The sequence below is a fragment of the Raphanus sativus genome, chromosome 6, assembly GCF_000801105.2.
Source record: "Raphanus sativus cultivar WK10039 chromosome 6, ASM80110v3, whole genome shotgun sequence".
Classification (NCBI taxonomy): domain Eukaryota; kingdom Viridiplantae; phylum Streptophyta; class Magnoliopsida; order Brassicales; family Brassicaceae; genus Raphanus; species Raphanus sativus.
The window spans coordinates 27,733,595-27,792,699 of NC_079516.1; the positions used below are offsets into that span (position 1 = coordinate 27,733,595).

Here is a 59,105-nt window from a genome sequence, read left to right on the forward strand (position 1 = left end):
AATGAGAGGTTCATCTCTCATAGTAACTCTCTGATGTATGTTAGTTCGTCTCTTGTGGCGGAGGGACTGGCAGTACGGATTGCGATGGAACACGCAGTCACTCTGCAGCTTAGACAGGTGATCTTTGAATCGGATTTGCTCCAATTGGTGTCAGCAATTGTCGAGCAAGCCGATATCTCTGATATCCATGGAATCTTGGCTGATATATATCTTTTCTTCTCAATTTGACTATATGTCTCTTAGATTTGTTAATCATTTCTCTCTCTGTTTTGAGGATAATTTGGCTAAGCAGGCCCTTAGAAACCTTGTAAGAATCCAACTTCAAGTTTAAATGGATTAAGTTGTGTTGTGACAAAAAACAATTTGTGCACCGAAATATAATGGATGTGTAATATAAACACAAATCTAGAATAATTAGAATGAAAAATAAATAACATTTAGCGACCTCAAATGTTTGATCTCAAAGGTTTAATCCTAAAGGTTTGATCATATATATGTAATTATTATACAAGTAAAATAAGATTTATATATATATATATATATATCAGTATATCATAATATATAAACATTAATCTAATAATAATAATAATGCACGCACATGCGGGCATGTGATCCACCTGGTATCTCAACAAAATCATTGCGGTCTATGTTAGAGCATCTCCAACCTTCATCTATATTTGCCTCTATAATAGTATTTAGAACCAAAACTACTCAAACTCTATTCTATTTCTTCCTCTAAAATAGAGATTACTATTTTTTCTGCTATAAAATAGCACTAGGTAATAACCCGTGCCTTACACGGAATGATATTATTGATTTTGTTATCTTTTTGATAGGCATGAGTATTCAGGTATCTGTCTGTTCTTTCGGATATCAGATTTCTCGGGTTTAAAAATTAAGTCTCATTCGGGTATTACAAAATTTCGAGTCGGGTTCGAGTCGAGTCCTCCCAGATTCGAATATATTCGGTTTTGATGTAAAAGAACCTTAAAATAACAGAATAACTAATATATCTGAAAATGGTTCATACTCAAAGTAACCATATTATCCTATTCGGTTCGGGTATTTTGTATCCAAACTACCCAAATGTACCAAAAATAACTAAAATTACTCATTAGACATGGTTTTTTGAGTATTTCCATACAAGCTATCATATTTTATCTGAAAATACACAAAAATAATTAATATATTTAATTTAAATTTTTAATTTTAATTTTTAAAATAACTATCATATAATTATAAATAATGTTTTTGAATATATATTTACATTTCGGAAATCTTTGGATACTCATTCGGTTTTTGGTTCGGATCAGATTGAGTACCGGTTCTTCGGATACATCAGTTTAGGAACCATTCGGTTATTTACTCCGTGTATGATCGAGTTTGAGACCCTGATTTTTGATTCTGTTTCGGATCAGTTCTTCAGTTCCGAATATTTTGCCCAACTCTACTTTTAAGATAAAAAGACATTATATCTGTTTAATATGAATATTCGTTCGATATTACATTATTTTTTTAGCCTCCTAAAATATAAATACCATTCTAAATCCATATTTATTTTGTTTTGTTCGGTTGAAGTGATCGAGGTTTTTCATTTTTCGGTGATAAACCTAAAACTATTATATTTGTTTGGCTTCATGTTATATGAATTTTCGATAGTTCTTATGTTGAACCAATGGTTTCATTTTTAAATTTCTAAATACTTGCAAAATCAAATAAAATCTAAATAATAGTTTAAGAAAAAGGACATCCAATATTATTTGTATTGTTTGTACAAACAATGTTGGTGACATTTTAAGATTTTGTATTTCATATAAGATAATCTAGTATTATTTTTGTTGTTTGAACTTAGACATAATATATAAAAAGTGTATATTTATACTCATAGAAATTGGCTTTTATTGAGTTTAATAATGTAAATTTTGATTAATGTTGATGTGAAAGCCACATAGAATATTTCTCATGTCTTCTCGATCTGATCTTGTATCAGGTCCTTCATGTGATCTTATGATCATCTAAAACGGTAAACAAAACACATTAAATTTAAATAATCACATACGAAAACATCATTAGAAGTTAACTACTTACCTTCAACTTTGATTGCTTTAGAAAATTCTCGGTGCAATCAACTCCCCAAAGAAATCCCTTATAGTTACTCTCGCTCAGACCATCAGCCATCTATGGACACAACCATAAAACATCGTTTACAGTTATATTCCCATCATCATCATCATCATCATCATCATCATCATCATCATCATCATCATCGTTCTCACCAACATGTCTCCTCCTCTCAATCTTGTCAAGTTCCTCTAAAGAATCCAACAGTACAGTGTTATCTTCATGGATCCGAGAAGAGTTTTGAAAGAGACCTCCATGAGTTGTGTAGACGTTATCTGATATCACAGTTGCCAAAGGTAACATTTTGAAATAATCTATACATTTGGAGTATAGCATTGGACCATACTCATCCCCGTATCCGTCATATGTCTCTTTTCAAGAAACCAAGTTAGATATGAAACTTTCAATTTTTAAAACATTTTCACTCCAACATTTTAGTTGATGCGAATCTTAATGATTTTTTAAATGATATTATTCAGTAGTTGTACAAAGATAATTTTAAATAATTTCAATTCATTATTACAAATGTTAAAAATGTATGAATCAAAAGAACTTATTGAAAAAAATAGAATGCGAACACATTAAATTGTTTCGAGTATAGTTAAAATACATAGTGTGTGAACGCATTAAATGTCAAATAAAGGTGAAAACGACACGTTAGTATATTCAAAAAATATAGTGTGAACGCATTAATTACAAATGCTTCTCTTTTAATATATAGAGGATATTTCTCTATATGTTGCTCTATATTTTGGAGATCTCTATTTTAAGAAAATACATTGGAGCAAATTACATTTTTATTATAGAATTTTTCTATTATAGAAGAAAAAATAGCAAAATATATCGGAGATGATCTTAAATCATCTTATCGTCACTCAAACGTAATTATGAAGACCAATTATAATGAATATGAGACTAACATAAAGATTATATGTGACAAGTGAATTTGTCAACGTTAATTAGTTCAAGTAGCAATTAAAGTAAAGAAGGGTCAACGTCCTTCCACTAAACAAGTGTCCAGTGCATGTTTCCTTATGGATCTTCACAATTTTTGACTCAATCGTCTCATTATTTGGTTTCTCACTACCACTCACTTTTTAATTATATTTTGTTATAGCTACAATTCAAACATTTACGGCCGCACCTTACTTTTTTACTCATCGTGAATGTGTAATATTGGCGTGCTAAAAAAAAGTGCCAGTCCATTATCATTTTTGTTTTCTCAATATCTTGGAACAGTATTTTGAAATAACTGTGAGTAAATTGATTGTATAAATTGAAGTCAGCTCCCTTTGATTTAAAACATCAGATTTTTTTTATAAAAAATTGTTCATTTCTCAGATCTCTAGAAACACAAAAGATTATAAATTTTTTTTTCCTATTACAGTTAGAAACTACTCAAAACTAAAGTTCTCAATGTTTTTTTAGATCATATGGAACACCTTTCTGTTAACCCAATATTAATATGAAAAACAATTATTTTTAACATCTGGGCCATGAAAACACAAACCTAGCATAAATAAAAAACTTCATTTTCTTATTATAGATTTTTTTTTGTGTTTATCCTAACATATTTGAACACTTATCATTATCTTAACTTTCCACAAATTTGGAATTATCCAACATTCACCCTTAATTTTAACTTGAATTAGGAAGATCAATTTCTTGAACTCCAATTAAGCTCCTTATTTGTTTGAACTTAATCATCAAGTAATCATCTTTCACTACAAGTTTGCAAATCCACCCATTGGAGTCACACACGAACGAGTAAATACACCTTCATAACCTTTACCATTGGTCACCCTGATCACTTCAATCGGGAGCTACTGTAGTCGCACCGATAGAGGAGGAGAGTTCACACCAGCCATTCTAACAATGTTCAAATTAAAAGATTCTAAGAATCTCTTAAACATGAATAACACCATATTTTGATACTTATATTCAAATCTTTCATTTAATAACAAGGGATTTTAAATTTCTTTCATGAAAATATTGTAAATCTAAAAGCCAATAACATTAGATTTCAACTTATTTCAATTGAGATATCCTTTATATATTAAAAAGAAACATTACAACATTTTTGTAGTCACGTGTCATAACCACAATCATTCTTAGAATCTTTAGAAAAATATGTTGGTCCATCTAAATATATAATAAACTTTTTATTAAACTGACCATAAATTAATTATTAATTTTCTTCATTGTTTCCTTATATAAAAATCACGGAATTGCCTAATGTGGCTTAAACATATATGACAATTAATGATTTTGAATAATAAATATTTGATAAAATTAGTATATTCTCTATTATTTGTTAAAATTATAATTTATTAAAATGACCTTAACAACCACATAAAATATATAATAAAAATTTAAATTTTTCCGTATATGTTATATTTTGAATTTTTAAAAACGACTATAAATAACTAAAGTTGTTAAAAAATCTCACATCAAAATTTTTGAGATCCATGACTTAAAATTTCTGTGATAACAGATCCGTGGCTTACAAATGATTACAAAATTATATAAGTAGGATCTTATTTAATAAATATTAATATATATATATATATCATATAAAATACATAAATATTTTAATTTCGAAATTTGCTTTGATTTTTTGAGAAAAATTATGATCAAATATTGACAACTTAATATTTATATTTTAAACCTTGGATTGATTTTTTTTTTAAATTATAAATTACTAAAACTATTAAATATCCCACAATTTTTTTTGTTATCAGTGATTTTAAAATTTTTGTTATAAAAAAAATACAAATGATCAAAAAAGAAAAAAATGTTTGTTTGAATTAATAAAATTTATTTGTGTGTTTGCACCCATTTAATTATATACGTAACAATTACTGAATTTTTAATTATTCAATATATATTTCTTATTTCATAATATGTAAAAACATATAATACGTAAAAGTAATTTATATATAATATTCATCCCGCATAAAACGCGGATCTTAACCTAACCAATAACACTAGATTTTATTATAGGTTTTACAATTATAAATCTATAGAATTAAATTTGAATCCACTATTGAATAACAACACCTAAAATTTCACATTTTTGGCAGTTTGACACCATCTCTCTCCTATAAATAGTCAATCTCTAAACCTCAAAAAAACCATCACAATCATTTATTAATTAAGTGAAAATTCAAAAGAAAAAGCGATGGCACACTCTCGTTTTCTAAACCTTGTTTTAGTCTTTGTTACCGTGGCCTCCATATTCTCCACATTTGCTGAGGCCAATAGGGGATTTGGATGGGGTTGGGGTGGAGGCTCAAACTATTCAAGCAGTTCAGGTTCAAGCCCGGGCTCAAGGTGGGGTTGGGGCTCTAGCCGGAATGGATCAGGATGGAGTGGGGGTGTGGGCACCAACTATTCAAGTGGTTCAAGTTCAAGCCCCGGGTCGGGATGGAGTTGGGGTTGGGGTATGGGCTCCAACCATTCAAGTGGTTCAGGTTCAAGCCCGTGGTCGGGATGGGGTTGGGGCTGGGGTCCTAACAACGGACAAAACTCAGGATCCGGTGGCTCCGGCTCTGGTTGGGGTCCTAAGAACACAAACAACTCAGGATCTGGCAGCTCCGGTTCAGGCTGGGGCTGGGGAGGTCACTCAAAAGGCTATAACGCAACCTACAATGCACCTAGAAAAATCATAGTCGGTGGAGACAAAGAGTGGACATATGGTTTTAATTACTCCGACTGGGCTTCTAAGACTGCCCCCTTCTTTCTCAATGACATACTTGGTTAGTGTTTTTTTTTAAAATTTTCTTTTCTACAGAATCCCACAAATTGTTCAACAGTATATAGTTTTATAGTAGAAGCACATAAAAGCTGATTAATACCCTTATGAATACTATATGTCCAGCATAACATATTTGATGAAAAAGACATTAGTCAATCTCTTTTATATTAATTGAAAATCACTAGTGTGAACTATGAAATGGGTCATTAGTAGAATAATTTTTTAAGTTTTTTATAGAAGTCAGTTGGTTTATCTAAATATATGTTATATTTTTCATTAAATTAACGGTAAAGCTTATTAGTAATCTACAAAAAAATATTCTCCATTCTTTTCTTAAATGAAAACTACAACATAGTGTGATTAAAATATGTATGTCAATTAATGATGTTGAATATAAAAAATTTATAACAATTTATGAATCTTCTATCTTTTTTGTTTAATTTTGTTTAATTTTATATTATTAGCAAAATTAAAAAATCACATTAACCATATAATAATTAAAAAAATTGTATATATTAATTACTAAACTGTTAAAAATTCCAAACCGTAAATTTTGTAATCAGTTATTTAAAATTTTTGTTATAACAAAATACAAATGATCATAAAACTATATAAAACTCTATGAGCATGAATTATCATTTCATAGATATACAGATTAAAATATACATTTACTTTAGTATCGTTAAATTAAACTATAAACCATATAGAATAAATAAATATTTTTGCTTCAAATTTTTAAGATATGTAACATACTTGAACTGATAAAACAAATATTTTTATAACTTTAGAATAAATTTTACATATCTTTTGTTATTATTTAAAAATACGTAATAATTTCAAAAACTTATTTATTTAACAGTTATGTTAAATTTCACTAAATACAACACGGTCTAGTTTGAATCATATTAGTCCACATTGTTTGTTGTCAAGTTCATAGCTATCATCATATTTTGACATTGTTAATAATATCAACAAGTTTGACGATTATATTATGATATATTTATCCGATTGCAGTGTTCAAATACAACCCACCAGCACCGTTCACGCACAGCGTCTACTTGTTTTCTAACCCATCGAGCTACGAAAAGTGCAATGTGAAGAAAGGAAAGATGATAGCATCACCAAAGCAAGGTGCTGGGAATGGCTTTGAGCTTGTTCTTACAAAAATGAGGCCTTACTACATCTCGTGCGGCGAGCACGACGGTGCTCACTGCAGCAATGGCACCATGAAGTTTACCATCATTCCTATCCTCCCCCGTTGGTAATTTGTTTGGTATTAAAAGCCAGCTCTGGTGTCAAAAGTATCAATGATTAGGTTTTCATTTTGCTGTTGTGTCGTCAATAAAACAGATTACCATTATTCACATTTTCTTGGGATTTATCTGTGGTTTCGCTTTTCTTTTTTATATAATTTATGAGATCACCCTGGTTTATGTATGCTACCATATTTTCATGGTAAAATTAATGGCAAGATTTAATACATTATTCAAAAATGAAAAGAGATTAAGCGAACCAGAAAGTGAGTTAGTAGAAATATATATGAGAGATTGTAATGTAAACTCAAAAGGTTTGATTAAGTTCAAACTTTCTGATAAGTATATCAGTTTCTTGATGTTGAGCTGGTAGAGAAGAATAAGGTAGAGGGATCAGTGAAAAAGGAATGGAAGAGAAGAATAAAAGTATAGATATATAGATTTCATTAGGGAAAATGACTTATGTCCCTATGAATTAGTTGTTTCCAATTTTTTTCATACACGAACTTTTAAGCTATGCCTAAAACCACATGAACAACCGAAAAATGGCTTATTCCTTTATGAACTAGTTGTTTCCGGTTTTTCTTAAACATGAACTTTTAAACCATGCCAAAAACCACATGAACAACTCTATTTTTTTTAAATTACATACAAAAACTATTGATTTTAAACTAAATTCCCCTAAAACCGTAAATAATGTTATTTAAATGTTAACTTGGTTTATGACAGTTGGAGAGCCGGTTTAATTTGGGTTGATAAAAAAAAGAATAATACATAATTTTGTGATCTTCTTTTTTGTCAACTGCTCTTCTTCTTCAAAAATAGTTTTACTATTCGTCATCAATTGAAGATAAAATTTATTATTCTGCAGAAGAATAAATGTTTTATATGATGTATAAAGAAAAAGAGCAGAAACTACTAGCTTACCGCTACGTTGCTGTTCTTCTTTATTTACGCATCATGTAAAATGTTTTATTCTTTTGCAGAATAATAAATTTTATCCCCAACTGATGATGAAGAGTAAAACAATTTCTGAAGAAGAAGAGCAGTTGACAGAAAAAGGAGAAGAAGAACAAAACGATGTAGTATTCTTTTTTTTTATTAACCCAAATTAAATCGGTTCTCCACCTGTCATAAACCAAGTTAACGTTTAAATAATACTGTTTATGGTTTTAGGGGAACTAGTTTAAAATCGATAGTATTGGTATGTAATTCGAAAAATAGAGTTGTTCATGTGGGTTTTGGCATGGCTTAAAAGTTCATGTGTGAAAAAGCTGAGAATAACTAGTTCATAGAGAAATAAATCATTTTCCCGATGTTCATGTGGTTTTTGGCATGGCTTAAAAATTCGTTATATTATTTTATTGTTGCTAATATTATAATTAGTAAGTTTTGGTCATACTTAGGATTATCAATTGAGACCATACGGAACAGGTTGTTAGAGAATATTCTCTGCAAATAGACGATTTTCAAGAGAGTGTTCTTCAGAATCGAGGATTTGAATTCATGAGAGAGAGAGAGAGAGACAAAGAGAGAGAGAGAGTTTTCGGGTATAGTTTTGGGGTTCAAGTAAAATTTTATATTTCAGAAATATAATTCGCGTATTTGGATAAAAATTTGGTATTTTTAGATCTTCGGGTAAAAATTTTGGTATTTTGGGTTTTTGGTTATTATCGAGTTTCGAGTATTTTTTGGTGTTTTGGGTCCAGTTCGAGTTTTCAGGCATTTTTGGGTTTTGAGGGTCCTGTTTGGGTCCTAAACAGCTTAAACAAACCTGAAAAATACCAAAACAATTACATGTATTTTACAGGCATTTGAGTTTTAGACTCGAACTGATCAAGAGGTGATAGGAACCTACCTGAACCCGAACCAAAAATTTCTAAGTATCTAGTTGGATCTAATATCTAGGACCCAAAAGATCCGGACTGATATCACTCAAATTACTCTAAGGAGTGATTTGTACTCTCTCAAATAAGAGGTTCAGTTGTAGTACTTAGGGATCGAATTCACGGGAAGCTTGGGCACACAATAGATTCTAATCAGCAGTGATTAGGCTAGGTAAGCAAGAAAATAAATAAACAGCAGGGTGAACAAGGTAGTTGTCAGTTGGTTGGATTGAGGTTTGTAAACAATAATGATAAAGCGCTAGATCTAGGGTTTCTATTCAGGTAATCATGATTATAATAATATATAAACTAAATTGTATGAATGATTTCTAGAAATCAAACTTAGCAATAATTTATTAACTTCCGTTTGTTTAGACTATATATTGTCTAGATCTCAGATCTCAGCTGTCGTTTGACGATCTTGAGAAAGTGTCGATCGATAATATTAATCGAGTGTCGATCGATACACCTTTCGAAACGTCGATCTATCAATCTATAGGATTGTCGATCGATGATCCTTCTAGCAAGCTTTAGCGATCGAGTTGAATGTGTTCACTAAGTTTTCTAGATTAACTGTCGTTTGTGTTGGGGAAAAATATCCAGACATGAGTTTTCTCCAGCTTCCGGCTAGGTCTCGACTTCCGGACCCTTGCTCAAGAAGAAACCAGGAACCGACCCCTGCCTTGGGTCCGACCCCAAGATCGGACCGACCCCTTGGAGTAAAATAGAAGTTTTCTACCTAAGGGGAAACTTCCATTTTTCTGATTATGGAAGAGTTCTATTATTTGAAGCCGACATCTACAACTATAAAAGGGGAGCCCAAACCCTAGAATAAGGGATCGACTTTCAGAGACTAGAAGATTAGAGTTTACGCGACTAGAACTAGGGTTTATACACCCAAACACTGTAGTCCCGATCAAAAACACTCAATAACATCTTCTAGTTTACGTTTTCTCTTGCTTTCATACAAATCCTCTAGTGTTCCGTAGCACTTAAACGATCCTACACAAAAATACCCAAACAGTTTGTTTCTAGCAATCCTAGTTCAATGAGAATAAATTCAGGTCAAAGACCAAGCCGTCGCTTGCGCCTAATTATCTAAGATTTCTAGTTAGCTACTCTAGAACACAAGCAATAAGAGAAATTCTATTGATTGATATCTTTAACAACTTAGAAATTTTATATTTGGAGTTAATCCTTCATAACCTATTTGAACCCTAAACCTAACAGGTGAATTACTCAGACCTAGCCAAGCAAATTGTAAACATAAAAATAAATTGCATAAATAGAAATAGATAGAAAAAAGGAGTTCCAACACAAACTCTGAAGGAGTCTTGGATCTTATCTCCAAATCTACAAAAACCCTAAATATGTTTTGCTGTGATAATTAGAAAATAAGAAAGCATGTGTTGACTAGAATAATGGCAGATCACTTAAATATTAGGTTAAAGTTGGCCAGGGGCATTCTTGTAATTTGTGGAAGACTTGGGTTTTAAGTCGGGTGAGAACCAAGTTGAGTTTTGCGCGCTCCACCGTCGATCAATGATACAGAGTGTGTATCGATCGATTATTTACACTAAATGTCAACCTCTAGACTGGTTCGATGGTCAGCTACGAGTTTTCAGTCTGTATCTCCAAAATCACCTCTTTACTACACACTAGTTTATACCATACAGCACACAACTCCACTGATAGCACCTGGCATGCCAATCTACTGACCTCATTTCTGCATAAAATAGATGTGTAGGCTACATTTTGGCTAGTATTCTCTGATCTCTTTCTTCCCTCTTTCTCTCTTCTCTGAATCCTATTATCTCAATTCCAATGAGTAGTGATGCTGATGCAGTCCATCTTGTTCATCTTATTGATTTTCAACAAAATTTCTCTCCTATTTGACAAAGTGTAGGCGAATAACGGGGTCACAGAAGACACTCCTACCCCTCACTTCAATGGTCAGCTACGAGTTTCTTCGGTCTTTATCTCCCAAATGCTCCAAAATCACAACTTTATTCCAAATCACACCTGAACCTGTAAATATGCTAAAAAGCCTCCAAAACATAATATCACGGACCCAACATGCACTGACCCAAACCCAACCAGAAGACCTGAATACCCATGCCTATCTCTATGGAACTCTGCAGATCTTTGCTTTAGTTTCTGATAGGAGAAAAGGGAGGGGTACCTTTCTATTTATAAGAATGGGAAGGGAAAATCCTAGGTTTAACATTAACGAGCTTTGAACGTATCAGACTTCCTTTTAAAACATAAGAATTTTTGGGTTAAAGATTCTGGACCGTTACAATTCTCTCCATGTTAATCGGGATACCACCATAATTCCAATCCTTAGACTTCGTATAATAATGTTCTGAACTAGAAACAACATAAAAGGTACATACAATCTTCGAGAGAGAAATCAAGAATGACATTGAAATTTTACTAAATACTTTCAAAAGCCAACAAATGAATCAAGTAAATCTTATAGAAAGAGTGGATCTGGTCAATGATACTGTGGAGAGGCTCGAGAGACAGAGAACCAAATGAGAAAAACCATAAGAAGCTTTGTAGGCACATGGTTCGAGACGTCTAAGGAAGATGTGGCGACTTGTTTTCCAACAAGTTTTTATATCCCTTCACAATAGTTTCATCAATCAAAACGTCAAGTTATAAACTATAACCAAGCTCTTAATGGGAGGCAACCCATTATTAGGTATTTTGAGTTTTTCATTTTGGCTTTTCTTGTTTTCGATTTATTAGGTTTTCAGATCCAAGGAACACGAGTTCTGTAACGAGCATCGCCCGACACCGTTTCAAGTATCAGTCGATACTACTCAAACGTGAGAATCGATCAACATCCTTCTGTCATCGATCAATACTGATTACAGAAAGCATGTTACCTGATTTTCCTTGTTATATTTTTACTTATGATTTATTTTATTCGCCGATCCTTGACTGAATAACAATGAGGACAGTGTTTTTTAAATATGGGGGAATTAGTTACTAATATTGTGTTTTACTTTGAGTTTTAGTGGAGCAGCCGAATTAAGAATGATAAAATACGGATGTTAAACAGTTTATGAAGAAAAAAGCATAACAAAAAAAGTTTTACTTTGAAATAAGCCTTTTACCCCATCGTTCTCACCCATCCACATCATTTGCTGCCGAAGGAGTCAGTGGTTTAACTAACCTGCATTTTATGAACCGTCGGTTTCTGATCTTTGTTGAATGCTTCATCCTCGGTTGATTTCATTATCGTGACCTTCTCTTGATCAGCCCTTACTCCTTCCCAGATATCACATTCACATGGCCTGAGAACCCAGTTCGCCTTTTCCAGAAATTGCACTTCCTTAACTTCATGAAACCTTTGTGCTCTGTAGCCATCTTACCGACATTGAATTTTTTTCCAACACCACTCCTTCCTCCATTTACCCCTCCATGATGGTCCTAAGTATACTTCACACCGTTCTCGTCCATATGCTCCATCTTAATGGAATCTAAATATGCTTGTTCTTATCCTGAAATGCCAACTTTCTTTCTTTTCGTCTCTTTGTAAGTAAACATTTCTCACAATCCAATGTTAGGTCGTCAATGAGCCAACCAGTCCATTACGAGAATAGAAGTGTATCATTCTCCAGTAACAGGATCAAGTCACCCAAAGTATATATTTTTTTTTTTGAAACACTGAATTTTCATTAAGGCCCTAAACAGGCTCAAAGGAGAGATCACAGAGGTTTAGAGAGAGTTTGGCCCAGGCGTCTGCAGGCCCATTACAGTTTCTTGGAATAAAGCTAAAGAAACAAAAGCAGAAGGAAGAAGAGAGATCGACGATGTCCGACAGAGTGCCATGAAGCTCCGCTGGTCCTCGTTTCCAATCGATTGCTCTGACGAGCACTTGACAGTCTGAGCGAACCCAGATATGAGTGATGTTGAGAGAAATAGCATGTATCAGAGCATCCCTGACTGTTAAGGCTTCAGCCAGAATAAGAGAAGCGACATGCGTTTCCCCAATTGAGTTCTACAGATGTCAGAGAAGCGAAGATCCAGCCAGTCCTGCAATAGAAGATCGTGAGTCCCAGGCCGCATCAGTATTTTATCGAGTAGAGATCAGCGCTTCCTGTGTATATGCGCCTGATGTATTGTGTTTTTGACACATTGTATATAAATTTCTGAAAGTGTTTTCAAATATTTATCGTCTCTTTTTAGTCCTTTTTGAGTCATTTCAAATTCATAATAGGTTGTGGAGCATTTGGAGGAAAACATGGAGAAAGAGTGCACTTTGGAGATTTCAGAATGAAACAGCCGAATTAAGATTGGAGCAGCCGAATTAAGAATGGAGCATCCGCTTTTGATACGTAATTTCGATTTTCCAGTCAAACCTATTTTTAGGTTCTTATTGGCCTATTATCATAACTTCCGTTGTAATCTGGTTTCTTGTCTATTATTGTAGTTAACTTCGGTAAGTAGTGTTGTTGGTTCAGAGTGCTTTTGAAGAATTCATCATGGTGAACTGAAGGCTGATAAGCAAATACCACTTCGTATATTGAATATATCAAGAGGAATTATAGACTTAAGAACCTTTCTTCTCAAATTACTCGAATCACAGAGAACAAGCTCTCCTGATTCTACTTTTCTTGTAACAAACTCTACGAAAATATCTAATAGCAAACTGCACTACAAAAAAAGTCCACATTGATAGCATATTATTATAGCACGTTTTACTGAACTGCTATCGTTGATGATAAATTTTTTTTATAAAATATAATAGCATTAGATAAGTGCTATGATATAATTTCGATAAGTGGGAACCTAAAATTAGATTTTACGCCGATACTTGAAGTAAAAATTTGAGAAGCCCCGAAAAATAACATTTTCCCACACTGATCTAATACATTTCTATTTAAAGTCTAAAAATTAGTGTTCACAAAAAAAAGGAAAAAAAAAAGATTTACTCAAACCCTCGTTCTCTTCTCCCATCCATCTGTACCGTCCTCTTCAATCACCACCGCCAGGTCCGCGACCATCACCAGATTCACCACCGTCATCTCCCATCCGTCAGCCATCTCCACCATGTCTCCATCCGATTCATCTCCTCCTCGTCACCACCTTTCCTCTCCACCTCGTATTCCCCTGTTGCAATCTCTCTCTCTCTCTGCAAATCTCAAGTTTCTGTTCAAGTGCTTCTTTGATTTCTAACCCTAATTTCACACAGAGAGAATAAACAGATGATGGAGAAAGGAGGAAAAGTGTTCAAATCTTCTCTCAAGTCCTCTATGGTATCGTGTCTCTAAACCACTTTCATCAGATTTTCTTACCTTCTTTATCGACATTGACTTTGATTCGGTTTTGAGGGTTATAGGATCCGGCAAGGATGATAACTCCTATAACTCAACCAAGTCCTAAGAGTACAAGGAAAGTCCAGTTTGATCCTAAAGGCTTGCGCTTTTTGATTTCTTCTTGCTTTGTTCCTCCTGAAGTTCCCAACTTTATTGTGTTATCTTCTGTGTTTGTGCTAGTCCCACGGGATTCCAAGTACACGTTTGCTTAAACTCTTGCCTTATTGGATATAGGTGGGAAGGGAACCAATGCTAGTAAAAGTTCTCTGTCTAAAGAGTCTCAGCCACTTGAGCTTAAGACTGATAAGGGTTAGTACATCTGCTACTTTCTCTACCAATGCCCTTTGCTCAGCATGTTAATATGTGTTTTATTTTCTGTGATGGTGTTTACAGAGCTTCCGGAGAATGCAAATTACTTGATGGATTGTGAAGCTTTTGAGATTCTACAAGGCATCAAGGAACAAATGGTTGTGCTATCCGAAGATCCTAGTTTAAAGCTTCCTGTGTAAGTAAAAATTCACGACATGTGTTCTGTTTCCATGCGGGAAAGGTCTTTGGATTCACTAACTTGTAGTTTTTTTTCAGGTCTTTCGACAGAGGACTAGAGTATGCGAAGGATGGTCGTTACTACATAAATCATCAGTGTGTTAGACAGATCCTTCAGTATCCTTTTGTAGCTGTCTTCATTGATCTTTGATGCAGATTAATGCCATTCTCATATCTGATTCTGTCCTGTGTTTATAACTTAACGAGTATGATATAAGGCTTCTGAAAAAGCATGGTGTCTCTGAAAGCGAGGTACTTAACTTATCCAAAGAGCTTCAGTTCAGACAACAGACCCTAAGGGACTTTCAGTTTTTTTACCTTTATAAGTTGAACTGAGTACTGGTCATATATGCAGGTCTTAGAAAATATCTGAGCCTTGGAAGCATGTGCACAAGTGAACCAGTTGCCTTGCTGTTGAGAAGGAAGAGTGGAAATTTGATACACTCTGTGATATTTATGACACGCACTCAAGCTGTTATCTTCTGCAACACGAAATGAAAGGTGATCTTTATATACTCTATTTGAATTTTTGTAGGTGTTATCAGGTGTCTCATATTTTCAGCATTGTTATCTTAAGTTGATTTGGACGCTTGTAAGGTCCTTGAAATTTGCACTCGTTTGTGATAATCTGAGGTTGCCCACTGCTCAATATTTCTTACAATCTCTATCTGCCTGCAGATTTTTAGTAAATTTCTTTGGGTTCTTAATTTATTATGTGATGCTCTGTAATAAGATTATGGTAGAGCTTGAATTGACATGAGCAACTCTCTTTATCAGGTTTCTATTGTCATCTATCTAACTTTATTCCTTGTGTGTATAGGTTTGCTTGGTTTCTGCAACTCTTCCTCACGAGATTTTGATGACATCAAAGTTTATGACGGAGCCAATGAAGATACTTGTGAAGCGTGATGAGTAGACTCTTGACGGCAAGAGGATTAAGTTTAGATTTTTGGTTTAGTTAAGTTTATTGTTTAGTTTAGGTTCTTTTCTGGTTTTAGTTTGGTAAACTGGAATTTGGTTGTAAACTGATTTTAATTTATAAATAAAATTTATTTTTATTTTAATTATAAATCAAATTTTGATTTATTTCAATTATTTTATTTTGAATTATAATTATTGTAGAAACGCCTATCATAGCATGAAATATGAAATAGTAATCAATTTGTAGCAAGAGAAGAATGCTATAGTTAAGTTATTCATATCGCTTATTTATTGCCATCGTATCTGCACATTACATAGCGTCAAAAAAAATGCTATCGTAAAGAGGGTACCTATGATGGCTGCCGATGACATAGCATATGAAAAAACGCTATGAAAGGTCTACGATAGCGTTTATCGTGAGCTAACAATGTACATATTTCTTGTAGTGCTGACTCATATATATAGTAGATTCTCTTTAGTCAGTTTCAACTTCTTCTGCCACGTCATCTTCTATAACGACTCCTCTCTTCTCATGACTTCTATTCCTTTTCCTGAAGTAAGCTATCCAGGGCCTATCATTACCCCCCCCCCCTTCAAGACCAAGCTTGCCCTCAAGCTTGAATTCTGGAAACTGGAAACTGCAGAGCCAAATCCTTCACTCTGAACCAAGATTGCTCGTATCCAGGCAAGCCTTTCCAGTTCACCAATGCTTTTAAATGACCCTCCGAATCATATATTGTTGTAATGATGTAGTCAGGATACAATACCAACTCATCCGTAGTCGAATACAGTGTGGGTAAAGGGTGCACCACATGATCTTTTCCCAACACTGGTTTCAATTGAGAAACGTGGAAGACCGGATGTATTTTGCAATCGAAGGGAAGCTTAAGACGGTATGCTGCTGGACCAATACACTCCAAGATCTCAAATGGGCCATAGAATCGCGCAGCTAGCTTCTGACAAAACCTCTTAGCCAAAGAATTTTGTCGATATGGTCTTAGCTTCAAGAAAACCATAGCTCCCACTTCAAACTTTAAATCTCGTCTGTGTTTATCCGAACTATTCTTCATCATCTCCTGTGCTCTGATCAAATGACCCTTAATCTCCGTCAACATATGATCCCTTTCCCTCAACATCGCTTCAAGCTCAAAGTTCGTCGTTGAGGCCTCTTCATAACGAAGTAAATGCGGCGGCTCTCTCCAATTGACCATCTTGAAAGCGAAGTATGATATGATGAGTTGTACCATAGCTCAGCCCACGCAATATACTTCTGCCACGACTTAGGGTGCGATGCAAAACAACGGAGATAAGACTCAAGGCAACAGTTTAGGACCTCTGTCTGGCCATTTGTTTGAGGGTGGTACGCTGTACTATACTTCAAGGCCGTACCAGCCAAACGAAAAATCTCCTTCCAAAAGCTACTCAAGAATACTAGATCTCTGTCAGAGATAATAGACTTTGGAAACCCGTGTAAACGCACCACTTCTTGAATGAATCTCTCTGCTACACTAGTTGCCGTATACGGATGCTTGAGACACAAAAAATGTGCATATTTGCTTAAGCGGTCCACCACTACAAAAAGCACATTGAAACCACCTGACTTCGGAAGTCCTTCTATGAAATCCATCGTGATTTCTTCCCATATCTGATTCGGTAGAGGAATAGGATTCAACAACCCTGCTGGATTCAGCGTTGAATATTTGTGTCTCTGACATACTTGACATTCTGCAGCATATTTCTGAACGTCTTTCTTCAAATTATGCCAGTGAAACATCCTCTGAATTCTGTTGATCGTCTTTAGAACACCTGAGTGTCCTCCAATGACAGTCATGATATTCTTGTAAGATAACAGAGATGTATTTCGACTTTTGTGGAAACACCAGACGGTTTTTTTAAAATACATGGCCCCGAACCACTGTATAATCCTAAATGCCACTCTGCAACACTTCGGTAACTAGCTTCTGCAACCCCTCATCGTTATCAACTTCTTCCAAAATATCTGCCATTTGTAAACTTGTAGTGAGAGTCAACGCTTGCAACACTAACTGCGTTGAACACTCTATCGGTACGATTCGAGATAAGATGTCTGCTACATTGTTCTCCGTTCCAGCTCTGTAAACTATCTCGAAGTCATATCCTAGCAGTTTCGTCAACCATCGTTGAAAGTCCATTGAAACATCTCGCTGCTCCAAGAGAAATTTCAAACTCTTTTGATCAGTTATCACCTTAAAACGTCTCCCCATCAAATAGTGCTTCCACTTCTGCACTGACATCACAATAGCCATGAGTTCTCTTTCATATATTGGCTATAATTGTTCTCTTGCCGACAGTCCTCTACTGAAGTATGCGATAGGACACTTCTGTTGCAACAATACTGCCCCCAAGCCATAGCCAGAAGCATTCGTTTCAATCACCAATTCTTCATTGAAGTCTGGTAAAGCCAACACCGGAGCATTCATCATCAACTGCTTAAGATGCTCGAAAGAATCTTGAGCCACCGAACTCCACTCAAACGCATCTTTCTTTAGTAACTCAGTCAATGGCCTTACTATCACGCCATATCCCTTCACATACTGTCTGTAGTACCCTGTAAGACCAAGAAAACCCCTCAGTTCCTTTACTGATCTCGGTACTGGCCACTGCTTAACTGCTTCAGTCTTTGTCGGATCAGTAGCAACTCCTTTTGCCGAAATGATGTGGCCCAAATAATCCACTTGGTGTTGCCTAAACAAACACTTCTTTCTATTAGCAAAGAGCGTCTGCTTCTCCAGTATGCTCAATACCAGTCGTAAGTGCTTCTTGTGATCCTCTAAAGACTTACTGTACACCAAAATATAATCAAAGAAGACAAGTACAAACTTCCAGAGCAATGGTTTGAATATTGCATTCATGAGGGATTGGAATGTTTCTGGGGCGTTGGTTAAGTCAAATGGCATTACCAAGAACTCGTAATAGCCCTCATGAGTACGAAACGCTGTCTTCTCCACATCTTGCTCAACCATTCGAATCTGATGGTAGCCTGACCTCAGATCAAGCTTGGGAAAAAAAATTAGCTCCGTGCAATTCGTCCAAAAGCTGATCAATAACAGGAATATGAAACCTGTCTGGTATTGTTGCTCTGTTAACAGCACGTAGTCCACGCAGAAACGATAAGAAGAATCCTTTTTCTTAACCAACAAAACCGGACTAGAGAATGGGCTTCTACTCTCACGAATAATAGCCGAAGATAACATCTGAGCTACTAGCTTCTCCATGGCCTCCATGTGAGCATGAGGATATCTGTAAGGGTGCACTTTAATAGGACCTTGCCCCTTGATCAGCCTAATAGAGTGTTCATAACCACGATCCGGAGGTAAGCCTGTTGGCTCTGCAAACACGCTTGCAAACTCTGACAGAATCTCACTCAGTTCTCCTGGAATCTTCTCTACTTCACTCGTCTGACTCATCTTTTCATAACACAAACTCACTTCTGCAGAGAGTGCTTCTTGTCTCCGCTGAGGAAAAGATAAAGCTGGATCACCTTTCAAACTCACTACAGCACCATTAAACACAAAACTCCACTCTTGTTTTTCCCAATCTATCTCACAATGACCCAAAGTTCGAAGCCATTGTACTTCCAACACTAGGTCCACACTTCCTGGTTCCAATACAATAAAGTCTTCCACAAACTCAATCGATTTTATTGTGAGAGGAACCTTTTTACAAAAGCATGTACCCTGTACCGTGATGCCTGTTCCCACCAACACATATAAATTGGAACAATCTCTTTGCGACAATTGAGCTCTCTCTACCACAGTTGGAGAGATGAAGTTATGTGTTTCTCCACTATCAATCATCACCACTACAGTAGTTTTACCAATAAATCCTTTCATCCTCGTTGTGGTAGGAGAAGACATTCCCAAGAATGCATATAGAGATAACTCAACTCCCTCCGTAGTTAGCTCTGATAAATCCTCCACATAATCCAAAAATTCCCCATCCATCACTTCTAACTCCATTCCTCTAGTTACCATGACCTTCAGTTCTCTGTTCTTACAATTGTGCGATCTCGACCACTTCTCATCGCAAGTAAAACAGATTTTGTTCTTCTTCTTAAACTCATACTCAGCATCAGACAGCTTCAGAGGAGGTTTCACTCCTGTAGGTGGTGGTTTTCCTGTCTCACTCTGTTGCTTCTTCCACTGTCCCGTGTTATGAATTGCTGCCGAACGAAACGACGTACTCGAAGTACTCGCTCCTTGTTTTGGAGCAACAGTAGTCACTGTGGTTGTTGCTGCTAACATGCGACAAAACTCACTATCTTCCATGGCAACAACGGCTGCAATATGATTAGGAAGCCCCACTGGTTCTTTCAACTTAATCACCTCCATCATCTCTTTCTTTAATTCATTGAAAAAGACATCCACCAAGTGTTCTTCAGCTATCTTCACTTGTGATGCTAATTCCTGAATTTCTTTGACATACTCTGCTATTGTACCCATCTGTTGAATGCCAAAAAGCTTCTTCCCTGGATTTTTCTCATAACTCTCCGCAAAACGAGCCAACAACCTTCGTTTGAACTCCAACCAATCTTCAAACGGTTTGTGCTCACACTCGTAATTGTACCAGCTCAAAGCGTCTTCTTTAAGACTCAAAGCTACCACCTCCACTCTCGCTTCAAGACTATACTGGTAGACTCGAAAGAATCTTTCTGCTTGAGCTATCCAACCATACGGATATGATCCTCAAAACACAGGCATATCAACCTTCCGCACCGGTTTATCACGATAATCCCTATGATTCTCTATCGACAGATAACCTAGCGATGAATCCTTCTGGTTATGTTCCAATTTAGGGTTCGTTACCAAGTTTGGGTGATGCGATGATGACGGATGAAGAATAGGGGGACTCTCATCTCGAATCGGAGCTTTCTGCAATTTGTTGATCGCCGATAACACCGACTGCAACGTCGCATCCAACGCTCCCATCTTCTCTTCCACCTTTTCACTCAGACTCGCCATCGCGATGATCGATCGGCTCGCCGCGCCAATTGATAAGCAAATACCACTTTGTATATTGAATATCAAGAGGAATTACTCTGTGACTTGAGAACCTTTCTTCTCAAATTACTCAAATCACAGAGAACAAGCTCTCTTGATTCTACTTTTCTTGTAACAAACTCTACGAAAATATCTAATAACAAACTGACTCTTATTTATAGTAGATTCTCTTTAGTCAGTTTCAACTTCTTCTGCCACGTCATCTTCTGTAACGACTCCTCTCTTCTCATGACTTCTATTCCTTTTCCTGAAGTAAGATCTCCAGGGCCTATCAAAGGCATTGTCTATTGCTGTCATAGTCAAATATTTTTGGTAAATATAGCCTTTGCTGAATATTCGTAGCTAGGATCTCATTTGATATCTTCATCCGAATAAGACTGGATTTCTCAGTTGCAGATATCAAATCCTGGTGCCTGTCATTATGAGTTGTGACATTGGACCATCAGGTCTACACTTGATGATCTCCAGCTTTCTTAGGAGAGAAGGTTTAAAAATTTCAACCCTTGTTTTATGTTGTTTGTGTTATGATCCAATCCAATATGTTTCGTTCTTTGGAGTTGAGAAGTGGGTAAAATGCAAAATAGTTCTTTTTGTTTTAGGATGATGAAACTTTTTTCTAATTTTTCATCTCAAAACCTAATTTATTGTTGTTAGATAATTTTTAGGTTTGAAAAATATTACACTCCAATGAAAACAGGATTAATGCAAAAAAGATTTATGATTAATTTTAATAATCTGATAATTGAAAAGGCAGATAGATAAAATCAAAAAACCAAAAACTGTTACGAATCAAATATTATTTTTCCCAAATCAACTGGGTTTAGTATCGAATTAATTATCATTGTCTATAAATACGTTTCTCTCATGGCGCCACTAGGTTTAGACGACGACAAAGGCGATTGTGAGATCTGATCCTCCCTCCTCTCCGACAAGCCCTCACCGGCTCTCTAAGGTTCAGTTCTGAAGATCGGGGCCAAGGGAGACTACTCCACACTCCTTGCGCCGCCAAATCGTCTTCTCCACGTTTTCTCCACGACGTTCTTCGCTTCTCGAAAGATCTCACTCTGGCTTCCTTGCCACGTTTCCTCTCAATATTCTGTCATAAAGCGCCGTCCGTTTAAGGCAACTTCTCCTCCGTAAACCCTAGCTGTCTCTACCATAAAAAGCCGTCAGCCTCTCCTTCTCAAACCACCGCACTCAGCAACCTCTAACCTGCAATCTCTTCTCTTCTCTAGATTTTGCTAAGTCATCCCTCCCCCGTTTACTCATCATGAGTCAATCATCTCTGTCCCGCAAAGGAGGACCCTCCAATGGTGCTCGACGTCCCCACTCAAACGACGACATCATTAGGATCCCAGACTGCGATATTGATGCTGCAAAGGAACGCTTCCGCCTCACTCTCATTGGAAGAGTTTTCCATATCCGAGGGCGTAGCATCGATGCTCTGATCAACCTCCTCCCCAGACCTCGGATTTGGAATGTTAAGGGAAGAGTCAGCTGGATAACCTCGGGAATGGTCGATTCCAATTCGATTTCGATAACGAAGCTGATCTCTTGATGGTACTGAACAAACGACCATGCCATTTTAACCAGTGGAGCTTCTCCCTAGAGCGATGGGAACCTTTCACATCTGAATCCTTTCCGAACACTATCCCCTTCTGGATAAACGTCACTGGAGTCCCAGTACACTTCTGGAATGATACTACTTTCACGGAGATAGCAAATGCGCTTGGCAAAAAGCTTCTCATTGATGAAAAGAAGGCGAGAATCCAAGTATCAATCGAAGCAGACAAGCCTCTGCAGTTTGAGCGGAGAATTGGTTTCAAAATTGGAGATGTTGGGAAGGTAACACTCACCTACGATGGTCTACATCGTTACTGCTTCACTTGCTACCATATATCTCACGATGAGAACTAGTGTCCCCAACTAACGCCTGCAGAAAGAGAGATCAAAAGGAGGCAGAGAGCAGAGCTCAATGCTTTGAACTATCAAACAAAGCCCCCTCTACAAGGCTCGCAGGGATATATGTCTCGGAGCTCCCTCAAAAGACCCAGATCCCCTACATATGGGAGACACCCTATCCCAATGGCAAACTCCAGGAACACCGACCTAGACCGTGATGACAAAAGAAGAAAACAAACCCCATCTTCATACTCATCTCGAGAGGCGCGCGTCTCTGGACATCAAGCGAGAGATTTCAACAGCTCTAGTAGACAAGATAACAGAGCATCCCACCACGGCAAGGAAGTGTGGAGTAGACTGGAGATCCCACTAAGGAGAGAAGTCACGACGACTCGAACTGGTGATCGTCATCTCCCCCGCTCATCATCTCGCTATGAAACACAGAGAACCAGGAAAGATACTTCCATGGAGTGGCGCCCAAGGCACTACAATGCAGTTTCAAAGAAAAGAGAAGCGTCTACAAGGATGGAGCGACATGACCCTTACGATCGTGAGGCGCGCTCCCGGGCTACCTATGACTCCCAAAAGACCATCTCAGACGATAGGGAATCCCTGGAATCAGGCGAGATTAATAAAAACAAAAATATCGATGCAGGCCATGCACTAGCGATGAATCCATTGATACCGGCTCCCCTCCCCCATGTAAGCCCCGAAGCTCCACCTTGACTATCACGGAGCCACCATCGGAACCTCCACGCGGAACGGGACAAGAACAAAGGTACGATCATATCTCCACGGAACAGAGTGATAGAATTTTGGACATTGTTGATGGCCTATACCAGGATCTAGATATTCCTTTGACTGATCTAGAACTAGCTGAGGTCGATAACCTAGTTCTTGAAACTGAACGCCTAGAGATGGATGAGAATATGCTTGATATTGATAATGATGATCTTCTTGGAGACTCTCTTGACTCTGATGCAGAACAAATTGAGGCAATATCTCAACTCTCTCCAGTGAATACTGTGCGCTCGACGAAAGCACCGCTTCCGGAACAGCCCGCTCACACTGAGAATGCAACAAAACCTGGACTTGATGCCGGCGCAAAGAAGCAAGCTGACCCCTACGTTCCAAAAGGATTGCTCAAGAAGAAGGTGCTCAGCTCTCCTGATATAAAAGGAGCAAATGCATCGAAGAAGCTCCAAGCTCTCGATAACAGAGCCTCCCCAAAGAAGAAAATAGCGCCGGGTAAAAATAATACAGCTTCTTAAACTATGGTCCCTCGTACTGAGGTGTTTCCTTCTGCTTCACGCAAAAAACTTGTGTCCCTTTCAGGTTCAGTGGTGTCCCAGAAACCACCTAGTAAGAAGATATGAGTGCAATTGCATGGAACTGTCAGGGCGCCGGAGCCTATCTGACAAAGCAACATCTCCGGGAACTTCATCGTTGTTTTCTTCCTTCTTTTCTTTTTTATCTGAAACAAAAAACAATTATGCTTTTCTTCAAGATTTTCAGTTAGAGTTTGGTTATAATAAACTGTTCACCGTGGAACCTGAGGGCACAAGCGGTGGACTAGCACTTTTTTACTTGGATTCTTTTGATGTTACTGTCCTTTATTCCAATAATCGTATGATCGATATTGAAGCCACCATTGAAGGGCACTAGGTTTATATTACTTTTGTATATGGTGATCCGGTCGTTAAGTACCGAGAAAATGTTTGGGAACGTCTGACCCGAATAAGCTTAACGCGAACTGGACCATGGCTTATGCTCGGAGATTTTAGTGAAATAACCTGTCATCGCGAAAAGAAAGGTGGTCGGAAACGACCAGAAGATTCCTTTCTTCCTTTCAAAACAATGTTAGCAAACTGCGGCAAGATTGACTTCCCCTACAAGGGCAACTCTCTTTCATGGGTGGGTAATCGATCATCGGGGAAAGTTTAATCCAGGCTAGACCGTACAATCGGTAATGAGGATTGGCACCACTGTTTCTCCCACACGAATGTGGAATATTTACGGCTATGGGTAGTGATCATCGGCCCATTCTCACCCGATTCCTCTCAGTCAAGAAACCCGGCCAGAGATCTTTCAAATTTGATAAAAGATGGATAGGCAAGAACGGCTTCCGGGACTCCATCTTGCGCGGTTGGAACCATCCGACATGCTTTGGCAAGGACGATCTCCACGATAAAATAACCAATTGCCGCAAATTTATATCCAGATGGAAGCGGGACAACCCGTCAAACGCTGCAAAAAAGATAGAGGAGATCAAGGACCAGCTGGAAAAAGCTCAATTAGACGATGATTTCTCTCAAGAGGCAATTCTAAGCTTGAAATGGAACCTCTGTACAGCCTTTAGAGATGAAGAGCTATACTGGAAGCAAAAAAGCCGAGCAAACTGGCTACGAGAAGGTGATCATAATACCATATTTTTTCATGCTACCACGAGGCAAAGAAGAGCAAGAAACAGAGTTACAAAGCTTCGGAAACCAAATGGTTTATGGGCAGAAACTGAGAGCGAGATCGAGAATGTGGCAACAATGTACTTCCAGAAGTTGTTCACATCTAGCGAACCCTCTGATTTTGATGAATCGATAAAGTACATCACTCCGAAGGTAACTCCGAGCATGAACGATGCCTTGACAAAAATTCCATCAGATGATGAGATCCAAAAAGCAGTTTTTGATATCAACCCGGATAAGGCTCCAGAGCCTGATGGCATGACGGGTCTCTTCTTTCAGAAATACTGGGGAATCACAGCAGAAGCAATGTGGCACACTGTTAAAGAATTTTTTCAGCACAACGTCCTAGACCAGCGGCTAAACCAGACAAATATATGTCTTATCCCAAAAACCGATCGGCCAAGTGAGATGTCGGAGTTCCGTCCCATAAGCCTATGCAATGTGAGCTACAAAATCATCTCGAAGATTTTGAGCAAGCGACTCAAACGATGCCTCTCCAGCCTAATTTCGGAGACCCAAACAGCTTTTGTAGCTCGTCGTCTGATCACAGACAATATCCTGGTAGCACATGAAGTTTTTCACGCCCTGCGTAAAAACCCAAGCTGCAAAGCAAAATTTATTGCCATCAAAACCGATATGAGCAAAGCTTTCGATCGAGTTGAATGGTCCTTCCTGGAAGCACTTCTCATCAAGCTTGGTTTCTCGCCAAAGTGGGTATCATGGATTAAAACCTGCATCTCCTCCGTTTCGTACCAGGTTCTCTTGAACGGCGAACCGAAAGGTGATATCTCCCCCTCGAGAGGAATTCGTCAAGGCGATCCACTATCTCCCTTCCTGTTCATCATACTAACGGAAGCCCTTATCTCACAAATCAATGGGGCCGAAAGCGAAAGACGGATCACAGGCCTAAAAATCGCAATACGCCCATCTCCCATCTCCTGTTCGCCGACGATAGTCTCTTTTTCTGCAAGGCAGAAGTCTCGCAATGTGTGGAGCTTATGAAGATCATCAATACTTATGGCTGCTCCTCAGGCCAGCAGCTCAATGTCAATAAATCTTCCATTCTGTTCGGTAACAAGGTTCCACCTGACCTAAAAACAGAGATCAAGCAGACTTTAGGAATCACAAAGGAAGGTGGCATGGGAGTATATCTTGGGCTTCCAGAAAAAAATATGCGGAAGTAAGAAACAAGCTTTTGCTTTCATTCAGGAATGCCTTCAAAGTCGTATCAATACCTGGTCCGCAAAACTGCTTTCCAAAGGAGGTAAAGAAGTCTTAATCAAATCAGTAGCTCAAGCCTTACCGACCCATGTCATGTCATGCTTCCTTCTTCCCCAAGAGATTATACGTAAACTCACAAGCGCCATATCCCGTTTCTGGTGGAGCACAAAAGATAACAATCGAGGTCTTCATTTGATTGCTTGGAGCAAAATCTGCACACCAAAAGATAAGGGAGGCCTTGGCTTTCAAGACTTCAAAATTTTCAATCTTGCGCTCCTTGCGAAGCAATTATGGAGACTTCTCCAGTACCCAAACTCACTCCTGGCTAGAGTTCTCAAGGGACGGTACTTCAGACTCTCGAACCCAATAGACGTCTCGAAGGCAAGCAACCCCTCCTACGTATGGAGAAGCCTTATGGCAGCGCAACCCCTCCTGAAATCTGGTCTCCGCAAATCTATAGGATCGGGTCAAAGTACCCTGGTGTGGTCTGACCCGTGGGTCCCCACGACACCACCAAGACCAGCCATACCGCTCGGGCCATCCTTCAATCCATCCCTCCGTGTGAGAAACTTGATAGACCAAAACACCAATGAGTGGAAGCACTCCCTGCTGCATAATCTTGTAGCCCCGACAGATATTGCACATATAAAAAGCCTCAGGCCGACGCGATCTCCAAGACCAAATGCTTTCGTCTGGACCTTAACAAAATCTGGTGTATACTCTGTCAAGACAGGTTACAACCTAGCTATGGAAAAAATGGAACCAAGCGATGCTGCTCAGGTTCTCGAACCAAGTACCACATGCCTCAAAGCTAAAGTCTGGAAACTCAAAACGACCAAGAAGAATCAGCACTTCATATGGCAAGTCGTATCCAATTGTGTACCGGTTTGTAGCTCCCTAGCTGATCGCCATTGCGGAACGGACCGGGCTTGTCCGCGATGTGGCGCCGAAGAAGAAACCCGCAACCACTTGCTCTTCGAATGCCCCCCGGCTGTCCAAACTTGGGCGCTCGCCGACCTGCCACAACTTCCAGGACTCTTCCTGAGCAGCTCGATCTACAGTATCATTGATCACGCTTTATGGCGAGCCAAAGAATACTCAGTCCCAGAAAACATACTTGACAATATCCCATGGGTTATATGGTATATATGGAAGGCTAGAAACGACAAAGTGTTTAACGGCAGAGATACTTCTCCTCTAGAGACAGTACAAATCGTCAAATCAGAGGCAGATAGATGGCGCCTAGCACAAATCACCGAGGAAATTCATGAAGACGACGAAGGCGCAGCTACTATAGACCCTCCTTCCACAATACCCGGGCCGAAATGCTCGATCGACGGCATGGTCTTAACGACCGAGGATGGGGTGCAGACTTTTGGTTCATTTGCTAGTAACCGAGTCTTAACCCCTTACACGCGGAATTTCAAACTCTGATGTGGGCCATGAAATCCTCGATACAGTTAGACCACAGTTCGATGAACTTCGAGACAGACTGCTTACAACTAGTCAACATCCTCGAAGAAGACGAAGAAGACAACTGGCCATCTTTGTTGGCTGAATTTGAAGATTTTCATCTTATCCGCTCTTTGTTTACTTATTGCTCCATATCTTTTATTCCTCGTTCTTTGAACTTCCGAGCCGATAGCCTTGCAAAAAGAGCTCGTGTTCGCGGTTTTTCCTTTTCCCATGTAAACTCTTAGATCCCAAGCTGGATGGCCCCTAATGCCAACCTCTTGGTAGCTACTTAAATAAAATATGGAGGTTTAGATGTCAAAAAAAAAAGTCTCTCACAACCTAAATAAGATTCACCAAAAGTTCACTCAACAATTGTTACGCATACCAAAGAACATAAGAAGAAAGAAAAAATGATGGCTCTCTCTTGTTCACAAAAGAAACTGCTCCTATTTGTCTTGGCGTTTGCATGTCTCTCTTCATCAGGTGCAGAAGCGTGGAGCTGGAGTTGGAGCAACGGGTCGGGTTGGGGATGGGGATCTGATGGCTCAAGCAGCTCTAGCTCAGGTCCTGGTTCAAACTCTTACGGCTCAAGTCGGAGTTGGGGCTCAAGTCCTGGCTGGGGCTGGAGCTGGGGATCAGACGGCTCAGACAATTCGGGCTCAGGTTCTGCTTCAAACTCTGATGGATCTGGTTGGGGATGGGGCTGGGGATCAGATGGGTCAAGCAGCTCAGGCTCAGATTCAGGTACTAATCCTGATGGTTCAAGATGGAGCTGGAGCTGGAATCCTAGGTCAGGCTGGAGTTGGAGTTGGGATTCGAACCATAATTCTGACAGTGAAGCGCCAAACAGTTCAGGAACCGAGATTGAAGCACCCAGCAGTTCCAGCTCGCCAAGAAACATCGTAGTTGGAGGATCTGATGGATGGAAAAAAGGTTTGGATTACAAAGAGTGGGCGTCCAATAATGCTCCTTTCTACGTCAACGATGTTCTTGGTATGTAACTTATATACTATACCTTATTTTATATGGATTACAAAGAGTGGGCGTCCAATAATGAATCATCTTTTTCTTGACATGGTGCAGTTTTCAAGTTAGACAAAACTGCCAAGCGCAGGAACAATGTGTATTTGTTCCAAGATCCATGGAGTTATATGAACTGCGACTTCAAGAATGCAAAGAAGATTGGTTTGACGCATAAAAGATCAGGAAAAAGCTTCAAGTTTACACTTAGAAAAAATAAGCCTTACTTCTTTGCCTCGGGCGAGCATGATGGTGATTACTGCACCAACCACAACATGAAGTTCACCCTTTTCCCTGTTCCACTTCCACACCATTCTGACTAAAGATCTTTTAGCCTCTTTATATATGAGTTAGGTTTGTTTTTCCTACGTTAGAATCTTCTCTTGTTTTTGGGGATTTTTTAATCTGTTTTTTTTTTGGATATGAGATTGATGGAGATTCGTTTCTTACCTTTATAGAGGTAAAATTTCAATATGTGAGAGACATTATTAAGAATAACACACTTAGTGAAATAAACAACTTCAACCCATGTGGCTAAACCTGGGCTTATAGTTATATACGATGAACTGACTCGAAACGCAACCGGACCAGAACTCATAGTATCTGAATGATTCCTTCCTATAGTTTTATATCCAAAATAACTAAACTCGAACCGAAAAGAAACTGAATGGATACCTAAATATATAAAATATGATAAATAAATATGTTTTGACTATATAGGCATTTTAGTTTTGTACCCTAAACTATATCCGATAAACTGACTCAAAACGCAATCTGACCAGAACTCATAGTATCTGAAAGATTACTATAATCTCTTATATCCAAAATAACTGAACTCAAAGCGAAAAGAAACTGAATGGATACTAATATATAAAAATATGATTTATAAATATGTTTTGACAAATGTTCTGAATAGCCATTTTAGTTTTGTTCCATAAATAACCCAAAAATCAAAGTAACCAAATAGTGTTTCATTAAAGGACAAATGATAGTTATATCCATATTTTAAATATAATAATTTATTTATTTTTGTCAAAAAAAAATAATTTATTAATGTGTAAAATAAATAAATACTAAAAATTCTAAAATAGTAAAAATCAAAAATATATTTTTCAAAGAAAGTTTTCTCAAAAACAATTTAGGAAACGATTTTTCTTTAAAAAATTTATGAAGACCTTTCTGAACATGTATGTAGAGATGGCAATTGGGCTCTCCCGTCCCGTCCCGTCCCGAACCGATGCGGGTTCGACTTCTGGCGGTACACGGCGGGCCTGTCCCGCGCGGGATGCGGTCCTCAAACTAGCTGCCCAATCCCGTACCGCGAAATATGCAGGCTTTCGCGGGCGGTCCCGCGGGACATCGAATGTTACATTGCTTATTTCTACATGCACAAACAAACATAGACATGAATTTATTTTCATCTTGAACATGATCGAGTATATTCTTACAAGATCAATACATTAAGCTTATACAAAACAAATGTATTTATTATCATTTATGATGGCTTGAAGAAGCTCTACCAGTGCAGATTAGAGCCGTTTGGGAGACCGGAAGCATCATCGACACTGAAACCACCATCAATGGAGTTCCATAGTGTCTAATCTCTCTCTCTCACTCTCTCTCTCTCTCTCTCTCTCTCTCTCTCTCTCTCTCTCTCTCTCTCTCTCTCTCTCTCTCTCTCTCTCTCTCATGAAAGCATAAATGGAGACTTAGGATTGCCGCAAAATCCTGCGGTTTAACCGATCCCGCTTTCGGCCCGTCCCATTTTGAGCCCATCCCGTTTTAAACCCGTCCCGCTTTGAGCTCGTCCCGCGAGGCCCGCAATTTTGCGGGCTTATCAAATGGAAGCCCAATCCCACCCCGCAGCAAGCCTTTACGGGGCAGACCCGCGGTCCAGGTTCTTGATTGCCATCCCTACATGTATGATATCTTCAATTTAAAAAAAACTCCGAATTCATGAACTTCTTTATAAACATTAACTAGACTTAAGCAACTGTCTCAAATAAGAGTGTCGTCATAGTACCTAAGGATCGAATCTACAAGGATTGGAGATCGTACAATAGACTTGTGGTTTCAAGTTAAGTTAAGCCAGAAAGTAGAAAGCAAATAAAACAAGCAGTAAATAGAGAAGTAGTGTAGCAGATGGAAGCCAGAAAGTAGAAAACAAATAAACAAGCAGTAAATAGATAAGTAATGTAGCAGATGATAAAACGTTAGACCTAGGGAAATCAAATAGGAGATTCAAAACATAAATCAATAGATTTCAAGGGTTGTGTTAATAACAATCCTAGAACTCGAATTCATAACTAAGGTATCCAGTTCCCGCTGCGATTTCTACAGATGTCTACAATATCTAAAGCCAACTCTCGTTGAGGATCCAATTATTCTAGAAAATCATTAGGTACCAATTCGATATGTTCACTAAGTTCTCAGGCTACCTCTCGTTGTGACTGTCAACTTAGCTTAGCAGGATTCAGATCAGGTGTTGATCTCACTTACTCTCGTGTTTCTCAACTATCCTAAGATCAGGTTTCTAGTTAATTACTCTAGAAACAAGCAATAAATTAGTCCTTGTTAATGACGAATTATGATTACTTTTGCAGCTCTATAAATCACAAGTTCATTAATACCCTATAAAATCTTTAAATCTAACAAGGGGATTGTTGGGGAAAAATATCCAGACATAAGTTTTCTCCAGCTTCCAGATAGGTTCTCGACTTCCAGACCCTTGCTCGAGAAGAAACCAGGGACCGACCCCTGCCTTAGGTCCGGCCCCTAGATCGGACCTACCCCTTGGAGCAAAATAGAAGTTTTCTACCTAAGGGGAAAATTCCATTTTTCCGATTATGGAAGAGTTCTATTACTTGAAGCCGACATCTACAACTATAAAAGGGGAGCCCAAACCCTAGAAAAAGGGATCGACAATTCGAGACTTAGAGATTAGAGTTTAGGCGACTAGAACTAGGGTTCATACACCATCAAAACGTTATAGTCCCGATCAATAACTCAATAACATCTCTTTGCTCTCGATTTACAACTCTTACAAAAAAGTTCTCTAGTGTTCCGTAGTACTTAAACGATCCTACACAAAAATACCCTAACAGTTTGGCGCTAGAAGGAGGGGTAGTGATCCCTCAAGCTATTCTATTCAGCACCACGACACCCCCAATCTAACGGTCAAGCCGAATCCACTAATAAGACAGTGGTGAACATGCTCAAGAAGCACCTAGAAGACGCCCATGGGCGATGGGCAGAGAAGCTACACGGAGTACTCTGGGCCTATCGGACAACACCGAAGACGGCTACCCAGGAGACTCCCTTCTCCCTTGTCTATGGTGCTGAGGCGGTGATACCCACAGGAGTGCACGTAAGGACCATGGTTTCTGAATTCCTTTCCCAGGAGGAGAATAAAGAGCTAATGTCCCTGAGTCTAGATCTACTCGATGAAAAGAGGGAGGCGGCCCGTCTTAGAAATGCGTCCTACCAGTTGAAAGTAGCCAAGAGCTACAACAAAAGGTCAGATCCAGAACCTTCCAGAAAGGGGATTGGGTCCTAAGGCGGGTCTGTGACCACACAAGGGACAAATCAGCCGGAAAACTCGCTCCTTGATGGGAAGATCCCTATAAGGTAATAGAGGTGCAAGGGGCAGGATCCTATAAGCTGGAAGACAGCGACGGTAAGGTCCAACCCAACTGTTGGAATGCCTTGCACCTCAAGTTCTATCACTTCTAAAGTAAAGTCCCCGAATCAAGCTTTATATACTACTACTATTATTATAATATATTTAAGTATACTGGTTTTCTACTCCTATGTATGCGATAACGTCTCCGGACTAAGCTTATAAAATACATTATTAGTTACGGCTAAAAGGGTTATAGGAACTCCAATGTACTTAAAGGGGCATACTAGCTAGGTCAGGTCCTAAGGGATCTTAGATCTCAGCAAACCCTATATATACTAGTGAGACTACTCACATGGGTGTACGACATATAAGGAACGGGTCTGATCAACCCTATTACATTGTATGCACCTCGGGCCCTGCGTAAAGGCTATAAGTCCAAAAGTTACGTGGGGACCACCGTACTAGTGCTACCCAAACCCTGTGTTAAACACGCTACGAGCTAAATACACGCAGGTGGCATGACGTACACTGCAAAGTACTGTAATCAGATGCTGACGGCTGATATGCAGGGAGCAAATGTGCGAAAATACCGGTTAGCACCAAAATTTAATACTTATCCAGACGTGGAAAGTAGTGTGTCTGGTGTGAAGTCGCTCCGCGGGGCAGGCCCACGCCAGACCACAGTAAGTCTGAGTGTGACCTTTTCTGCAGAAAGGCAGAGTGCAGCATTGAGATTCACGAGAGTGGCCTATACCTCTGGGTGGCAGAGTGCGATTTCTCAATAACAGATCGGTAGTGGTTCCCCCATGGGGAGCAGAATACGATCACAAACCTCCCATAACGCATACGGCCTCAGTGTCTATGACGAACCTCAGGGTTCAGTACGGCCTCAGGGTCTATATAGTAACCTCCGGGTTCAGTACGGCCTCAGGGTCTATATAGTAACCTCCGGGTTCAGTACGGCCTCCGGGTTTATAAAAGAGCCTCAGGGTTCAATACAGCCTCCGGGTCTGTAAGGAATCTCCGGATTCTAGCTCACCTAAGGGTCGATCAAGGGCCTTCGGGTCTAACTGATCTTCGGATCTAGTAAGAACCTCAGGTTTCAAGGATCTTTGAATCCAAATACCAACCTTCGGGTTTGCCAAGAACCTCAAGGTTCAAAAGCATCAACCTCCGGGTTCGAGGTATCCATAGGGTTTAATCGCGATCCCCGGATCTAAGGATTAAATCCCAACACTCAGAAACCTCAGGGTTCAATGAGCAAACCTTCGGGTTCAATAAAACGGTCTTCGGGCCTAGGTAAGGGACCTCAAGGTTCAAGACCTTAAAAACTCTCGGGTTCTAGGGATCAAAAACCTCAGGGTTCGAACCAAGCTAGAACTCTAGGGTTCCAAGCAAGGATCTTTCATTCCAAATCTAAAACTCAGGTTTTTAATAATTGATTACAAGGTCTAATGCTTTTCTAATCATTTCAGGGTTCAATCAGTTTACTAACAGGATCCAGGTCCTAGACATTGATATCCATCAACGGGGTCAACCCATATAAGAGGCTAGCCCTCACAAGGGGTCAATTCCTACAAGGGTCCATCCCTCTCACGGTTTCAGCCCTTTCAAGGTTCATTCCTTCCCACGAATCTGCGCGTTTACCTAGGTGTCTTTGCGTTCCGAAGATATGGAATTGATTCGACGAGATCTAAACCCTTAGGATATCTATACGGTAGCAGGGATCAAGCCCTCGCCTGATCTGATTAGGGTTATGGTCGGCCTTCGGCCCATAACCTCTGATAGGGAATTCCCCTATCTTCGAAATACAAAAAGGCGATTTCTCTCGGAAGACGACTCTATGCTAATCAAAGATAAAAACAGAAGCATAATAGATTAAAGATAAGACCCCCGAGGGTCAGTACTTAAAAGTCTTAAGGCACGAAGGTCTGAGGTTTAAAAAGCAAAACCCCGAAGGGTAAAAACAACAACAAAAGCCCGAAGGGCTTAAAAGATCAAGAGTTCGAGAGATAAGAAGATCAGGCAGTTGGAGAAGCACTCGCGCCCTCAGATGGAGTAGGGAAGTCTCCTTGGCAGCACCGATTTCGGGGAGAACTGGCTCATCATCAAACGAAGGAGGAGGCAATCCCTGCAGCTTAGCCTCGGCCTCCTTCACCAGCTTGTATCGCTGGAATTCCACGGCCAACTCCCCTTGTTGGTCTGCTCCTTGAGCCATTCCCTCATCAGCTCCTAGCGAGCAGTCACCTTGGCTCCACTCACAGCCATCATCCTCTCGTCCTCAAAGGATTCCTTTTCCAGCTTCAGCCTGCAGAGTTCCTCCTGGGTCTCCTCCAGCTGACGCGTCAGAGCGGTGTTCTCCGCAGCAGTAGCAGCCTCAGCCTCCTTCGAGTTCTTCAGCTTGAGCTGAAGGGATTTGATCTCCTTCCCCTGAGCTAGGACCTTGTTCCTCTCTTCCTTGAGCTGAGCATTCACGCTCTCCAATTCCTTCTTGGATGACTGCTCGTTCACCATGTCCTCAAGATGGTGAATCTGAGACATAACATGCAAATCAAACCACAATGATTACTAATCCATGTAATGAAGGAGAAAAAGGAAAGGTGCGAAGTCTTACCTGGAGGAGATCAATCTGAACGCCCTCAAAGGCCTTCGGGAGGTCTCCAGAAGGGAGAAAGCAGGCGCTCCCAGGAAATGTTGAGGAAGAGAGATCAGCTACCGTCTGGAGTCGAGGACTTCGGAGTCGATCCCGAGGCCCGAGTTCTTCTCCTTGAGGCAGAAGGGGCTGAGCTATTAGGTCCCTTGCGCTTGGTACTCTTGAGGATTTGGACCTCATCATCACCCGAGGTAGTGGCCTTAGCAGCAGGCTTCTTGGCTGAGAGCTTCCCTGCGGCTTGCATGAACGCCTCCATAGCTTTTTCTCATGTGGATCCCGACATATTACCTGCAAAGGACCAAAGCAGTCAACGAACCAGCTCCTAAGAAAAGACATGACGTGAAAATTTTACCCCAGATGCTGCACTGCCTTAAGACTTCTTTGCTGGTAAGAAAGGTGGTTTGACGACGCGACGGAGGAAGATCAAGGACCTGATCAGCAACTTCTTTCCCTTCAGGCACGGGCTTGCGAGACACCTCTGCGATAAAAAAAAAACAAAGACAAATCAATATCGCGATCAAAGGCTATTAAGAAGAATAGCAACCTACCCACTACATGCCAAATAGGAGAAAATCCGGGGAGGGTTACGAAGGCAAATCTCTCTTCCCATCTACTGCTAAAGAATGGATGACGCTTCCTTGCGCCTTTCTCGATCTTCCGAACCAAAGCTTGGCTACTGCGAGGGTGGAGGTAGTACTTCCCCTCTGATCCAGGTAGATCAGCGACGTAGTACGAGTGGAGCACCTCGTTCAATCCTATCACCAAGCGCTCCAAGTCACCGAGGTTCTGGATCGCGATCAAGGTCCTCTAGGCTGGAGGAGTTAGCTGACCCGGGGAGATGTCCAAATGGTCCGAGATTTTAGCGATCAGAGAAGGAATGCGATCCCGAAAGCCCGCCTCAAAGTATGCCTCGTAGATCGGGATCTCATCGACTTCGAAATCCGATATCCTGTCGGAAGGACCCGGAACTCGGATCTCTAGATCCTGGGGAAGACCGTACTTCCTCCTCCACTCTTTAATGTCTCTCTTTCCAATTCTGGAAACCGGACCCACCAAAAAAGACTCTTCGGCTTCATCGGCAGAAGAGACATACTCCGCGACGTCAAGACAAGGACACTCCGCATCAGCTATGGGTTCGGGGGACTGAGAAGAAGAGTTCATCGATCCTAGGGTTTCGGATCTAGCTCTACTATCTATGGGGGATTCTAGGGTTTTGCTAGGGGAACCGTCAGACATTATCGATCTAGCAGAAGAAAAGAAAAGAGAGAAAGGAAGAAGACGGCTACCTGAACGAGAGGAAATCTTCAAGAAAAGGAGCCGCCGAGAGAGAGAATCTTGAGAAGAGTAGAGAAGAAATGAGGAGAAAAATACTTTGGTCTCAATCAAATAAAAGAAAGAAGGAGAAAACCCTAGGGTGGCGATCACGCGCCTCGTGCAAATCGCCACGCGATCAAATGGGCGCCAAACGGAGAAACTCAACCGTCTTTGGGCCTGTTCGCGAAGCCCACTTCATTCGATCAGATTCAAAAGGCAAGGCTTGTTGTACCCCTTGATTCTTCAGAAGGGGAACACTCCATCTCATCTCTTCATTTGAAAACGAGTCATGACACGGATCCGGACGCTCTAGGAAGCTACGACTGTCAGAGCCTCGTAGAATCAGTATCTCATTTCATCAGCTAAGGTCCCGGCCTGACCCACTGCAAGAAGATAAGGTATCCGAGAGAAAACTACCAAGACTCAAGAATCACATGTTATCCCTTGATTTCCACGAGCAAATCAAGGAATAAGGGGCAAACTGTTGGGGAAAAATATCCAGACATAAATTTTCTCCAGCTTCCGGATAGGTTCTCGACTTCCAGACCCTTTCTCGAGAAGAAACCAGGGACCGACCCCTGCCTTAGGTCCGGCCCCTAGATCGGACCGACCCCTTGGAGCAAAATAAAAGTTTTCTACCTAAGGGGAAACTTCCATTTTTCCGATTATGGAAGAGTTCTATTACTTGAAGCCGACATCTACAACTATAAAAGGGGAGCCCAAACCCTAGAATAAGGGATCGACAATTCGAGACTTAGAGATTAGAGTTTAGGCGACTAGAACTAGGGTTCATACACCACCAAAACGTTGTAGTCCCGATCAATAACTCAATAACACCTCTTTGCTCTCGATTTACAACTCTTACAAACAAGTTCTCTAGTGTTCCGTAGTACTTAAACGATCCTACACAAAAATACCCTAACAGGGATTACTTAAATATTGATAGATGCAAACACGATCATATAATGAATAAAAATCATAGATAAATCCACTAGATTTCCAAGAAGACTATCAAAGGAGTTCTTCTCTTCTCTCTGATCTCAAAACAAAACTTAAAAGAAGTATAACAGCCAACAATGGCTTAGAAAACATAATATAGGGTTTAACACATGTTATGAGCTCTTTTGTAAATAAGAGAAACTCTGGACCAAACTGCAATTCTTGAAGTTGATAAAAGCTCGTCGGTACTGGATAAGGGGGATGTCGCTCGTCACCCTTTACGTGTTGTTCGACACTACTCCACATCTTCGACAGATTCCACTCGTGCGTCCGACGGACAGTTAAATCGAGCATGGGGCTATTTGAAACCATTTCTCGATATGTTTCTTATTTTATTATTTTGTATATCTTATTTGTATTTTTTACATCAAAAAGTCATTATACAGCTCAGACATGAGGTGGTCTAGAAAACTAGATCGGAACATAAAAACCAAAAAAATAAAGATTCATATGAAAGCTATGGCACTCATATCCAAGATGTAGATCCTAAAATCTACATTAAGTATTTTGTAGTGTTTGAGATGTGAAACATGGGAGAATAAGGATGTAGGCAATAATATCCTTAGACCACAACGATTTAATCAGATTCCGGTTGACGAAAATGGATTTTTATTGATTTCGGAAGGTTGAATACAAGAAAGAAATGAGATCGAGAACTACAACTGAGATCGAACTAAGAAAATATCAAAGGCGAGCTCGATGAGGTCGAAATGTATTGTGAGTTCTCTCTCTAGGGTTTTTCATGTGTGTCCTCTCTTTGACTTGGCTTTCTTCTTATAATGACTCGACTCCTCGATCTTCTCAGCTACTTCCTCGATCTTCGGAACTTCCTCCTTTCTTCATGAACTCGTCGAGACCGAGTCATGGGCTTTTATGTTGCGGGCCTTGCTTTGTTTGTCTTCCAATTTCGGGCCCATCTCACTTCGGCCCGAAGATCTGTGATCGTCCTCCTTTGGTCGAGTCTGAATTTCTTGATGGGTTTGGGCCTTCGGCCCATCAACCATGTGGTGATTTTTGGGTACAACATTTGTCCCCAGACCTTTTAGTGATGTTTGAGCATCTAAAAGGGTGACTTGATCTTTTTCACATCACTAATCGCGGGTTACAAGAAAATGTGACGCCACGTACCTTAATCTGACGCGACCTGTCGGCCACTTGCAGATCGTGCGGTTCGGACTTGTCATACATGGACTGGTAGTTATTGTGGTTCTTTAGGAACCATTTTCGACCGTTTAAAACTTCAATGTCTACATATCGAGGCTTTTCTCTCAATGTCTTGTTTCAACATTATTCTCTTTATTCTTCTTTTTTTTACTCTCGACTCTCTAATGGAGAACGAAAAATTTGGTCCGCATCTTCTCACAATCCTTAATGGTGATCGTATCAATGAGATATACGAGCTTTCGGGAATCAATTATGAGGTCGAAATCTCTCTGCCCAAGCCCGGAGAGACTCTTGAAAACTTAAGGCCCGGATTGTGCGGGGCCTACAAGTCGCATTTCAAAGATGGTCTTCTGTCGTTTTCGATGCCATCCTTCTTACTTGAAGCCCTTGAAGAGTTGGGGGATGGCCTTCACCCAGATGTGCCCCAATTTTGGGAGATACTATTTAACTCTGTGAGTTCGAGCCAGAGAGGATGGTCGCGAGTTTGGTTTGAACGAGCTGAAACAGCTTGGTATCCTAAAACGCAACGTGGTTTTCCAGGCATGATGATTTTTCCCCTTTGTGCGGGTCGCACGGTTGATGATGGCATCCCTAGTAGGGATGATCGATGGAGGGAAAAGCTCTTCGTTTTCAAGGTGACCCCAGCCTCCGTCGGTGACTTCGACTTTAGTCGACTTCCTCGGGGAATGAAATGATGATGTTGGTATGTTCATTTTCCGTTATCTTATTGGGCCTTATTGGGTTCTTTAGTCTTAAAGCATTCCTCCTTGTGGGTCTCTTTGGGGCTGCACCTATGACTCATGGTCTTGGGGAATTATGGAGGTTTTGCGTCGAAGTCGTCCTCGACGGCTTGCTTTCAATCCGGCCCGTATTTGGGCCGCTTACGCTCTTCCTCCGGGCCAGAATAGAGCTCCTCCGATTCAACTGGTGATTCCGGTGTCGCCGAAACAAGCTCGTCAAAGCAAGAGTAAGTTTCTCTGATTTCTGCCTTTTTTGCAATTGCTTATGTGGATCACATGTGTGTTTATGCCTTTGCATGGATTAAGGATCGAGGGGCTTCATCAGTGAGCCCTAATGCGTCTCCCAAGGCCGAGCCTTTGGAAAATACCCGGGAAGCTCGACAAGGACCGGTTCTTCGTTTGAGGTCGCAAATGCAGTCGCATGGATTTATGGCAACGCCGGTCTCTATTGCTATTTGTGCTGATGGTAACCAAGCGGACATGGTTGCTTCAGACGGATCAGTGGGTGATCGACCTCAAGGTTCGGGAGAACGCAACGTCCGGAGGAAGTTCATAGAAGTGGTTCTTTTGGACAGCTCGAGTTTGGTTGGGCCGAGGATTCCTTCCCTAGTGCAAAATCCTTGGGGAGGAACTTCCAGGAGGCAGCCCGTGGGAGGGATTTCCCAGGACGGAAATCCTTCTTCCTTATCGTTTTCATACGATAAAGATGTCCCAATCTTTGAAGACCCGACGAGCATGGCGGCTGTGTGGCGTAAAATTTAATCAAAGGAATGTGTTCTGCCTGATCTGAATAAGATGGCGGATCGTGAGGCATACACTCGAATGGCGGTTGCAATTGCCAGGGTATGCGTTTTCTCATCGCATTATGGAACCCTTGCAGAGGTCCGGGGAAGACCGATTTCATTCGTTTTTTTTTCTTGATGTATTTTTTTGGGTAGGCTATGGAGGCGACTAATGATTATGCTGCCCAGATGGAGAAATGTCGAACTGGAGGCCGCTCGTGTTACGGATTTGCAACATACCGATGAGATCGAGGTCTTGAAAAGAAAGCTGAATCTTGGGGAACAGAAGAAGGTCGTGGTTTAGCACGACCTCTAGGTGATGGGGGAGAAATGCAAGAGGGTGCTTGAGGGATGCGACGTGGCTGTTCAGAGGGGGTGTCGTCAGGCTCGGCGTTCTCTTGCTAAATAATACGGTGAAATTTTAGATAACGTGAGGGCCAAGTTATCCAAGAAGAAGGAGGAAACGGCGGCAGAAGTTATGTTGCAGGAGGTGAGGGCACGCATTGAGGTCCTATCTGAGTATAAGGACGGCAGGTTTGAGATTGACGACGAGTTGAAGCGTCTCCGTCGAAGGGAGATTGAATGTGAGGTTGATTATAGTGCGGCAGCCGTGTCGGATCCTTCTCTCAGCCGTATCGGCCTTCCCCAGATATCTGATGATTCGATTAATCAAGCTCCTGATGATGCTGGTGAACAGGTAGATTCATAAAGAGTTGTGTGTTTGTTGTAGGTTAGTTTTATTTTGTTTTACTCTTATGTTGATGTTGAAGACATATATATATTTTCAACGGATTATCTCGATAACTACCTTTGCAATCGTTTTGGAGAAGGGTTTGATATATAATTTGTCCTTTGATACGTCTGAGCGAAGGTCAGACACTGAGCGAAGGTCAAAATTTGATTATAGTTAGTTAAATGATAACTATCAAAATTTTAAAAACCAAAATCAAAATATAACAATAAAATCAAAATATAACCATTAAAAACTTGTAATTATTCAACATGTTTATGCACTTTAATAATAAAACTAAACAACAAAATAATAAAAACACAAAACAAACACCAGAGTAAGTGTCAATTCTCATTGATCAATAAAGAAAGGCAAGGATTACCATTTATTAGATCACAGCCGTCTATCTCATCTCCTTTTACGTTATTCTTCTCTTTTTTAATAGCAATCCTAGTGATTCTTTCTATTGGCTAATACAAGAAAATGGGGATAACCTTTCTTTTAATTTTAGCCGTTGATGAATTTAATCTAAAGGACATAAACATTTGTTTTTTTAATTGGTTCTCTCTCTCTCTCTCCTCCTCTCATCTTCTACCGTCGTAAAACTGGAAAAAAAAACAAGGCTCCATCTTTTCTTCTTCTCTGGAATAAACTCTAATAAACCAAGGAAATCTCCATCTTTTACGCAGGACTCCACTTCTCACCTCGTTCGTTCATGTCTCGAGCCCAAGAGAATCTCCAATCAAAACAGAATAATGCAGTGGCCATAGTCGTTGTCACCTATCTCCACCTTCACCTTCTCTCAATCAGAAACTCGTCACCTCTCTCTCTCTCTTTTGATTCTGATTTCGCCTCTTTTTTTTTGGTAAAGGATTTGTCATGAAAGTTGAATCTTTTTCGGTTTTGTGTATAGAAAAGTAGGTTTCAGGAAGAGGACGGCGGTTTGAGACAGGAAGGCGACGACTGTTTTGGTGTCTCTACTTCTGTAGATCCGTAAAACCTAGAGTTTAAGGAAAGGTATAATACTTGTGTTCTTCCGGCCGAGATGTTAATCTCAATTTCGTCCAATCATGTAACTTTTTCTTAATTCTTTTTTTCTGACCTGCAGTTTGCGACAGGGACAGTAGATGGAGTTTGAGTCGAGCAAGATAGAAGAGAGGAGATGGAGTTGGTATAGAGGCGAGGTAAGAGAGACAGATAAGAATTTCTGATGGTGGTGGAAGAGCACAGATTGATTGAGTTGGTTGACGTCGGCGAAGAGTTTGGTGCAGAGATAGGGTTAATTATTTTTAAGGTTAAACCGGTTTAGTTTTTTAGATTTCCAAACCAAGTTCACGTGTAAACCTTAGGTTAATTATGGTTTGGTTTAATGTTTGTAATTAGTTTTTTGGTTTAATGTATTCTTTAATTATTTGTATACTGATTTTAATCAATAAATAAAAATTAATTTTTTATTTACGAATTAGCTTGCCATAATATTTTGATTATTTTCATTTTTTAATTATTGTAATTAATTAAATTTTAATAAATTAATTTAATTATTTTTAATTATTTTATTTTAATTATAGCATTATATTTATGTCATTATAAATTAAGTTATGGCACATGAAAAATGCCATAGAAAATCATATAATAGCAAAATGATGATGCTGTTATAAACTTTTAAAATAGCGAAACTTAAATGCTGTTATATCTCTATTTATTATAGCACATGAAAAACGCTATGATATAGGGGGGGTCTACCATAGCTGCGGCTGTCATAGCGTTAGTGTTTTCGCTACGAAAACGATACGATAGCGTTTTCACGGCGCTACTAATACCGATATTTCTTGTAGTGCTAATTTAAGTCTGAGGAGATCGGCATTGGTGGTTTCGTAATTAACAAGACCTGGCTGATTTAGTATGTGATCCATGATCGTGCTTTGGAACCTTAGATCGGACTCTTAGCAAGAATGTTTATTGTTATCTCCCCCACAGACGGTGCCAAAATGTAGATCCTAAAATCTACAATAAGTATTTTGTAATGTTTGAGATGTGAAATAGGGGAGAATAATGATGTAGGCAACAATATCCTTAGAACACAACGATTTACATAGATTATGGGTGACGAAAAATGGACTTTCATGGATTTCTGAAGGTTGAATACAATAAAGAAATTAGATCAAGAACTACAATTGAGATCAAATTAAAAATGATCAAAGGCGAGCTCGATGAGGCGAAATGTATTGTGAGTTCTCTCTCTAGAGTTTTTCATGTGTGTTCTTTCTTTGACTTGGCTTTCTTCTTATAATGACTCGACTCCTCAATCTTCTCAGCTACTTCCTCGATCTTCGGAACTTCCTCCTTTATTCATGAGTTCGTCGAGACCGAGTCATAGGCTTTTATGTTGTGGGCCTTACTTTGTTTGTATTCCAATTTCGGGCCCATCTTAGTTCGGCCCGAAGAATTGTGATCGTCCTCTTTTGGTCTAGTCTGAATTTCTTGATGAGTTTGGGCCTTCAGCCTATCAACCATGAGGTGATTTTTGAGTCTAATACAAGATATTCTTAAATATGTTTATTGACTTTATCAGATTTAAGAAGGTGTTCCGAAAACTTTGGAGGTGTTATACATCTTGAACAATATTCTACTAAATATACATATAATTCATAATCATTAAGGTATTCATAAATATATATTACTGAAGGTCTTCCTAGATACACATTTAAGGATAATTTTAAAATACACATTTAGTAAAAATTTCCTACATATTTATCGATATCTTCTTATGTTTTAGGAAGATATTATATTTATTAGGTAATGTTTTCCTAGTTATATATAACACAAATTTAGAATTATATCATGCATATTCACGAAGGGGAGTAAATTTTTTAAGAGAAATTGTTGCACAAAAAAATATGTGCAAGAAATATATTTTAATATTTATATTTAAAAATATTTTGATTATTTTAATTATTTTTATCCGCAAAATTTAGTCAAATACTCCCTCTGTTTTTTAAAGACACATATTCTAGACTTTTCACATATATTAAGAAATCACATTAAAAATGCATTGATTTTTGAGAATAACAATTTTCCATAACCTTTAACCAATAAAAATCCAATAAACACAATTAATTTTTTTGAAGTTAACAGATTTTCATTAAATAATATATTGGAAAAGTAAAAATGTATCTTTTTAAAACAATTTTTTTTCCTAGAACATGGATATTAAAAAAACAGAGGGAGTACTTTTTATCAGCATTAATGTAGTCAACGAAATATAAACCTCAACCCATAACTTTACATTATTCAATACTACATCGTCTTGACATTAACTTTTAATGAAAAACTTGTAGAACAAAGGGCTCAAAGTTTGACCGTAACCATTTCAGGCAGAGAAATATTTGGGTTCACCCATAGAGTGAATCTTTAGGTTCATTCAACCAATATGATTTCGGTATTTCATATTCATTATCTTTTAAAAAAGAAAACAAAATATTGTCAAATTTTATTATGTTTTTAAAATAAAAAATAAATAGAAAATAATAGTAGTCGCAAAAAAAAAGTTTTATATTTAAAATACCGTCAGCAAAACATTAAACCCTAAACCCTAAATAATTGGTAAACCCTAAACCTTTGGATAAATCCTAAATCTTTGGATTTGTTTAGAAAAGTATTTTTAACACAGTCAGCAAAAAACTAAACCCTAAATTCTAAATACTAAACTCTAAACCCTAAATACTAAACCTTAAACCCTTGGAAAAACTGTAACCCCGTGGATAAATCCTAAAAACTCTAGGATTTAGAATTTATCCAAGTGTTTGGGATTTACCAAGGGTTTAGGATTTATCCAAGAGTTTAGGGTTTATGATTTAGAGTTAAGGGTTTAGTGTTTAGCTGACGGTATTAAAAAGAAAATTTTTAAATGTGTTTTTGTTTGCAATTAATATTATTTTTTATTTATTTTTATATTTTAGTTTAAAATAGAATATAATTTGACAATATTGTATTTCCTTTTTTAAAGATATTAAATATGAAATAACAAAATCATATTGGTTGGGTGAACCTAAAAGTTCACTCTAGGGATGAACCTAAAAATTTCTCTTTCAGACAGCTGATATACTTGTTTTCTTATCAAACATAATTATTTGTATACCAAATCCATTCTGAAATGACCTTGTCTTCGACTGGTGACCTTTCTAAGAACAAGAAGAACATATAGGAAATGAATGTTTAGGAATAAAATTGTACGAATGAAAAGGAATATTTGTTCCTTCTCAAATTTAACAAGGAATAAAAGAAAAAGAGAGAATGGTAACCATTGTTCTTTATTCATCTGCAAAAAAAAAAGGAATGAGTAGGAACGAGAGAAAACTTATTTCATGTGAATAGTGAACCATTTTAGGAATAATAAAGAATTGAATGTTCCTCCTCGTTCCTTTGTCACCATTCAAAGCTCTTGGTTTTTCTTCCTCCCTTGTACATGGAAATTTGAGTAATGAATGTGGAATGATCCATATTGGAGCACAGCATATCTTTCTTCTCTTAATATTCAAACTTTTTTGCTATTTTGACTAATTAATGCGTTCATTTTATTACACAAACAATAAAAAATGTGTCCACTTTAATACCAAGATGTGTTTATTTTAATTAAAATATTAATAAATTTCAAACAAAATCTGAAAAGACCTCTAAATTATAACTAAAAGAACTTTTTTTTTTAATTTTCTTTTGATGACCATTGTATCCGGATGCCGCCAAAGGACTCCCGACTATGACCTAAAAACCATCCACCAAAAATCTAAACTTTGCTCGCCGTGGAACCCGCCGAAGGCATCCAGGAAGACCGGTGATCACATGTTATTCCATCAGAGACCGGAATTCGAACATAGGTGGTGGAACTCACAGCTGTGAGTCCTTTACCACTAGGCCACAAGGCCCAAACAATTTTATTTTAAGTTTTAGGAATGAAAATAACTAAAATATCGATCCAATTTTAAATTTATAAAAAAATGGAAGTAAAATTAATAAATTTGTTTTCTATTTCAGAAAACAGCCTAGATTTAATATTTAGAATTTTTAAAAATGTATTACGAAATCTAAGATTTTCCATAATTTAGTTAGTGTTATTCCTATAACTACTAAAATGGGTACAATTTTAAAAAAAATTGTGTATTAAAATGAAGAAAATAAATAGTTTAGGTATTAAACTGGATAGCAAAATAAATTGGGTATTAAAAAGTTTAATGAAATTTAGTTGGGATATTTTATGCAATTTTCCCTAAAATAAACAATTGAATGATCTAAATAAAAACAACAAAGTAAAATTATAAAACAACTTTTAGTTATATACATAAATTATAAAATGTCTTAGAAGTTCTATACAAATAAAATTAAAATAGTAACAAATATTATGATTTAATTAGTTGTGAATATTTATATATGTATATGACTTTTAAAATAATTCTGATTTTATTTGCTAATGCAATCCTCTTATTGACATATTTTCCTCTTTCAAACACATATACAAAATTTTATATATGAAATCTTATTTTATAGCTCCTATTCTTTGTACATGCAAAATTTCTGATTGATTAATAAATTTGAAATTTCATCAAAAAAATATATTTATAATATATTTACATGTAAAAGAAGATATACATAATTAAAAACAATACAAAGTAATTTTATTACTTGTGTCATTATTTTCTATTTCCAGGAAAAAAATTGTTAAGCACCAATATCACTTAGTTTAAGCACACGAACAACCACAAAATTTAAATATCGCAAAAAAAATGTTCACATTAAAACTACAATACAATGATTTTAATCTAAAATATAAACATTTTATGTTACGCATACCATAAATATAACACTGCGTATTCACACAGATATACAATTCAAAATACAATATCTAAAAGAATATTTGATAAAAGCATCCAAAAATAGTTATATAATTAACATTTGAAATTCAAAATAGCTTCGCTCATAGCGCAAATCCACACAGTAATAACGCTAGGTTCTCTCCAGCAATTGACACATCAGATTTTAAAATACATATAAGAGTGACATGTCAATAAATGAAAAAAATTTAGAGAACCAATCAGTTCATTTCATTATATCCACGTACACTTACTCCCTTCCACCTCGGATTCTTATCTCTTCCATCCTAGCTCAACAATGGCGAATTCAATGGCCACGCTTTTCAGAAGACTCTACCGATCTCTCCTATCCAACCCCAGATTCTCCCAATCTCCCAGATCTTCCTGCACCAACAACAACAACATCGACGAGTCGTCATCATCCTCCTCCATCTCAGACACCGAATCGCCCCACGAACCCAACGCTTCGGATCCAAACCATCGATTCTCCGGAGATGATCGTGTGATGGAGGAGCGTCCTCTCGACAACGGCCTCGACTCCGGCATTTTCTCCTCTCCCCCGGATAATTTCAATCCCTAAATCCTTTTCTCCGGCAAGTAGGGGAGGATGTGGAAGAAACTTTGCAGAGCTTCACTTCCAAGCTTGGATTTTCACCGATCTCTTCACCGGCAAAGTGGGTCAGAAAACAAACTTTCTCCTCTCTCTGTTTGTTCTACTGATGTATTTTAATGGTTTTCAGTCTTTCTTTAATCTCTCTGTTGTAAATTCTATTGCCTGAAAGTTTGTCATTACAGACCAATCCCACCTTACGGAAAGCAAAGCCGGCAAAGGTTATCTCTTTGATTTGGAGTTTGCAGAGAGACTACCTGCGATGGCCGGCGAATCAGAGACGAAAACCGAAGAGATAGAGTGTGTCTAACCAGTGGGTGCTGGTCAGATAGGTTCAAGAATCGCACAGCTCGCCGCCACGAACGGCCTTGACGTTAGGCGCATCCCTCTCAAGCCACCACAGCTATCTCTCCCTCAGCTATCTCTTCCTCCGTCAATCGTTTCTTCTCCAAAGGCCTAATCACCACCAAAGCAAGATTCAATTGATTATCCTTAAAAGAATATACTTTCCTCATGGGAACTTATTACAAATGATATCATTCATGCCATCGTCGAGGGTTTCAAGGTAATCGGATCTGATCAGCGACTACAGTGTTGAGTATTTGTTGCTGGTCTTAAGATATAAATTCTTAGTGACAACATTTTTTTTTGTTAGTGACAGTTTTTGTTTCAAGGTATATGATTACGTGTGGTGTTTATTGACATTGTCTTCTTAAATTAACAGTTAATAGAGACTTTGGCAAGACAAACATGAACGTTCACGGTACAGGTCCCATACATTCTTCAGAATGGTAAGGTTTTTGAAAACTATAGGCAGAAACTTCTACTGCTTTTTAAGTAATTTTCTTATCTAATCTCTCTGGTGTGATAGGTGATTGAGAGCAGGGGAAACGAAAACACTTCTAGAGATGCTTTTTAGTCTTGGTGAGTGATATTTTTCTCTTAGGCTAACATCTTATGAAGTTTCTTGGAAAGTATGTAGAAATCTGTTTATTCTCTTACTGGTGTTTTTAATGGAATTTAGAATTTGGTTGACTTTGCTGGATCTTTGCGAATTGCTAAAACTGGCGCTGGTGGAGTTCGCTTGATGTAAGAAAATACATAAATAAGAGCTTAATGATTCTTGGCAATGTCATAATAAGTTCAAAGCTAAGGTACACTTACATTTTGATTACAAGTAATAAGAATAGAGTTCAGCTCATTTCTGACATTCTTGATTATAGCGCACATATTCTGAATCGAGATAGTAAGCTCATTGGAATTCTTCAGCCTGCGCTTGGTGGTAATGCGAAGACTTGCATTATATGCACTATAGCAACATCAAAGCTTCTCTTGGTGCAACTGAAATCACAATGAGCCTTCTTTCAACTCTAGATTCACAGTTCTCAAAGATAATGGGTTGTCAGAAAGCTGGTAACAACGTAGAGCATCCTTTATCTGATCAATGGGAAACACTTCGTGTGAGTCTGAAGAATACAACCTCATCGTTGGTGTCATACATACAAACACCATGTGAAATTCTTAACTCCCAAGACAAGGTAGCTTACTTGTCACAATGATCATTATACAGATCAGTTTTGGTTATTGTTTCTGTGGTTTTGCTAGAATATTGTGTCTTTCTTATTGGGACTTTAGTTCAGTTAAACCTTTGCATCTATTGAAGTGTAAATTATCTGATAAATGGTTCTGTTTAGTTAATTAGATCTTCTGGCCAGCCTGTCATATCTAAGACAGGTTTTGAATGTGATTTGAAGGGACAAGAAACAACTGCTTTGGAGGCGGAGAAGCTGAAGTCTGAGCTCCGCATTGAGGAAAGATATAACGACCTGTTGAAAGAGTCATCTTTGGATAAACAGCTTCTAGAAGCTTCAAAAGAGAGCCATGAGAGACTCGAAAAGGAGGTACAATTCTTAAAGGAAGAAAGAGATTCATTAGATGTAACAGTCTCTCAATCTTCTCAATCTACTCACGGGATGAGAGTGATTACATCTGATAAAGAGAATGCTCTGAAAGATCTTCATGTGGAATTGAAGAGAAGGGAATATATGGAGAAAGAGATTAAGCAAATCAGCTTCGCTTTCTTCTAGCAGGCAGAGATCTCTTATGTGTTTTCACGATGAAACAAAATCCAAAATGCAGAAATTAATGACGCAGAATCTAAACTGAAATAGCAGAAACAGTTTTTTTGTGTTAAAGTTTAATTTTTTCACTCGAGGTTTAATGTTTTCACTATAACATTAGATAATGATGATTATAAAGCTTATGTACAACACTCTGTATTGTACCCCAAACTTATTTAACCATGTCTAATCAAAATAAACTGTGTATAAATTAAATTAAGATGTTACTAAACATGTGTTAATCAGCTAATGGAAAATGATACAATCTTTGACCAAAATTAAAAATAGAAAAAATTGAATAATCTAGAACCAAAAAAGAAAATAATAATAACAACAGGGTATACCCCTAAATTTGTTCAGATTCTAAAGAAATCATACTATGCATTAAAAGGTACATTTAAATGATTTTTAATTACATATTAAATAAAATTTCATAAAAGTATTTTAATTTGACTAAAGGAGTAATTATATAACCAACTAATATCAATAACCAAACACCTAACACGGAATGATATATATTGTAATTATTATTGTAGAGACTATAGAAATGTATATGTACAAATAACTTTTTATCAGTTATGTACGTATATAAATATAGAAAGTAAATCTTTCGTAAACTCATACATGGTTTATAAATAATTTATATAATCATTTAAAAATTAAAATATTTATGAGATTTTATAAGTTCATTTTATAAAGACTTATATAATCATTTATGAAATTTATAAAATCACATACAACACTCATAATCTGACACAATAAATGGTATCATGCATAAAACAAAAATAAATATTGCAAGAAAAAATCTTCACAACAAATTAACGAATATACAGAGATCCTAAAACCCAAAAAAAAAAAATACTAAAAGTTGAAATACAAACCAAAGTAGTTTGATATCAACTAATCAAAATTTTCATAACAATATAAATAACATTAAATTTGAACATATAACAATTATCAAAATAAATGCATCTTACTAAAATACAGCCGAAGTCTATTAATGTATACTAATCGTATATTTAAACCAAATATTTTAATATTATCAAGAAGTTGTAAATATCATTTATCTAAGTAAATATCAAAAACTTCCGCGGCGTAGCGCGGGTATTTACCTAGTAAACCCCTAATAACACAGTTCTAAAGTAATAACTGATCTACATGCATACGATCACGAAAGAATATTAACAAATAAATCTTAATTTTCAAATGTGCATTACTTTTGAAAAGTTTCTACTTATATATAGATTCAAAAGTCGTAAATTTATTCAAATTTGAGTCTGGAAAGATGTAAGGACTAATAATTGTAAAACCCTTTTGATATATAAAATAAATAAAATGTTTGGTCCAAAACACATTTAAAAAAAAAAGAAACTGTATTGATAAATCGCAATAATTAAATTAAATCACAACCCATGAAGTAGGTGTGAGACTTATAAAGGCAGGGTCTAACTAAATCACCATTCATTCTCTCTCTCTCTCGATAAGAAGTCAAGCTTTTCGTCTGAAAGGGAACACCTTCCAAGAGAAGAGAGCATCCAAAGAAGAAGAAAACTCCATTAATGGAGAAAGAGGCAGCAGAAACATCAACAGAACTCAATTTCGACAGCACAACTTCATCTCCATACATAACAGCTCCTTCAAGCCCAACCCTATTTGGAAACAACAATGCTATTTTCTTCAGTGCACCCACAAGCCCTTCTACTTCAACTTCTTCCAATACACCCTTTGACTGGAATGACCAACCAAGAACTCCCAAGAAGAGATCAGCCAGCGATATTGATGATGAATTCGAGTTCAATTTCAGTGGACAATTGGATAAATCTTTTTTCTCTGCCGCCGATGAGCTCTTCTATGGAGGAAAGATTCGACCTTTAGGGCCCTCACTTCCTCCTGTTGTTTCTGGTGTTCTCGACAGAGAAGATTCTGGTAGAGGAAGAGACCGATCTCCCGGATCTTCTACGCGTTATGATCGTGTAGGAAGCCTCTCTATGTCTCCGTTGAGGGTTTCAGACATTATGGTTGATGAAGAAGAAGTACATGAGAAAACAAAAATGGTTGCTTCTAACGCAAGCAACCAAAAATCCTCTGTTTTCTTGTCAGCGATTCTGTTCCCTGGTCGAGCATATAAGAAGTGGAAACTCAAAGATCTGTTGTTATTCAGGAGTGCATCCGATGGTAGACCTGTTCCAACCAAAGAGTCATTGAGAAGATATGATATACTTACAAAGAAAGAGGCCGAGGAAGTGAAAAATTCGAGTATCCGATCAAGAGACAGCTGTGATTCATCAGTCTCTAGGTCAAGGAGAAGGCACGGCACGGTGGTTTCAGCTCACGAGATGCATTACACTGAGAACAGAGCAGTGTCAGAGGAGTTGAAAAGGAAGACGTTCTTGCCGTACAAACAAGGCTGGTTAGGATGCTTAGGGTTTAACCCTGCGGTCCATGAAATTTCAAGAGTTGGGTCCTTGTCACGTGCTTCCTCTTGATCCATCTTGTGCCTTTTCTTCTATATATTATTTCTTATGGCTTAAATTTTCAGATTTGTGGTGAGATTCCATCTAATTGATGGGGCATATGATATCGTTTAATTCGGATAACGTTTTCATACAAATGATAAAAGAAAAAAAAATCATATGTAAAATTGGCGTATGGTATATTTGGATATTTCACTCATTCGATGAGAGTTACAAATGGGGGGAAACTAAATGCTAAACCGTGTCAAGATATTAGGCTATAGTTTGCTACTTGTTTCACGAGCTCCTTCCTTATTATATGGTGGTGAACTAAAAGAATTTTTAACAATTAATGTTATGAAGTCAGTATCAGAACTGTAGATAAACACTAGTATATAATAGAGATAATAAACATGAATCAATCTATAATGATTTTCGAATTCATTTTAGCAGTAAATTCATGATTTCTTATATGGTATCGGGGTTTCAATACTTTTAAAATTTAAATAAATATAACATCCTTTTCAAAGAAGAGTGAAATTCAAACTCAAATGAAAGAATCCAGGGAATTACAAACTTTTTTTTTTTGGTGGGTAGGGAATTACAAACTTGAAAATGCGGTTTTGAAATCTCATATCTTAAGAAATCAACATTATAATATAAGGTTTACAGATCGGTACCTAACTAAAAACTGCTCTCAGTAATGCAAATGTTGGGAAGATCTTTCCATTACCATGTGAGAACCAAAAGAAGAATAAAAGCAGATACACACTACAAGTGTGTATCTATCAACGATCGATGTTTGCTCACAATCATAATAGGATATTTAGTTTACCGATAAAAGCATGAATTACTGCTAAATTGTAGTCAATTAAAAAGCGTTGGAGGACGAAGCAACACGAGGCCAAGCCGAAAGAGAAATAGTAAAAGAAGAAATGCAATGCTCCTTAATCATGAGGTTTGTGCAATAACAATGGTAATGATGCGCTTAACAGAATAAAGTCCAAGTCCTTGGACCACCTATAAAATACTAATAAATGTTATATAGTTAACGTTTGATTAAGAAACTGATTACAACCTAATATGAGTTAATAACTTTATTACTCTTTTTTTCTTTTTCTAAATGAGTCTGTGCAATGATGAATTCCGGGGGCAACTCCTGGCGTTTCCTTCTTTTTCTTAATGTATTTTTATCAATTTTATATTTAGTGGAATATAGAAAATGGAAAATATTTTAATGTATATAGAAGAGTATATTTGTAAATGGTTAATTCACTCGTTTAGACATTTATTATCTGAATGAAAAATTAATTGAACGGCGACTGATAAAATCAAGATAGGATCAGAGAAGTGGGTGAACATCTATTTAGATGTTGATACAACTTTAAGTAGACAAGTTCTATGATCATTCTTACTGTAACTGATGTTTACATACTTATTTGAATACTATTAATGTAAGGAAAACTTCAAGACAGTTAATGGTAAACAAAAAAAATAAAACTAACTAGACCTTGACCCACCCGACCGGACGGGTATTATTTTATGTTTTTAGGTTTTTATTTATACAAAATGATATATTTGTAATATTTAGACATAAATTTAGATTAGAAATTAATATTTATAGTTATAATAAAAATTAAGATTAAATGTTTAAAAAAATATTTTGATATAAATTTTAAATTTTCTAATTAAAATAATATAAAGGTTGGTCATAATTTTTCCAATTCCAAAATCTTAACATTCTTTAAAAAAAAATATAATCTTGCGCTGTTGTTGTTTATTTCTATAGCTTGGCCCGTGGCCGTATAAATATTTGTTTTCACTAAATTTTTTCTTTGTACTACTGATAATATATGTATGTATTTGTAAATTATATGTATTACATTATTGTTAATATAACATTTTAAAACAACAATTTATTTATTACTTAGATATGGAAAAAATGTAAAGATAATTTATTATTCACCAAATTTTAGAAGTTAGCGTAATTATAGGATAAGTTTATGTGTGTTTATAGGTATATTAAATATTTGAGAGTGATTATAAGTTAGAACTTATTGTCAGTAAAGATATTCTGTTTAGATATTGAATTTATTTTGGCTAAAGAAAAAAAATTAATAAAGAAAAAAAATTAATAATCATCTATTGGTATAGGTGATTTATCTCTATCATTGATTAAGTCATTAAAAATAAAATAAATAACTTTCTTCACAAAGAAGAAAACGTTGTTTCCAATTTTTAAGGAAAAATCAGAGTGAGAAAACATGCATTTAATAATTTGAAAAGACAAGATTTTTTTAGGAATGTTAATTAATAGGTTCAGTGGCATGGAAATGTAATTAATATTGAAAATTTAGGGGCATTTCCTAAATGTACTTATAAAGTTATGCACCCGCAATATAGAGTCAGACTATTTAGCCGGTCAATATTTACAACCGACATGTAATTCTAATAATATCCGGCTAAGATTAAATTTTGATACATTATCGTTTAAGGTGAAAGGACAAGTTACCGGTTAACAAGATATATAATTGTATAAGAAATCAGTTTTCTAGATAATTTGTATGCACTAACGTGGAGGTTTGGGTTAAGGGGTTCCTATTGGCTTTAGGGTTTAGTATTGGGTTTAGGGTTTAGTGACTAGGTTTGGGTTTCGGGGTTACTATTGGGTTTATGGTTTATAGTTTAGTGACTAGGTTTGGGTTTCGGGGTTACTATTGGGTTTAGGGTTTATGGTTTGGGTTCCAGGCTTCCTATTGGGGTTAGGGTTTAGTATTTCTGGTTTAAAGTTTAGTATTCAGAGCATTGGATTTTTTTTGTTTGGGCTAAGCGTTTATTAACCTATGTACGGTCAACAATCGAATTGGCCGGTCAACAATTACAACACTCATTTCATTCAAAAAGTATCCGGCTAAGCAAATATTTTAAACGTTATTTTTAGGTGAACAGAAATTTTAGCCGGTTAAATCGTTAGTGAACTGTATATAAATTTAGTTTTCTACATAACTTGTTTACACTTACGTTAGGGCGGAGTTTGCAGGGTTGAGAATAAGGGTATAGGGTTTACGGTATAGTAATAAGTGTATAGAGTTTAGTGTTTGGGTTTAGGGTTTAGACATTAGAGTTTGGGTTCCGGGGTTACTATTGGGCTTAGGGTTTAGTTAATAGGATTTTCGGCAATACATGTAGTTCACATCGTGTCGCTGATAAGCAGATCAATATTGTGTCCATTTAGGACTTTTTAATGTGTATGGCTAAACCAAAATGTAAACAACCATCATTTTCAAGAATAATATATTTGAATCGTCTATAACCAGCTAAACTTCTCTATACACAAGCTAAGATTTAATATATACATACATGCTATATTGTAGCCGTCTAATTATCATAGCATAACTCTTTGATATATTTGAATCATTTATATCCGGCTAAACTCCGTTGTTTAAGATTTAATATCTATATCCATACTATATTGTAGCCGTCTAATCATATCATATTACCACAAAATTTGAATTCACTGATAAACACACAATTCCAATGTCTTTGCTCCTTTGTGTTGAAGAAACACTTAGGCTCCACCGTCAAAGACACATCCATTGAGAGATATCACTCGTCAATTCACAAGGGGATACTAAGGACGATCGGTGTGACAGCTAAACGGTTAAAACGTAGAATGATCACGTGGAGGCTGGTGAAGTAGACCACATTCATATTTTGATTAGCTGGCTAAACGAATAACAACCATGTACACGAGGAAACAGCCAGCTAATTCTGAGATGGTACCATTTTGGTCGCTGGAAAAGTGACCTGGAGAATCTTTGAACGCTAGAGGATGAACTTCGGTAGAGAGAACTCATAATCTTGTTCTGGACAGTGACGATGAATGGTTGGATGAGCTAAAATAATTATGTAAAGAAAAAAATGAAAAAGAAGCAGAGAAATTCATGATCTTCTTTAGTTGTTCACAACTCCTGAACTCTTGAAGAAAGAGGCAAAGAAACTTATGAAATCATGAATTTATCTTCTTTTATTTTTTTTAAATTCATTAGGAAAATGTAAGAAGAAAAATAACAGAGGAAGAAGATGAAGAAAGAAAACAACGACAAGGAAAGAGAAAATAAGTAATTTTTGTTTAATTTTAGAAATTAAATGGTTGGAATTGTTCTAAATAAATCTAGTGTATATCTTTACCAAATCTCCACAGAATCTTTCATAAACTTTATGTCAGCTATGGACATACAACCTACGTCAATTTTGTTTCAAGGGTATTATCGACAAATTCCTATCTCCACGTGATGTTTCGATTTTCCTGTTTAGCTATTTTTGGTACTCCGTTAGTTTCAATCTTTTCCTTTGTTTTTAAGAAAATTAACCCTAATTACATACAAAATATGTTTTTTTCTAATTTCGACAGTTTGTATACAATACATTTTAAAATTTTATTTAGTTATACTATAGAATGATGTTGTTTCGAATAATTTATGTTTTCATATTTTATTTAAAAATATACTTTAGCATTTACCATTTTAGTATATTGCATGATTTTATAATTAAATATATTATTCTCCTTAAGTAGTCCTGCACTATTATTTAATAAATTTATGCATATATAGTATTATTTTAGAAACTTTTATTGATATATGATGATTTTGATGTTATAGTATTAAGTTAGTATCAAATTTTCTGATTTTTTAATTAAATTAAGATTTGAAAATATTATACTATTATAATTTTTAAAAAAAAAATATATACTATTATAATTTTTAAAAAAATAAATATTTTCCTGGTTGCATTTCAAAAGTTATATTTCAGGACCTATTGTTTTATCTTTTGGAAATTTTGAATTTATTATTATTAGTTTGCAAGATTTATTTTTAAAATTATATATTTAGTCAATAGAAATTTGAAAAATTAGACAGCTATTGTTGAGTTTGGAAGATTATATTACTTTGAATACTATTTTTACTAAATTAAAATATTATTTTATTAAAATATTGGAAATTTCAGTATTTTTACATTTTCAATAATTTTTTTATAACTGTAGATAAAAATTGATTCAAATATTTTCTAATAGTATATATTTTAAAATAATACATGAATTAAAGATTAGTTATATAATTTATATTTTTTAGACAAATACTTCTAGATGATATTTTGTTGGGAGTTTCTAAATAAATAAAATAATAATATGTAAATGTTTTTAGATAATATATTTTTGTGAGTTACAAAATATAAGATAACAATTTCTTTTTTTTATGTATAAAAGTATTAAATGATTTTTTTATCCATTTAACAGTGAGTGATATTTATTTAAATGAAATCAGTTTTTAAAAATAAAATATGTTACTTTACTGATTTAATATAATTTTGCTACATTTATTTCATATAGATTTTTATTATATATAGTATATATTATTATTATTTTAAATTTATAAATACAGAGAATGATATTATTTTAATTATAATTATATTTAATCATGAAATTAAGAAATACCCATTTTTAAAAAAATATTTAAACTTGTTGGTAAGATCTTATTAGATTTTTTCTCAACAGATTTTATTATATTTAAATTAATTTATTATTAATTAATAAGAATTTTTAAAGTAATACATATTTGATTGGTTAATGTTAATAATCAAATAAATCATATTAAATAACTAATGAAAATGGTCTAACATGACTTTTGTATAGTAGACTTTTTTGATACTTCTCTTTTAATAGTATTGATTATATTTAATCACGAAATTAAGAAATACCCATTTTATAAAAAAATATTTAAACTTTTTGGTAAGATCTTATTAGATTTTTTCTCAACAAATTTTATTATATTTAAATTGATTTATTATTAATTAATAAGATTTTTTACAGTAATACATATTTGATTGGTTAATGTTAATAATCAAATAAATATATTAAATAACTAATGAAAATGGTCTAACATGACTTTTGTATAGTAGATTTTTTTGGTACTTCTCTTTTAGTAGTATTGATATATTCAAAGTTATGATTTGATCAAACGGTACATCATCTGCATAGTTTTTCTTTGGTGCAAATCATTTGCATAGTTGCATATATTTTCGTAATTATTTGAAAATCAGCCACTCTTTCTTTTTCTTTTCTTTTTCTTTTTACACTGAGAAACTACTTTTATTTTTTTAATAAATGGGGTTCAAAACAATCGATAAAACATAAAAAGAACATGCACAATATTGCCTAATGAATCGACTGTTCGGTTTTACACATGTGGATAATAGATAATCTTGAAATCCTGAGATTTTCTTTGTAAAGAAGATAATTTTTTAATTCAGTTGAAAAGCTAGGCTATTTTGTTGATTCTCGATCGAAAGTAGATTCTTATAGTCTATCCTATAAATCTGACATGTTGAATATTCAAGTAAATTTTCCATAGGTCAAATAATTCAAGTTTCTTATAGTTTCTTATGCAAAAGTGATAACCGTCTCCTTCTGTTTTTTAAGTCCAAAAATTGCTCATTTTATGATAAAACTTAGGCTGTTGTTGGTTGGTGTAGTTATTGAACATCTTATGCGTACTTTGTATTCGTTTCAAACCACACTTAACATTCGCCTTTAACATGTCTTATTAGCTCTAAAGGATCTATTGTCATAACTCTAAATAATATATCATTATGAGCTTTTCAAAGATACCAAATTATCCATCAATAAAAAATCTATGTCCAATTCTTGATCTTATATATCATTTTTTTTCCAGAACAGATAATCCAAATTAGAATACATATTGGTGGTTTAAAGCGAATGCAAAAAAAAAAAAAAACAGATAAGTCAAATTAGTATACATCTCGTTACACATATCAACTATCACATTGCACTCATTGTCCAAGCAAATACTTGAAGCTTTGAGATACTAGGTTCAGTTACCATAACAACATAAACCGTAAATTGATTCAGAGAGCAATGAAGAGAATGATGAGAGACAAAGGGATCAGAAGAAGCTACGAGCCGACAAAGAACAAACCGCATCAATAACAGGCGGCCTAATAATTACGCAAGGAAGAAAGGTCCTCCTAAATAAACAACTAATTAACAAGACCAAATTAAATCGCCATGGTTGTGTTTGAATATGTTAACCAACAAGGAAGGTAAGGGCACAACAAGGCAAAA

The 59,105-nt window shown here is 37.0% G+C and overlaps 6 protein-coding genes, 1 long non-coding RNA gene and 1 pseudogene across 7 annotated transcripts; all 8 read left to right on the forward strand.

Moving 5' to 3' along the window:
* The first annotated feature begins 5,249 nt into the window (after positions 1–5,249).
* On the forward strand, positions 5,250–7,315 carry LOC108812395 (cell wall protein IFF6-like). The gene is made up of 2 exons (XM_018584647.2): positions 5,250–5,879; positions 6,893–7,315. The coding sequence occupies exons 1-2, from the start codon at positions 5,303–5,305 to the stop codon at positions 7,141–7,143; spliced, it is 828 nt and encodes a 275-aa protein (XP_018440149.1). The 5' UTR covers positions 5,250–5,302; the 3' UTR covers positions 7,144–7,315.
* A 6,590-nt stretch (positions 7,316–13,905) lies between these two features.
* LOC108813700 (DNA-directed RNA polymerases IV and V subunit 4-like) lies at positions 13,906–15,957 on the forward strand (annotated as a pseudogene).
* Positions 15,958–22,123: 6,166 nt separating this feature from the next.
* Positions 22,124–22,770, forward strand: LOC108808255 (uncharacterized protein At4g02000-like). The gene is made up of 2 exons (XM_018580428.1): positions 22,124–22,345; positions 22,447–22,770. Exons 1-2 carry the CDS (start codon positions 22,124–22,126, stop codon positions 22,768–22,770), a joined length of 546 nt encoding a protein of 181 aa, XP_018435930.1.
* A 3,761-nt stretch (positions 22,771–26,531) lies between these two features.
* Positions 26,532–27,872, forward strand: LOC108808256 (uncharacterized). The gene has a single exon (XM_018580429.1). It carries the CDS (start codon positions 26,532–26,534, stop codon positions 27,870–27,872), a length of 1,341 nt encoding a protein of 446 aa, XP_018435931.1.
* A 434-nt stretch (positions 27,873–28,306) lies between these two features.
* Positions 28,307–29,236, forward strand: LOC108808257 (cell wall protein IFF6). The gene is made up of 2 exons (XM_056987161.1): positions 28,307–28,886; positions 28,977–29,236. Exons 1-2 carry the CDS (start codon positions 28,307–28,309, stop codon positions 29,234–29,236), a joined length of 840 nt encoding a protein of 279 aa, XP_056843141.1.
* A 12,017-nt stretch (positions 29,237–41,253) lies between these two features.
* LOC108809017 (uncharacterized) lies at positions 41,254–42,369 on the forward strand. The gene is made up of 2 exons (XR_001942766.2): positions 41,254–41,934; positions 42,026–42,369. It is a non-coding gene; the product is annotated as an uncharacterized LOC108809017 (long non-coding RNA).
* Positions 42,370–48,261: 5,892 nt separating this feature from the next.
* LOC130496433 (kinesin-like protein KIN-7N) lies at positions 48,262–49,632 on the forward strand. The gene is made up of 4 exons (XM_056988498.1): positions 48,262–48,315; positions 48,416–48,545; positions 48,615–48,929; positions 49,146–49,632. The coding sequence occupies exons 3-4, from the start codon at positions 48,696–48,698 to the stop codon at positions 49,476–49,478; spliced, it is 567 nt and encodes a 188-aa protein (XP_056844478.1). The 5' UTR covers positions 48,262–48,315; positions 48,416–48,545; positions 48,615–48,695; the 3' UTR covers positions 49,479–49,632.
* Positions 49,633–50,989: 1,357 nt separating this feature from the next.
* LOC108809558 (uncharacterized) lies at positions 50,990–52,184 on the forward strand. The gene has a single exon (XM_018581697.2). The coding sequence runs from the start codon at positions 51,071–51,073 to the stop codon at positions 51,995–51,997; it is 927 nt and encodes a 308-aa protein (XP_018437199.1). The 5' UTR covers positions 50,990–51,070; the 3' UTR covers positions 51,998–52,184.
* The last annotated feature ends 6,921 nt before the right edge of the window (positions 52,185–59,105 follow it).

What these genes read in the sequence shown, in the direction of transcription:
- LOC108812395 (XM_018584647.2), top strand. Translation starts at nt 5,303, where the DNA reads ATGGCACACTCTCGTTTTCTAAACCTTGTTTTAGTCTTTGTTACCGTG. An exon ending in CTTTCTCAATGACATACTTG is followed by an intron (nt 5,880 to 6,892) that starts GTTAGTGTTTTT and finishes ATCCGATTGCAG; the next exon opens with TGTTCAAATACAACCCACCA.
- LOC130496433 (XM_056988498.1), top strand. Translation starts at nt 48,696, where the DNA reads ATGCACTATAGCAACATCAAAGCTTCTCTTGGTGCAACTGAAATCACA. An exon ending in TTCTTAACTCCCAAGACAAG is followed by an intron (nt 48,930 to 49,145) that starts GTAGCTTACTTG and finishes TGTGATTTGAAG; the next exon opens with GGACAAGAAACAACTGCTTT.
- LOC108808257 (XM_056987161.1), top strand. Translation starts at nt 28,307, where the DNA reads ATGGCTCTCTCTTGTTCACAAAAGAAACTGCTCCTATTTGTCTTGGCG. An exon ending in CTACGTCAACGATGTTCTTG is followed by an intron (nt 28,887 to 28,976) that starts GTATGTAACTTA and finishes GACATGGTGCAG; the next exon opens with TTTTCAAGTTAGACAAAACT.
- LOC108808256 (XM_018580429.1), top strand. Translation starts at nt 26,532, where the DNA reads ATGTCATGCTTCCTTCTTCCCCAAGAGATTATACGTAAACTCACAAGC.
- LOC108808255 (XM_018580428.1), top strand. Translation starts at nt 22,124, where the DNA reads ATGAGTCAATCATCTCTGTCCCGCAAAGGAGGACCCTCCAATGGTGCT. An exon ending in TTTGGAATGTTAAGGGAAGA is followed by an intron (nt 22,346 to 22,446) that starts GTCAGCTGGATA and finishes CATTTTAACCAG; the next exon opens with TGGAGCTTCTCCCTAGAGCG.
- LOC108809558 (XM_018581697.2), top strand. Translation starts at nt 51,071, where the DNA reads ATGGAGAAAGAGGCAGCAGAAACATCAACAGAACTCAATTTCGACAGC.